Here is a 57,565-nt window from a genome sequence, read left to right as displayed (position 1 = left end):
ACACAAACCCAACTCACGGCCAACTTCTCTTCTACGTGTAAAAAAATTTTGAATTTTAAACCAAACAAATTGTCTTTTTTCCCAAATTTTCAGAATCCCAAAATCTTCTCTATAATTTTTTTTTTTTTTTTTAAATGACGCGTAAGAGAGAAGTTGGCTATAAGTTGGATTTATGATGTGACCTTAACATTTTCCTAATGTAATATGATATATGTCCGCGCGTACAAGAGAGGATGAGATGGATTCGAACTAGTGATCTTTGCTTCATTAAGCGTGCATGATACCTAACCGATTGAACTACCCCATAAAAACAACCACTTCTAGTCTTATTCAATCACTCAATTCGTGTCCATATTTGAATGCAAATACAATCATACAAGTAAAAAGGTCAAAAGAAGGAAAAAAAATAATCAAACGGAGAAACCCCGATGTTTGGTTCCGCGGTCGTTTTGAGCCGATGGCAGATAGAGAGAGATCAGAGAAAGATGATACAGTGATCCCCTCACCACCAATAGGAAGCATGCCAATCTCAATCCTGGGGTCCACATCAATGACTCCAAAGAAAGAATTAGAATTAATGACGCCAAAGAAAAGTAGTAGTTCTTATTTCATGCAGATTCGCCTTTGGACTTTTCCAACAAAATAATGTTACAAAACGTGTTAACAAACAGAGTTCATCATGTTGCTGAAGTTGTTGCAGTTAGTATGTTAGATGGAAGAGAAATGCTATACACGAGACAAAAATCTTTTTTCTATCCCCAAAGTTGATGTGACATGGCCACCCACCTGATTTTTTGATTTTTTTTTTTTTTGCTTTTAATTTTTTCTTTTTAAGTTTGAGAGGAAAAAAAAAATTGTTTTTTTTCGGAAAATCTTGTGATTTCCCTCAAGAATAGCTATTCGTCTTATTTTTTAGAGGAATGACTATTTCTGTGTGTAAGGGATTAATGATTCCCACGGGAATCACTATTCCTAGGAATAGACTTTTACCAAACAAAATAATAACTATTCCATTATGTAAGGGATGACTATTCCATAGTCCTTACCTTCAAGAAAAGCTATTACTCCAATTTTTTAGAGGAATAATTATTCATGTGTGTAAGGGATTAGTGATTCCCGTGGGAATCACTATTCCTAGAAATAGACCATTACCAAACAAATTCCAAGGGTCTATTTTGCGAACCAAACAGACTCTAAGGTGAGAAGAATTATAAAAGGTTGAATGAAAAAAGTCGTTAGGTTGAATTGACTTGCATTTATGCCGATGAAAGCGGTGTATTATAGTTTATATTAAAAATTATATATTTTATCCTCAAATTTGTCATTTCCTTGGGCCAATACATAGTAAATGGGTATTGCAGTGTCTTTCTACAACTAGAATTTTAAACGGGAGAGGAGCCGATTCCTTTTTGTTGGAGATGATAAGGACATTGTTTTGTCCGCCATATATATGGAAAATAGAAAGGCAGTCAATTCCCTCACAATCTACATCGATATTCAGACTAAAAATTTTGGTTATAATATCAAGTTGTTTTTTTTGGTTCTAGTGATTGGACAGGGGTATCATGTGTGCAATAGGGCTGCCATGTTAGACTTGTCTATGCTAACTCGAATGGCTAGGCTGTCCAAATATCTATCCGAGTAGGTGAGATTTGAACAAACTCTCGATTGTGACATCCTTATTGTAGTGTAATAGAACAATCATACTGCACGGAATCAAAATTCAGAGTAATGTAATCAACTTGAAAATAATCTTAGAAAGCCACCCAAGCATACTCTAACTCATATTTTTCGTGAGAGTACGTAATATTTGGGTATATTAGAACTTTAGCTTTAAATAATATCTTATTTTTACTATTATATATTTACTCCATCTTTTGATAGTAAATCTTTCTTTTAATTGTCTCTATGCATGGATGTAAATTTGCTAAGCCATATCACATTAATCGATCTTAATGTTCTGTGCAATTGACTGATCAAGAGTAAAATGACATAAAATCTATCATAATCTTGATTTTCTTTGTGTACCACCATTATTGACGATCAATTTTCAATTAGACCGGTCTTAATAAAAATATCATATATTGTGATTCCAATATCGAATGGAGACAATCGTGGTGGTGTTGTAAAGTTTAAGGTTATATTTTATAGTTTAAGGCCGTAAAGCTTAAGGATGTAAAGTTAAAAGTTTAAGGTTATAAAGTCATATTTTATACAAATTTCGCAATTTCAAAGCTTATTTAGTCAAACCGGACTGATAAGAAAGAAACAGACAAAATCAATACCCAAAAAGTCCGTTCGAAAACGAGTCTAGACAACAACTATTTTTGTCCAAATAGCTAGTATTATTGTTAGCCAAGATCAGGAGAATATCAATTTATTTGACTTTTTTAGTACGGTTTGGACTTATTTTTCCTATTAGATAGGGGCTTAGGCTGCCACCTTTGTGTTATTTTCGTCAATTTTCAATAAGAAATGAAATACTCCAATAAGAGTTGTTTTATATTTATTTTGTTTCAAATATATATATGTTTCCAATACCCGTTTGTTACCATTTAGTAATGTGGGTAAACTGACACGTTACTAAATGGTAACGTGACGAAAAATAATGAACAGTACACACGTTATTAATACTACATTTTTTTGTAGTGAAGAATGCACGATCAGCTTAGTTGGAGGCCCCGCTCATCGGGACGACCGGTCAGGTTCTTCGGTTCATGAGCCGTGGTCCTTAGTCGATTAAGGTATGTTGAAATATTTTCAAAATAAATATATATATAGTTATTATTTTGTGTCTTGGGAATGTTTTTAATGGAAGGTATTAAAGAGCATTGAATGAAAGTTGTCCCACATTGGAAAGAGCGAAGATTTTGTTGGCATTTATAAGTTCCAACACATTTAAGCTGTTAAATGCACTATACTAGGGTACACCCTAATACATGTTACCGTACGGTGCCGCGCGTGGCTAGTGTCGCCTTGATGGCGCACTTGGCACTTAGCACGAAGCATCGGAGCTCGGAGCGAGCTGATCATGACCATTCATTTTTGGACGGTCAAGATCGTTCAATCTAGTGGTTTGATCTAAACTGTAAGATGCTTCTTAAGTAGATTCAGTGGTTAGATCTATTGGATTGTTGATCTAACGATTGAGCTTATTTAATCTAACGGTCAGATTTAAGTGCCAGTTGAACTATCGGTTTATAGCAGTTTAATTTTTCGAAATTCAAAATAGCAGTTTAATATTCGAAATTCAAAATAACAGATTTATTTTTGAAATTCGAAATTATCTGAGAATAGATAATTATCTATGACAATTCAATTATCTTTAATATCTTTGTTTGAATTTTAAAAAATAAAAATTAAGCATTATCCTTTTATTTATTGTCTCTGATTAGAATAGAAATTCTGAGGGTATTTTCGAGTTTTAACTTCGTTTGTGCAAAAACGCAGTTAATATACAGAAGTTTCTGAAGAAAAATACCAAATATAAAAAGGATCACATATGATGAGCCACTAGTTTCAACAGAGTCTTATATAAGAATTTTCCCTTTCCCAATAACATAATTTTCCAAACCGGGAAAGTTTTAAGTTTAGAATGACTTAGAAGTAGCTGGTGAGAGGCAGTGCCATCGTTTATAATTGTGAGTGGACATGAGTATATAAAGAGAAGCTCTTATTTTAGACATCATGTATTTTCACATAAAAGCTTCCAATTTATTAAAAAAAAAAAAGAAAATAAAACAAGTGTGTGTGGTTTGTCGTTACCGTTGATTCCTTTGAAGATAGCATTGGCATTGAGTGACTCACGTGTCTTTGAATTGCTTTCAGAAGAGAAAGTTTAGAAATAGACAAAAAGATCGCAGTCGTTTCACTAGTGCAGCGTTAAGTGTTTGATAAATCCAACTTGGTATTCTTACTCTATAAAAGACCAAATTCGCACAAACAATTAACACAGGAATCTACTCGTTTTCAAGTTGAGAGAAACAATTTTATGATATAATTTAAATTTTATAAATTTAATATTACACATATGTTAGTAAATTTATGTGAAAAGTACATATAAATAAATGAGTTAAATACCTTATTCCCCTAAGTGGTTTAACTTCTTTATTTTTTGTCCCATAGGTTTTACTTTTTATCACATGAGGTACTTCTAGTTTTCTTAAAGACGAAGATGGTACCTTCGTCTAAATCTTATCCAAAATTTGACGGAACTCCACGTTAGTACCAATAACAAATTGACACGTTTCCATATAATTAATTAAAAATAATAATTTTATAAAATTAAAAAAAAAATATATATATTTAATTAAATTAAAAAAAAAAAGAAAAAGAAAAGAAAACAAAAAACAAAAATTGTGGGTGGCCGTAGCCACCTTTTTGGCCATTTGGGGGGTGGCCTTCCCACCCCCATCTCGCTGGATTGAGGGTGGCGAGCCACCCCCACGGCCTATGGGGGTGGTTTGGCCACCCCCAAGGGGCCAAATCAAAGCCACCCCCAAACCCAATTAAGCGTATAGGTTTTCAGTTTTCTCTCCCTCACTTTGCAAATCGGACACATCAAAGCAAAAGAAACTCTAACAAGTGTCCTTCTCTGCAAATTTTCCAAACCTTGGGGTTTCGAAACCTTCCAATCGCTTCCAAAAACCCATTACGATTCTGTCTCGAAATTCAAATTCTAGGGTTTTTTCAAATTCCCATACATTACAGTTCAGATGAAGCTCATTTGGATAAGGTACTCGTAAAATCTCAGCCTCCGATTGGTCGATCCGTTTGAAATGGACGCGAAAGATTTATCTTCGTCATCGTCATCGACGGCTGCCGCTAATGCCAATCGTGACGGGTCCTCAGGCACCGCCAACGACATCGTCTTGTCAACCGCAGCCACGCTCGCCAAGGACGTCGCCTTGCACTTCCAATCGAGCAAGTTCGCCGAGTGTGTTGAGGTGTTGAACCAGCTCTTGCTCAAGAAGGAACACAATCCTAAGGTAAGCCAATCCGGCCATTTGGGGGGTGGCTCGGCCACTCCCTTGACCATATAGGGGTGGCTCGGTCACCCCCAATGGGTTTGGGGGTGGTTTCAGCCACCCCCATTTGGCCCCTTGAGGTGGCCGAACCACTTCCATGGGCCGTAAACCTTTTTTTTTTTTTTTTTTTTTTTTTTTTTTTTTTTAAATAATTATTTTTTAATTAATTATATGGACACATGTCAATTTGTTATTAGTGCTGATGTGGCATTCAATCAAATTTTGGACGGAATTTAGAAGCGGAACCTCCTGTGATAAAAATTAAGAACGAACAAAAAATAAGGAATATCATATTTAACCCTAAATAAAAAGGGAATCTAGTACGCATCTTGAGTTGGACATCACGGAACTGCCTTATGACAATATGACACGTTGCAAATAAAAGATGTTGACTTGCGGAGCAGCCAGCTGTTTGGTCTTTATGGTCCCCTCAGCCAACTAGTCAAGTCAGCAAATCGTGCATCGACTACGCACAATTATTTTCACACAATCCTATCCGATGTGTGATGCCATGTGGAAATTTGACCAATTTATATATTGAGAAATGCTAAAGGCCCAACTTTTTTGCCCAACAAATGTCCAACTTTTACCTTTTATTTTTTTTTTCCTAAAAAAACCAAAATGAAAAATGAAAAAAATGTCTGAAGCAACCCTATCTATTTTTGGCCTTTCTTTTATTAGTATTTTTTTAAAAATGAAAAATAGTATTTTTCTTCATAATAATGACATTTTCTTAAAAAAAAAATGACATTATTATGAAAAAAATACCATTTTTCATTTTTTTAAAAATACCAAATAAAAGAAAGACAAAAAATAGATAGGGTTGCTTTAAACATTTTTTCCATTTTTTATTTTATTTTATTTTAAAATAATAAATAAGACAAAAGTTGGATTTTTGTTGGGCAAAAAAGTTGGGTCCCTATCATTCCTCTTATATATTTGAGTCACTTAACAATCAGATGGGTTCGGTGGGATTGAGATATTTATGATCACAATACAGATAATGTAATGAGGTTTGATACGGACACAACACAAACCCAACTCACGGCCAACTTCTCTTCTACGTGTAAAAAAATTTTGAATTTTAAACCAAACAAATTGTCTTTTTTCCCAAATTTTCAGAATCCCAAAATCTTCTCTATAATTTTTTTTTTTTTTTTTAAATGACGCGTAAGAGAGAAGTTGGCTATAAGTTGGATTTATGATGTGACCTTAACATTTTCCTAATGTAATATGATATATGTCCGCGCGTACAAGAGAGGATGAGATGGATTCGAACTAGTGATCTTTGCTTCATTAAGCGTGCATGATACCTAACCGATTGAACTACCCCATAAAAACAACCACTTCTAGTCTTATTCAATCACTCAATTCGTGTCCATATTTGAATGCAAATACAATCATACAAGTAAAAAGGTCAAAAGAAGGAAAAAAAATAATCAAACGGAGAAACCCCGATGTTTGGTTCCGCGGTCGTTTTGAGCCGATGGCAGATAGAGAGAGATCAGAGAAAGATGATACAGTGATCCCCTCACCACCAATAGGAAGCATGCCAATCTCAATCCTGGGGTCCACATCAATGACTCCAAAGAAAGAATTAGAATTAATGACGCCAAAGAAAAGTAGTAGTTCTTATTTCATGCAGATTCGCCTTTGGACTTTTCCAACAAAATAATGTTACAAAACGTGTTAACAAACAGAGTTCATCATGTTGCTGAAGTTGTTGCAGTTAGTATGTTAGATGGAAGAGAAATGCTATACACGAGACAAAAATCTTTTTTCTATCCCCAAAGTTGATGTGACATGGCCACCCACCTGATTTTTTGATTTTTTTTTTTTTTGCTTTTAATTTTTTCTTTTTAAGTTTGAGAGGAAAAAAAAAATTGTTTTTTTTCGGAAAATCTTGTGATTTCCCTCAAGAATAGCTATTCGTCTTATTTTTTAGAGGAATGACTATTTCTGTGTGTAAGGGATTAATGATTCCCACGGGAATCACTATTCCTAGGAATAGACTTTTACCAAACAAAATAATAACTATTCCATTATGTAAGGGATGACTATTCCATAGTCCTTACCTTCAAGAATAGCTATTACTCCAATTTTTTAGAGGAATAATTATTCATGTGTGTAAGGGATTAGTGATTCCCGTGGGAATCACTATTCCTAGAAATAGACCATTACCAAACAAATTCCAAGGGTCTATTTTGCGAACCAAACAGACTCTAAGGTGAGAAGAATTATAAAAGGTTGAATGAAAAAAGTCGTTAGGTTGAATTGACTTGCATTTATGCCGATGAAAGCGGTGTATTATAGTTTATATTAAAAATTATATATTTTATCCTCAAATTTGTCATTTCCTTGGGCCAATACATAGTAAATGGGTATTGCAGTGTCTTTCTACAACTAGAATTTTAAACGGGAGAGGAGCCGATTCCTTTTTGTTGGAGATGATAAGGACATTGTTTTGTCCGCCATATATATGGAAAATAGAAAGGCAGTCAATTCCCTCACAATCTACATCGATATTCAGACTAAAAATTTTGGTTATAATATCAAGTTGTTTTTTTTGGTTCTAGTGATTGGACAGGGGTATCATGTGTGCAATAGGGCTGCCATGTTAGACTTGTCTATGCTAACTCGAATGGCTAGGCTGTCCAAATATCTATCCGAGTAGGTGAGATTTGAACAAACTCTCGATTGTGACATCCTTATTGTAGTGTAATAGAACAATCATACTGCACGGAATCAAAATTCAGAGTAATGTAATCAACTTGAAAATAATCTTAGAAAGCCACCCAAGCATACTCTAACTCATATTTTTCGTGAGAGTACGTAATATTTGGGTATATTAGAACTTTAGCTTTAAATAATATCTTATTTTTACTATTATATATTTACTCCATCTTTTGATAGTAAATCTTTCTTTTAATTGTCTCTATGCATGGATGTAAATTTGCTAAGCCATATCACATTAATCGATCTTAATGTTCTGTGCAATTGACTGATCAAGAGTAAAATGACATAAAATCTATCATAATCTTGATTTTCTTTGTGTACCACCATTATTGACGATCAATTTTCAATTAGACCGGTCTTAATAAAAATATCATATATTGTGATTCCAATATCGAATGGAGACAATCGTGGTGGTGTTGTAAAGTTTAAGGTTATATTTTATAGTTTAAGGCCGTAAAGCTTAAGGATGTAAAGTTAAAAGTTTAAGGTTATAAAGTCATATTTTATACAAATTTCGCAATTTCAAAGCTTATTTAGTCAAACCGGACTGATAAGAAAGAAACAGACAAAATCAATACCCAAAAAGTCCGTTCGAAAACGAGTCTAGACAACAACTATTTTTGTCCAAATAGCTAGTATTATTGTTAGCCAAGATCAGGAGAATATCAATTTATTTGACTTTTTTAGTACGGTTTGGACTTATTTTTCCTATTAGATAGGGGCTTAGGCTGCCACCTTTGTGTTATTTTCGTCAATTTTCAATAAGAAATGAAATACTCCAATAAGAGTTGTTTTATATTTATTTTGTTTCAAATATATATATGTTTCCAATACCCGTTTGTTACCATTTAGTAATGTGGGTAAACTGACACGTTACTAAATGGTAACGTGACGAAAAATAATGAACAGTACACACGTTATTAATACTACATTTTTTTGTAGTGAAGAATGCACGATCAGCTTAGTTGGAGGCCCCGCTCATCGGGACGACCGGTCAGGTTCTTCGGTTCATGAGCCGTGGTCCTTAGTCGATTAAGGTATGTTGAAATATTTTCAAAATAAATATATATATAGTTATTATTTTGTGTCTTGGGAATGTTTTTAATGGAAGGTATTAAAGAGCATTGAATGAAAGTTGTCCCACATTGGAAAGAGCGAAGATTTTGTTGGCATTTATAAGTTCCAACACATTTAAGCTGTTAAATGCACTATACTAGGGTACACCCTAATACATGTTACCGTACGGTGCCGCGCGTGGCTAGTGTCGCCTTGATGGCGCACTTGGCACTTAGCACGAAGCATCGGAGCTCGGAGCGAGCTGATCATGACCATTCATTTTTGGACGGTCAAGATCGTTCAATCTAGTGGTTTGATCTAAACTGTAAGATGCTTCTTAAGTAGATTCAGTGGTTAGATCTATTGGATTGTTGATCTAACGATTGAGCTTATTTAATCTAACGGTCAGATTTAAGTGCCAGTTGAACTATCGGTTTATAGCAGTTTAATTTTTCGAAATTCAAAATAGCAGTTTAATATTCGAAATTCAAAATAACAGATTTATTTTTGAAATTCGAAATTATCTGAGAATAGATAATTATCTATGACAATTCAATTATCTTTAATATCTTTGTTTGAATTTTAAAAAATAAAAATTAAGCATTATCCTTTTATTTATTGTCTCTGATTAGAATAGAAATTCTGAGGGTATTTTCGAGTTTTAACTTCGTTTGTGCAAAAACGCAGTTAATATACAGAAGTTTCTGAAGAAAAATACCAAATATAAAAAGGATCACATATGATGAGCCACTAGTTTCAACAGAGTCTCATATAAGAATTTTCCCTTTCCCAATAACATAATTTTCCAAACCGGGAAAGTTTTAAGTTTAGAATGACTTAGAAGTAGCTGGTGAGAGGCAGTGCCATCGTTTATAATTGTGAGTGGACATGAGTATATAAAGAGAAGCTCTTATTTTAGACATCATGTATTTTCACATAAAAGCTTCCAATTTATTAAAAAAAAAAAAGAAAATAAAACAAGTGTGTGTGGTTTGTCGTTACCGTTGATTCCTTTGAAGATAGCATTGGCATTGAGTGACTCACGTGTCTTTGAATTGCTTTCAGAAGAGAAAGTTTAGAAATAGACAAAAAGATCGCAGTCGTTTCACTAGTGCAGCGTTAAGTGTTTGATAAATCCAACTTGGTATTCTTACTCTATAAAAGACCAAATTCGCACAAACAATTAACACAGGAATCTACTCGTTTTCAAGTTGAGAGAAACAATTTTATGATATAATTTAAATTTTATAAATTTAATATTACACATATGTTAGTAAATTTATGTGAAAAGTACATATAAATAAATGAGTTAAATACCTTATTCCCCTAAGTGGTTTAACTTCTTTATTTTTTGTCCCATAGGTTTTACTTTTTATCACATGAGGTACTTCTAGTTTTCTTAAAGACGAAGATGGTACCTTCGTCTAAATCTTATCCAAAATTTGACGGAACTCCACGTTAGTACCAATAACAAATTGACACGTTTCCATATAATTAATTAAAAATAATAATTTTATAAAATTAAAAAAAAATATATATATTTAATTAAATTAAAAAAAAAAGAAAAAGAAAAGAAAACAAAAAACAAAAATTGTGGGTGGCCGTAGCCACCTTTTTGGCCATTTGGGGGGTGGCCTTCCCACCCCCATCTCGCTGGATTGAGGGTGGCGAGCCACCCCCACGGCCTATGGGGGTGGTTTGGCCACCCCCAAGGGGCCAAATCAAAGCCACCCCCAAACCCAATTAAGCGTATAGGTTTTCAGTTTTCTCTCCCTCACTTTGCAAATCGGACACATCAAAGCAAAAGAAACTCTAACAAGTGTCCTTCTCTGCAAATTTTCCAAACCTTGGGGTTTCGAAACCTTCCAATCGCTTCCAAAAACCCATTACGATTCTGTCTCGAAATTCAAATTCTAGGGTTTTTTCAAATTCCCATACATTACAGTTCAGATGAAGCTCATTTGGATAAGGTACTCGTAAAATCTCAGCCTCCGATTGGTCGATCCGTTTGAAATGGACGCGAAAGATTTATCTTCGTCATCGTCATCGACGGCTGCCGCTAATGCCAATCGTGACGGGTCCTCAGGCACCGCCAACGACATCGTCTTGTCAACCGCAGCCACGCTCGCCAAGGACGTCGCCTTGCACTTCCAATCGAGCAAGTTCGCCGAGTGTGTTGAGGTGTTGAACCAGCTCTTGCTCAAGAAGGAACACAATCCTAAGGTAAGCCAATCCGGCCATTTGGGGGGTGGCTCGGCCACTCCCTTGACCATATAGGGGTGGCTCGGTCACCCCCAATGGGTTTGGGGGTGGTTTCAGCCACCCCCATTTGGCCCCTTGAGGTGGCCGAACCACTTCCATGGGCCGTAAACCTTTTTTTTTTTTTTTTTTTTTAAATAATTATTTTTTAATTAATTATATGGACACATGTCAATTTGTTATTAGTGCTGATGTGGCGTTCAATCAAATTTTGGACGGAATTTAGAAGCGGAACCTCCTGTGATAAAAATTAAGAACGAACAAAAAATAAGGAATATCATATTTAACCCTAAATAAAAAGGGAATCTAGTACGCATCTTGAGTTGGACATCACGGAACTGCCTTATGACAATATGACACGTTGCAAATAAAAGATGTTGACTTGCGGAGCAGCCAGCTGTTTGGTCTTTATGGTCCCCTCAGCCAACTAGTCAAGTCAGCAAATCGTGCATCGACTACGCACAATTATTTTCACACAATCCTATCCGATGTGTGATGCCATGTGGAAATTTGACCAATTTATATATTGAGAAATGCTAAAGGCCCAGCTTTTTTGCCCAACAAAAGTCCAACTTTTACCTTTTATTTTTTTTTCTAAAAAAACCAAAATGAAAAATGAAAAAAATGTCTGAAGCAACCCTATCTATTTTTGGCCTTTCTTTTATTAGTATTTTTTAAAAAAATGAAAAATAGTATTTTTCTTCATAATAATGACATTTTCTTAAAAAAAAAATGACATTATTATGAAAAAAATACCATTTTTCATTTTTTAAAAAATACCAAATAAAAAAAAGACAAAAAATAGATAGGGTTGCTTTAAACATTTTTTCCATTTTTTATTTTATTTTATTTTAAAAAAATAAATAAGGCAAAAGTTGGATTTTTGTTGGACAAAAAAGTTGGGTCCCTATCATTCCTCTTATATATTTGAGTCACTTAACAATCAGATGGGTTCGGTGGGATTGAGATATTTATGATCACAATACAGATAATGTAATGAGGTTTGATACGGACACAACACAAACCCAACTCACGGCCAACTTCTCTTCTACGTGTAAAAAAATTTTGAATTTTAAACCAAACAAATTGTCTTTTTTCCCAAATTTTCAGAATCCCAAAATCTTCTCTATAATTTTTTTTTTTTTTTTAAAATGACGCGTAAGAGAGAAGTTGGCTATAAGTTGGATTTATGTTGTGACCTTAACATTTTCCTAATGTAATATGATATATGTTCGCGCGTACAAGAGAGGATGAGATGGATTCGAACTAGTGATCTTTGCTTCATTAAGCGTGCATGATACCTAACCGATTGAACTACCCCATAAAAACAACCACTTCTAGTCTTATTCAATCACAAGTAAAAATGTCAAAAGAAGGAAAAAAAATAATCAAACGGAGAAACCCCGATGTTTGGTTCCGCGGTCGTTTTGAGCCGATGGGAGATAGAGAGAGATCAGAGAAAGATCAGAGAGTGATCCCCTCACCACTAATAGGAAGCATGCCGATCTCGATCCTGGGTCTACATCAATGACTCCAAAGAAAGAATTAGAACTAATGACTCCAAAGAAAAGTAGTAGGTCTTATTTCATGCAGATTCGCCTTTGCACTTTTCCAACAAAATAACGTTACAAAACATGTTAACAAACAGAGCTCATCATGCTGCTGAAGTTGTTGCAGTTAGAATGTTAGATGGAAGAGAAATGCTATACACAGGACAAAAATCTTTTTCTATCCCCAAAGTTGATGTGATATGGCCTATAACCAAAAAATTAATTTTCATCCAACAACTGTTTCAAGAAATCACGCCACATCGGTGTAGGTTTCGGAGATGGAAGGAGAATACTTGTCCGGTATTTTTAACATTTCTCTAGACGGAAAGGATTAGAGTAATGGGGGAGATGTAAAGTAGCATTAGATAGTTCTTAACTCAATACAAATACAATGTTGAGATCTTATTCGGTTATTCCAACTAGATAATCATCATATATACTATATATCTATCAGTAGAAGAAATTACACGCTTATTCAACCAGCAAGGGATTATCATGAACAATTGGAATGAGGACCAGATCTTCCTTTTTTGCAGCTGTAGCTGCAGCGATAACAGTCATGTCCAGATCTTGATGCTTCATTCCATTGGGAAGTGTCCAATCAAAATGGTACAAAAGCAGAGCAATTGTGTACTCAACAATGACTAGGGCAAATGTATAGCCTGGGCATACCCTCCTTCCAGCTCCAAATGGGAGATATTCAAAATTATTCCCCTTAAAATCAATAGAGCTATCAAGGAATCTCTCAGGTTTAAAGCTCTCAGGTTCAGTCCAATATTTGGGATCTCTTGCAATTGCCCACACATTAACGAGAACTTTAGTTTTTGCAGGAATTTCATACCCATTAATTTCACACCTCTCTGTAGATTCTCTAGGAAGTAACAGAGGAGACGGAGGCCGTGCTCGCAGGGTCTCCTTAACAAGTGCCTTCAGATATTTCATCTCATTAATGGCTGTTTCATCAACCCTCCCTTTTCTATCAAACACTTCCCTCACCTCAGCTTGTGCCTTCATCATCACTTCTGGATTTTTCATCATTTCTGCCATTGCCCAAATTATGGCTATGGCTGATGTCTCACTCCCAGCAGAGAAAACGTCCTGAAAATGGAAACAAGTTTGATATAAAACATTTTAAATATTTCAAAGTTAAAAAATTTATAATGTCGATATCTCAAGCATGATATCTAGGAGCAGAAGGTGAATATAATTACCAGGATTACAGCCTTGATGTTGTTCTTGGTTAAAGAAAACTCAGTGTCACCATGCTCGTCATGAAATTTGAGGAGAACATCAATCAAATCTTCTTCCGCTGCAGCCTCCCCTGCTTTTGCTGATGTTGCCTTTGCCATATGTTCACTGATGATTCTTTCCATAATCATGTCAGCTTCCTTGTGCATTTTCTCAAGTTTAGGCCTCACCCCACTGATCACATGAAGAAGCTTAATAGAAGGAAAGAAATCTGCAATATTGAAACCTGATGCGAAATCAATGACATCCTTCACAATTTGTATGAATTTTTCTTGGTCTTCGCATTTGTTACCAAAGGCTGCCCTTGAAGTAATACCATATACTATTGAAAACACTTTGCTGGAAAGATTGACAGGGGATCCTGCTTTTGCAGCAATCCTTATCCACTCGATGAAATTTGATAGCTCTTCTTCTCTGAGTGAACGGTAAGATTCAACACGTTTTGGACTTAAAAGCTCTAGAACACAAATTTTTCGTAGCTGCCTCCAGTAATCTCCCAAGGGTGAAAAGCCAATGCTTGAACAATCATATGACAAGATCTCTGATGTCAGAACACGGGGTCTCGACGCAAAGATAGCATCATGGGTTTTCAGCACCTCTTTCGCGTACTCTGCCGATGAAACCACAACCGTCGAAACTTCTCCGAGCCGAAGCAGCATCAACGGCCCATGTTTCTTGGCCAAGTCTCTCAACGCACGATATGGTGGAGAGCCTGATAAGAAGTTGTGCATGTTTCCAAAGATGGGCATCTTCCATGGCCCTGGGGGAAGACTTGAAGAGTGGTGGGTTTTGAAGCTCTTCCCTAAGATATTCAGAACCATGAACATAAACAGCAAGAAGGAGAAAAGGATTGGGAATGATAAGACCTGGAGCTCCATGAGAAGAAATCTCTATAGAAAATACCACAACCTCTCTACTCTGTCTCCTACTTCTATTGTCTTGCTTGGAATGTTATGCAGTGTATACGTATTTATAGCAAAATTGATTTTATATAGATCGTTAGATGCACAAACTTTTGATCGGGACCATAAAATGTATATAGGGAGTACTAGTTTAGTCATTAGAGGGATAAGACCACAACACCTTTAAATATAGGGTGAGAAATGTTATTTAATAGACTCTTATACTACTGCCATACAACTATAATGATGTGACAATAAAAATCGGCCAGTGATTTTTTCTAATTATAAGGGGTGAAGTAAAATCGCACGCCTGGCGTGCTTCAACAGTGAAGCACACCGGGCGTGATTTTTTTTTTATTATTATTATTATTATTTTTTTGAAAAAAAAAAAAAAAAAAAATTAGCCTGGCGTGCTTCACTGTTGAAGCACGCCGGCGTGCTCTGAATCACGTTTCAATTATAAGCCATCATTGATTCAATGACTGGTTTTTACGGCCACATCATCATAGTTGTACGGTAATAGTATGAAAATCTACTAAATATCCACACAAAAAAAGTCAAGATGTTTATAGTTTATTTAATGCATATTAAAGAACTTCATATGTCAAGAACACTTTTTCAACTTTTATGCAACATGCGAAGTGGGAACATTTTTTTGAAACAAAGAATAAAAATGGTTTTCCAAAACACGTTAACAAATGGTGAATAAGTCTAACCGTCTAAGTCCTGTAATAGAATAAAACTCCTAAATAGTAGCAATACAATTAAGGCTCTTTCTAGAATAAAATAAATGTTTGACGCCCTAACTATGATAAAAATATTAGTCAATATATGTTATTAAGACCCAATATATATATATATATATTGCCAGTTGAAAGATGGAAAAAATTTCAATGCCCAAGAGAGAGAAATATTATTTTGCATTTTCCTAGCTGACGTGGTAATGATTCACCACTTGTTCAAAAAGCTGAAGTTGGCAGCAAAAAGTAAATTTAATCATTTAATCAAATACTTTAACAAAGACAACGTTTCTCTTGGATGCTAGAAGTGCAAGTTGATTCATTCTGCTGATCTGATCCATGTCCACTACACTACCTAGTATGAATCCAAAAAGCCTTCTACTCCCCCACAGAAAATAGCAAACAAATATATTCAAGAGAAAATTTTGACAAAAATCTGTCAGAATATATGAACAAAAGACATATTTTAGATTATTTGTTTTCTTTCTCCGATCAAATCTGGGTGGAAAATCTAATTACCAGCTAGTTGTCACAGTTGTAATGAAGAATTTTGAACCGTTTGTGTCAGGAGCATTTTCCATTGACAGAAGCCCGTACACAGTAAAAAGAAAAAACAGAGGCCAGGAATGTTAGTGTGGTTGAATACATAATCTTTTCCATCTTTTTGTTTAGGGTCATTAGATACTTAACATATTTGGGAGGTTACGTCACTTCCTTTTGGTCATTGTTTTAACATTTACATTTAACTGAGTTGTTCAAAAAGTTTTTTTTTTTTTAATAGAATTGGCTTGAAATGCTGATGAAAAGGCAAGGCAAGATATATTTAAAGCTAGGTTGGTTGGTCATTGCTTAAAAGATCAGCACAAAAATTCTGTGTCTTCATTTTACCTCAACTATTAGTGTTCTTTATTTCACTAAGTACTGTGAGTGTTGTGTCCCACATTGAGAAAATATAAAAATAGAAGAGTGCTTAATATACCTAAGTAGACCTTAACCCATTAGCTTAGGCTTTTAAGCTAGAGTTGTGTTCAATTATGTATATTAATGTACTCTTGGTAAAAACCCCATAACTACTTTATCTCCCAACAAATGGTATCAAAGCCATGGTTACCTTCCTGGGACGGGTGTCTGGACGCGTCGGGTTTAGAGTTGTGTTTCCATCCGCAACTCTTAACGTGAGACACTCTTGGAAATATAAAAAGACTCACAAGCAAGGGAGAGTTGGGTCAATGTGAAGAGACTCACAAGTGAAGGGGAGATTGTTGTAAATGCACTTGTGAGTGTTATGTCCCACATTGAGAAAATATAAATAGAAAAGAGTGCTTAATATACCTAAGTGGACCTTAGCCCATTAGCTTAGACTTTTGGGCTAGAATTGTGTTCAATTATGTATATTAATGTACTCTTGATAAAAACTCCATAACGACTTTATCTCTCAACATATGTTGGAACAAGTGGGTCATATTCTATTACTGGCCCATTGAGTATAATTAGTTTATGTGAGCTTGGGACAAATCAATTGTGGGGGGTATTTTGGGGTTTTCTAAAATATTACAATTAGGGTTTTCCTATAAATATGTTATTTTGTAACCCTAAATCATTGAATAGTAAAATATAGCCGCACTTTCTCCTGTGGACGTAGGCACATTGCCGAACCACGTAAATCTGTGTCTCAACTAACTCTTTTCGATTCCATATTATCATCATTGTTGTGCACGGTAACAACAATTAGTATCAGAGCCTAGTTTTACGATGGTTGAGACTAGCACATCTTCTAAGAAATTCGACATGATGAAGTTCGATGGATCCAGTAATTTCGGGTTATGGCAGAGACGTATTAATGATTTGTTGGTGCAACAAGGGAACAAGTGGGTCATATTCTATTACTGGCCCATTGGGTGTAATTAGTTTATGTGAGCTTGGGACAAATATATTGTGGGGGGTATTTTGGGGTTTTCTAAAATATTACAATTAGGGTTTTCCTATAAATATGTTATTTTGTAACCCTAAATCATTGAATAGTAAAATATAGCCGCACTTTCTCCTGTGGACGTAGGCACATTGCCGAACCACGTAAATCTGTGTCTCGACTAACTCTTTTCGATTCCATATTATTCATCATTATTGTGCACGGTAACAACAATTAGTATCAGAGCCTAGTTTTACGATGGCTGAGACTGGCACATCTTCTGAGAAATTCGACATGATGAAGTTCGATGGATCCAGTAATTTCGGGTTATGGCAGAGACGTGTCAATGATTTGTTGGTGCAACAAGGGATGGTGAAGGCATTATATAGGACGAAACTAGAAGGGATGGCGAACATAGATTGGAAGGAACTTGAGGCTAAGGCGGTGGCTACTATTCGGCTTTGTTTGGGGGATGACCTGATGTATCATTTTATGGACGAAGAATCTCTGGCGGCAGTTTGGTTGAAACTGGAAAGTCGATATATGTCAAAGTCGTTGACGAACAAGCTCTATCTAAAGTAGCGGTTGTACGGCTTGAAGATGGCAGAGGGCCCAGATCTGAGCCAGCACATCAACGTGTTCAATCAAGTAATCGGCGATTTGAAGAGGGTTGATGTGAAGTTCAAAGATGAAGAGGCATTGATGCTATTGAATTCACTCCCAACTTCTCCTACGTATGAGAATTTAGTTACAACTCTAACATGGGGGAAGGAGTCCTTGGAGTTAGACGACGTTACAGGAGCCCTGTTGGCTTTTCATCAAAGGAAGAAAAACATTGATGAAAATTCTCAAGGAGAAGGGCTAGTTGTAAAGGGTAACTATGAGTGTGGAAAAAGTAGTAACAATGGTGGTTCGAATAGCAAAAATTCTTAGTCAAAGTACAGGAAGAGGAAGGACATCAATTGCTATAAGTGTGGGAAGAAATGGCACATAAAGCGGGACTGTCCAGACCGGAAGAAGAATAAGGACGACGAGAATGAAGGTTCCTTAAGGTCTGTGAACGTAGTGAAAGAAAATTCAGACGATGCAGATGGTGATATGCTTTCTGTTGCATCAAATTCAGAGCATTCTGTGGATTCTTGGATTCTGGACTCAGCATGTTTGTTTCTTATGACGTCCAACAAAGATTGGTTTGACACCTATAGGTCAGTTAATTCTGGTATAGTTACTATGGGTAATGGTGCAAATTGCAAAATTACTGGCATATGTAATATTAGAATTAAGATGTTTGATGGTGTGGTTAGAACGTCATGTAGTGTAAGACATGTACTAGATGTAGAAAAGAATCTGATTTCATTAGATACCTTAGACTCAAACGGCTATGGTTATAAGTCTAAAAGTGGAGTAATGAAGATGACTGAGGGTGCGATGGTAGTGATGAAGGGGCAGAAAAGTTCAAAGAATATCTATAAACTGTTGGTTAGTATAATTGTAGGTGAAATTGCCTCTGTGGAGTCTGAGTTCGATTGTACTGTTTTGTTGCATATGCGGTTGGGTTATGAGTGAGCGGGCCATGTTGAAGCTTCATAAGAGAAATCTGTTGAAGGGTGTTAAAATGTGCAAGCTTGATTTTTGTAAGTTCTATGTTATAGGGAAGTAGAATCGAGTACAATTCAAGACATCCACACACATGACAGATGGCATTCTGGACTATGTTCATTATGATGTTTGAGCACCAATGAGGACAGCGTCATGGGGAGGACATATGTATTTCGTGATCTTTATTGATGATTTCTCTAGAAAGGTTTGGGTGTACTTCATTCGGCACAAATCAAAAACGTTTGCCAAGTTCAAGTTATGGAAAGCTGAAGTGGAGAACTAGACTGGGAAAAAGGTTAAGTGTCTTATGACAGATAATGGAACTGAGTACACAAGTGACAAGTTTAGGGATTTCTGTGAGCAGCATGGCATAAAGAGACATTTCACAGTACACAAGACACCACAGTAAAATGGTATGGTGGAAAGGATGAACAGGTTTATTGCAGAGAGAGCACGATGTCTTAGGTTGAATGCTGGACTTGTAGAGAGAGCACAATGTCTTAGGTTGAATGCTAGACTTGCAAAGATTTTTTGGGCAGATGCAGTGAGTATGAGATGCTACTTGATCAACAGGTCATCGAGGGTAGCACTAAATGGGAAAGTTGCAGAGGAGGTGTGGACAGGTAATGAGGTAGATTTCTCTAGTTTGAGAGTATTTGATTGTCCAGCCTATGTGCACATACCTAGTGAAAAATGGTCAAAACTTGATCCGAAGTCTACACAGTGTGTCTTTCTTGGATATGGGAAAGGGGTTAAAGGTTACAATTTTTGGGATCCGAAGGCAAACAAAACGGTGATCAGTAGAGACGTGATATTTGATGAAAATTTCATGTTGAAGAGTACTCAGGGTAAAGAGTAGCAGGTGCCAGAAAGCAGTAGCAGTGATAAGCAGGTGGTACAAGTGGAGTTAGAAACTCATGTGCAAGAGAACACTTCTCAGGATACAGAAACCTCTACTTCAGGAGTTAAGGGGCATCACACTATAGCCACAGACAGGCCTAGACGCATTATCAGTCCACCAACCAAGTACGGTTTTAAAGGCATGGTTTTTTATGCTCTTGTCATCAGCAGCGGAGATCCTACTACTTTTCAAGAGGCTATCAATAGCCAAGAGAAGAGCAGATGGGTGGGTGCTATGGTGGAAGAGATGGAGTCTCTTCATAAAAACCAGACGTGGGATTTGGTGGAGCTTCCAGAGAGGAAGAGGGCGATATGGTGCAAATGGGTGTTCAAGAAAAATGAAACAATATCAGAAAAGTGGGGAGAAAAGTTCAAGGCTTGCCTAGTAGCAAAGGGTTACTCACAGCAGAATGGGGTTGATTATGAGTAAATATTTTCCTCAATGGTCAAACATACTTCCATCATAGCGGTATTGGTGTTGGTAGCTCATTATGACATGGCATTAGAGTAGATGGATGTGAAGACAGTTTTTCTCCATGGTGATTTGGAGGAGTAGATTTACATGGAGCAGCCAGAAGGTTTAGGGTCCCCATAACGAACCTAGCTAGGTAGATGTTATAGAACAACCTTATAAAATAACCCAGCTAGAATTATTTTGTTTAGGGTCTCCACCAAACAAAATGTTTAAATTTGGATCGAGTATATTTTTTTGGTTTTTCAAGATTAATTATATTAGATAAGTGTTAAAAATGCACACTTTGGTACTATCCCATTATATAACAAATTCATATCCATGAATAATACTGGATATATTTGTTAATTAAATAATTAACCTAGTTTTGTTTTATTTTAGGGTCCCCATATATAAAGCAAATGGTGAATGCAGTATTGAGTCAAAAAAATGACCCAATCTAGAATTCAAATTGCATACAGAATTGAAAACAGGAATAGAAACTGGTTTTATTTGAGCAGAATTGAAATCTAAAACAGGAACACTTGAAACATTGAGACCTTCCAAGTTATGTAGTATTAAGTGATACAATCCACCAACTTCCTTACCCTGCCCAATTGTCCTCCAGCCTAACAGTTGCTGAATAAAGCAGAATTGAGACAAACAAATTAAGCAACAGTAAAAGACTTTAACCAATTTACTAACAGAGATCAAGTTAAAAGAAAAGGATGGAACACGTAAGGCATTTGTCAGAGTCGAAGTTGCAGAAATCTTAACATTGCCAATATGTGTAACAATAGCAAATTACCATTTGGTTAGGGGTGTCAATACGGTTACGGTTAGCGGTTATTGCAATTATTGGCAATAACCGCTTTAGCGGTTAGTAAATTTCACTAACCGCAACCATTAACAGCGTAGCGGTTAGTGGTTAGTTACTAACCGCCGGTTAGCAGTTAGTAAAATAGGTAACCATCCGCTAACTGCTTTTTCAAAATTGGGCTTTTTTGGCTTTTTTTTAGGCCTTTTTGGGCTTTTTTTTTTTTTTTTCACTATAGCATTTTTTATCTTCATTTGTTTTTTTTTTGTATTTTTAGTGTCTTCTTAAGCCCAATTGCTATAAAAAGAGCCCATATTGAAAAATCAAAAATATTTTACCCCAAATTTACATTTACTTGTATTTTTTTAAAAAAAAATCATTAAATATTAAATCATAACTCGTTAACTTATGTCAAAAAAAAAAAAAAATCAACACAACATATAAAAAAAGTTCAACACAACTGTCACAACATATAAAAAAAATATATAAAAAAAGTTCAACACAACATGTAAAAGAAGTTCAAATAAAACATATGATATATATGATTATATGTCATATTATATATGATTATATGTATTATTTATTATTATATAATCATATGATTTAATGATCAATTCATCATATGATATAATCATATCAATTATAGTGATAATATTACTAAAATTAGAATGATAATACATTAATACTTCAATTGTGTTTATAAGTAACACATTATTTAATCCAATGTCAATTACTTAATTTGATATTATACGAATCACATTATCATTGTACATTAATAATATGATTCACTTGAATAAAGTATTTGAATTGTCATTGAATCATATGATTAAGTATTGATATTATACATTTATATTATTCATCTGCATATATGCATAATTATAATTTATAACATATATAAACTTATAAGTTTATAACATACATTGGAACTAAGCCTCTTGGTACTTAATTGTTGTATTAATATGAATTGGTATACTTATGAGTTATGTCATATTATATATGTATAATTTGTTATTATATAATTATATAAATTAGAATGATAATACATTAATACTTCAATTGTGGTTATAAGTAACACATTATTGAATCTAATGCCAATTACTTAATTTGATATTATACGAATTACATTATCATTGTACATTAATAATATGATTAACTTGAATAAAGTATTTGAATTGTCATTGAATCATATGATTAAGTATTGATCTTATACATTTATATTATTCATATGCATATATGTATAATTATAATTTATAACATATATAGACTTGTAAGTTTATAACATACATTGGAACTAAGTCTCTAGATACTTAATTGTCGTATTAGTATGAATTGGTATACTTATGAGTTATGTCATATTATATATGTATAATTTGTTATTATATAATCAAATGATTTAATGATCAATTGATCATGAAATATAATCATATAAATTATACTGATAATATATTAATACTCAAATTGTGATTTAATTATCTAAAAAAAATTGTGATTTAATGATCAAGTGATTATATTATATGTATAAATATTATTATAATTATAATTATAAAAATATATTATATAAAAAGGCGGTTAGCAGTTAGCGGTTACGGTTAGTAAACCCAATAACCTTTAACTACTAACCGCTAGGCGGTTATAGCGGTTAGGCGGTTAGCGGTTAATATGGTTAAGCGGTTAAGCAGTTAGCGGTTAACGGTTATAACGGTTAGCGGTTAGCAAACAGTTTCTAACCACCCGCATTGACACCCCTACATTTGGTAATTTGACTTGCTTAGAAACAATTGAAGTAATTGTGGTGAAAAAAGAAACTGAGCAGACTATATGATCTATTGCACCTATGTCAATGATCCACGGATACTTAGCTGCATTCTTAATAGCTAATTGAAAAAGGGAACTTGAAGAAAAAACATAATGTTTATCTTCTTGAGTAGATGTGTGGACAGATGATTGAAAACAAAAGGAATGAGAAGTATTACCTGCCATCTCAGAGAACAAATGATCCTGGTTACCATTGCAACAGTTTGAGCAGAGGAAACATCATCAGCAGCTTTAGACCTGAGCAAGTTCAGTATCTGCTGGCATTGTTCAGAGGTGATTGGAAGTTGTGGCAAAGGAGAATCAGAAACCTGATTTGCTGATGGAACATACTTCCCTTTTGTGAGCTTGTACCCTGTAGGATATCCGTGCAGCTTATAACATTTCTCAACTGTGTGACCAAGAAGGCCACAGTGAGTGCAGAGTGGGCGCTCCTTGCGAGGATACTGTGTCCTTGAACCTTGATATCGTGATGAAGAAGGTGGAGTATACTTAGTCGCCATTGCAGCTGGAGTATGAGTTAAAGGAGCAAAGAAAGTGGAAGTGATCTCTCTTTGACGCTCTTCTTGCACAACCATTGAGAAAATTTTATTGATGGAAGACAGGATCCATGAGCAGAATTTGACCTCGGATGTGGGAGAAGGACTCATTGAGTCCCATCAGGAATTGAAACACATATTCACGATGTTGATATTCAGGAAAAGTTCGTGAAGTGCCTCAAGAACACAAAGGCATGGGCGATAATTGTTCAATTCATCCCAAAAACCTTTGAGAGAAGTATAGTAGGAACTCACTGAGTTGTTGCTCTGAGAAAGAGCAGAAATGGCCTTCTGCAGCTGGAAGATACGAGATCCATTGGACTGTGAAAAACGCTCCTTGGTGTCATTCCACATCTCTTGAACAGACTCAATGTAGATGATGCTGGAGGATATCTCTTGAGAAACAGACTTGAGAATCCACGAGAGCACCATATTATTGCACATATCCCATGCAAAATATTCAAGAGGCTGGTTTCTCCAAAGAACCATCAATGAAACCAAGTTTATTCTTGGTAGAAAGTGCCATGGGCATGGATCTCTTCCACGTATGGTAATTGTTTCCAACCAAAGGTTGTGAAAACAAGCAAAGTCCCTGGACTATCTCCATGATGGAGATAGAAAGGACTGGAAAACTCTACAGCTGAGGGCGCAAAGTTTGGTGGAACAGTGTCCACAGAATTAACACCAACAACAGGGGCGTTAACAGAGGTATTAACAGGAATCGAAGGCATTGTTCAAAGAACAAGAAAATTGAATGAAGACAGAAGATTGAAACGAAAGAAAACAATGGAAAACAGAGAACAAAGGAAGATAGAAGGAAAATCAAGCGGAAAGAAAAGAGAAACAAGTAAGAAATATGATGAGCAGTACCTGCTCTGTTACCATTTCACAAAACAGAGTGGTGTACAAGATACAAATGCAGACAGCCTAGAGAGAGAACTATGGAAGCTTTAGATCATTTGCATTGAATGAATAATAATACAAGAGTTCAGTATTTACACTACTCATTTACAAAGGAGGAAGATCGACTAATCAACTAACAGCTTTAGTCAACAAACTATCTAACTAATCAACTGAATAAACACTTCTAACCACCTTAACAGACTTGCTCCAGCTCATTCATACACGTGTTAAACATTTCCAGCTCATTCATACACGTGTTAAACATTCTCCTAATTTAGCTCAACTAATCCAGCTTAACTTCTGCTATGGCCGAGACTTGGATTAGGTTTTCCGCGAAATGAAAAGGAGAGAATTTTGAAATGAGAGGGAATAGGAGTTGACTTTCAAATACAAAGGCCACGTTCAAGCACGAAACAGCCCTCCACATAGTGCATTGTAACTGTCCATTTTATGTTAATGCATCCTAACTGTCCATATTTGTCAACTGGTTTGCTGTCGCTTACTTTCCCAAAGATTCCTTCCGTACTCATAATTATTCTATGGTGTTGTGGTGGAATTAGGATTCTTAAAAAATATCCGGTTAGTTATAATGAAGGTGTATTTTTATCTTCTCAAAAAGTAAAAAAAAAAAAAAAAAACAAAACAAAAATACCCCACAACGTGGGCGTTGTTGACCTCCAACACGAACTGCCTATAATATTGAGGTACTCAGGAGTGGCACATCAGCAAATGTAGCCATACAGCTGTTCCATAGGGTGTTGTCATAGCCGATTAGACCCTCGACCTTCACAAGCTCAATCAACCTCTTATGGTAGTTAAGGTAGTTGTTCTTGTCAGCGTCCATAGATATAAAATCAAATGTACCGTGGTTCTTGTCATGTGGTTCAACCATCCAAGACACATATTTTAGATTTATAAAATTTTATAAAAATAATTGTTGGAATATTAATTAAATAATTAAATTTAATTTTTTTTTGTTATGATTTGTTATGGTCCACCCATAAAATCAAGATTCACAACACATTTTAGTTTTAGAAATTTAAAAAAAAATAAAAAAATGTTAGTATAATAAGCTTTTAGAAAAATTAATAATTTAATATAGTATCAAGAAACAATATATGAAAACAGGAGAAAAAAATATTTACAATATTAATTAAATAATTAAATTTACTTTTTATATTCACTATTTTGTTAATTTATGAAATTTTCATGCTTACAAAAAATGAAGCAAGTAGTTGATTTAATGGTTTTATTAGATTCAATTCAAGCAAATTTGGATTTATGCATTGGTTTTTCGAGTATTTTCTTATTCAAGCTCTTTCCAAATTTTTTTTTTTTTTTTCTCTTCCACCAAAAAATACGCATCTCTTGCATAAAGACAACTAATCATGACAACCCTTTATTCTATCTTACTTTATGGAATTTGTGTAGAGCTACTAAAGGTTTGTCAGGTGTGCTCTTTTTTTTTTTTTTTTTATGTTAAATAAACAGGGAATTTGAGGCTTCGTTTCAACTAGATTTTCAGGAAACTATGCAAAGCGCTCCCTCTATACGGGTGCCTGCTCCAAGAAATTGTTTGCACTTAAAAAAAGTTGAACCTTAGACTTTTTTTTTTTTTTTTTTTTTTTTTTTTTTCTAATAAGTTGAACCTTAGACTTGATACTTCATTAAACACCACAATCAAGTGACTTATCAGTCAAACCAACCAATTGGGGTTTAATGTGTGCCTTTTTGTTTCCAAAAAATGAAAGTTTATAGGAAAAACAAGGTAATGGGTGTGAAAATTTTACATCTTCAACCAACTGGTCAAGAACTGGGAGAGCAGGGCCTTCTCTAAAGTCAATCTTGTGAGCAACACCAGCTTTCTCAATGATAGGCAGGACAAGCTCGTAGTGTTCTATGTTGACATCCATGGCCAAAATTTGTGACAAACAGAAATGCAATATTATTTTACTTTTCATTTTTAAGAATTCCAAGTTATTCCTCCAACTATGAAAAATGCATGCATTCAAAATGCAATGAGTAATCTGGAAAGTAAGGCTATGAAAATCTTGCAACAACCCTTCATCAATTTTTCTTGCTGTCAATCATCAGAGAATTAGAAAAACGCAACACCCATCACTTTAAAGTTGAAAAGATAAGCCATTTTGTAAGAATTCCAAGTGGCAAGAAAGAGCTCTTATCCAAGACATGGAAATACTCCCTCATAATATATATGGCCTCCTTTTTAAACGGGGTCGGAGGAATTCTTCTAATTTAGTCTATTAAACTGACGTGTAAAAATGAATGTGTTAGTATTTTTGTTGGCTCAATTTGGTTCAAAAATCCAGAGGTTACTGTTCATGAGCTCAAACACTGATATACAATGCTCAGAATCAAATCTTCACCGTTCATAATATAGATTCATGTGTCATGAACATCCTTGCAAAGTTTTAGCTCAATTGGACCACAAACACCCACTGATCTAAGCTGTTGATCAAGGACCGACGGAATTTCCAGATTGCTGATGATTGCTGATTTTCACCCTCTGCAGTCCCTGTCTAGACAGGCCCTCCCCTTATCCGGACAGCAGTTTCAGAAAATCTGTTTCTGCTCCGCATGGCCCTGTCCGGTCAGCCCATTAACCTGTCCGGATACCCTGTACCTATTATGCCCAAAAACGTGTTTTTAGTGGGCCCAGGTCTAGGGTTTGATGTACTAATATATATACATCATTATAGAAGAGAGAGGCACGAATTTTAGAACCCTAGAATTCGTGTGAGGCTGTGCCTGAGTGATTATTTTGTTGTGAGCCAAATTGATTCCTCTTAGAGGACTTTTGTTAGTTTTGATTGTGTGCTTAATTGAAGTCTATCGGAATGGTCCAATAAAGGAGAATCACGTTGAAGAAGATTGTGAGCGAGAAGACAAGTTTGAGGCTTGTCGATCTTACAGAGCCAAGGTCTTGCAAAGGGTTGTAAGTGTTCCTAGCGTCTGTAATCTCTAGATAATCTTTTGATAGTAATTTCCTAAGTTTGGCTACCCCGGAGATGTTTTACTTTTAGAACGTTTTCTAAAAGGTTTCCTCTTTGTCACCAAAATCTTTGTGTTTGATTTTACTTGTCTTTGGTGATTGTTTGCTTAGATTTAAATATCCATTAATTCCGCATAAAATTGTAATATTTTCTCTGTTAAGCGTGTTTCAATTGGTATCAAAGCGGGTTCACTCCGTGAAGGATTAAATTCCTGAGTATGATCTTTGTTTCTTGTTTAAGATGTCTCAAACCCTTAACACTGTGCCTAATTTTGATGGATCAAATTATGGCTATTGGAAGTCCCATATGAGATTTTTCTTAAAATCTATAAACGTTTGGTCTGTCATTGAATCTAGATTTAAAGTTCCAGATAAGCCGACAGCCCAATGGTCTAATGTTGAAAACCAAACTCGTATGGCGAATGACAAAGCTATAAATGCCCTATGCTTGGCAATTTTACAAACTGAGTTCTCTAGAATCTCAAATTGTGATAGTGCCAAAGATGCATGGGAGATCCTAGAAACTACTTATGAAGGAACAAATCTTGTTAAAGCTTCAAAACTTCAAATGTTAGTTTCTCAGTTTGAGGAAATTAAAATGTTAAAGGATGGGACATTTAATGATTTCTCTGGTAAACTTAATGAAATTAGAAATTCCTTGATAAATCTAGGAAAGAAAGTTTCTGACGCTAAAATTATTAGAAAGGTCATGAGATCACTCCCTGAAAGATTCAGAATGAAGGTAACAGCCATTGAGTCATGCACTGATCTGGAAACCATGAGGATAGAAGAGTTAGTTGGTGCCCTTCAGACTTATGAGTTTTCTTTGCCTCAACCTAGGAAAAATAAGGATCTTGCCCTTAGAACTCTTAGGAAGAACTCTGATGAGTTATCTAATGAGGAATCACCAGATGATGAGGAACTTGCCTTGATAGCTAGAAAGTTTTATAAGAATGAACATAGAATTTCCAAGAGATTTGGAAAACAAAAAGAAAGTACTCAAGAAAGAAATGAATGAGACCCACGTGATCCAAAATGTTATGAGTGTTCTGGCTATGGTCATGTTCGCAATGATTGTGCTAATCTCAAGAGTAATAAGCTAAAAGACCAAAAAACCTTCAATATTACCTTGAGTGACACCGATGAGGAAGAAACTCCTAATTATATGGCTTTTCTTGCTTCCTATGATTTTGATGATTCTAATCAATCAGATGTTCAGTTTGCCTTTGATAATAAATCAAATAGGGTTAATGATCTTCAAAATTCCTTTAACGATTTAATGAAATGAAAAAGTTTTCTATGCTTAGAAATACTAACTTGAAAATTGTTAGTTAAGAATCTTGAGCTTGAAATAGATAATTTGTTGAAATCTTTGAGTGATTCATATGCTGTTTGCAATACTCTCAAATCTAAAAATCATGTGTTAATTGCTAAAAATAAATCCCTTCAAAATGATCTAATTGCATCTAGAAATCACTTAAGTAAATTCTCTAGTGAAAAGCTTGATAAAATGTTGCATATTCAAAAGCATTCTAGTGACAGATCTGGCTTAGGATTTGATAAAACTGCTTCTTTCTCTTCTAACTGTGCGTCTACTTCAAAGACTGTTTTTGTTAGACCAGTGAAAGTAGAAGAACCTTCAAGTGAAGAAAAGCAAGTAGTTGTTCCGACTCCTCCAGGTAAGAAAGGTAAGAAAATCTACATTGAGCCTCATGCATCTTACCCTACACCTAGAGTCGTGCATTCTTCCAGGAAATTACCTTCTCAAAGGTTTGTCCCTACATGTCATCACTGTGGAAAAGTGGGTCACATTCGACCTCACTGTTTTAATTTGAAACCTCATGTGCATATAAATGAAAATTCCTATTCTAAGAAAGAAAGTGAGGGTTTACTCATAATGATGAGAGAAGTGCTATCTAGGCTAGATAAGTTTGAGCAAAGTCATAAGTCTAAACCTAAGATTTCTCAAGTTTGGGTAGGGAAGGATGATACCATTCATCCTTTGAGGGGGAGTGGTGATGATCTCACTTTATGTTAGGTGAGTCACCCACATGCTTAGGATTGATTTTCTTGCATATCTTTGCATATCCTAGAGCATGTTGTTTTTCATTTTGCATTGCATGTTTGTTTTATTTGTTTTGAAATTGTCTTTTGTGTGTGTGTATTTCTTTTGTAAAAAATAACAAAAAGACAAAAATATTTTACTTTGGTTGTTGTTCTTTTCTTTATTTTATTTTATGTACCTAGATAGTCCTTTAATTTCTCATGTTGCTTTTATGGATTTAATTCCTTGCATCTTGGAATGTTCTTAATATGCATGAGATGAAAATTTGTGTCAATGGACTTGTTTTTGCAGTTACCTAAAGCATGAGCTTATGTAATACATTTTGCCTATGATTTATCCCTTATGCACATTTAAGCTTAAATTGACGTTTTGTTTCACTTTATTTGTAAGGTCTGTTGGGTAACCATATGAGGTTTTTAACTAGTCATATTTTTCAAATTGACCATATGCTAGTTGAACCTAGGGCTTAAAAATTCCTATTTTCTCTTTTGTGATAAACACCAAAAGTTTAAGGACACTTTCTCAAAGAGAAAAATAAACAAAATAGTGATACAAATAAAATCAAAAGATCTTATTCCAAAATGAATTTATTTCACTGTGTCAAACTTGTGTAAATTGTTTTACAAAGAGAAATGTATAGGATGAGAGTGACTAGGCCCTAGTATGATAAGGTTTGACTTTTGATTTGATATACTTGTCAAAACCTCATGGTGGTGAAATTTCTCCTCATTTTGTAAGTTGACCATTTTTCTCTTTGAATGGCTTACACACACATCACACAAGCATGGGTTGAATGAAACATTTTTCTTTGCTTGAGTTAAGCAATATGAGTTTCTTGCCATTTCTAGTCTCATATATATTTTGCATATTTGGAGCATGTTTTGGATATTCATTGTGCGATACATGAGTCGTTGATGTGTGTATCATGTGTGTTCATTGGACTTTTGAGGGGAAGAAGTCTTGTTCATTTCAAGTTCCGTGTTGTTATTAAGTCATGCATTGAGGGGGAGTTTTGTTTATGTGTTTCATGATCTTGCATTTTATACTTCTTGTATTTTTTTTAAGTTTTGATCATGAGTATTTTTGTGTTGGTGACACTCTTATTCTTGTGCTCCATATGTTTGATATGTTTTGTGAAGTGTTTCAGGAATCCTTTTGTCAATTTGTGACAAAAGGGGGGAGAAAATTGGATTGACAACAACCATTTATCATGTATATCCTACATTTTGGTTCTCTTTGGATTCTACTAGGTTTTGTCACAGAATTGACAAAGAGAGTTTGTTAGTATTTTTGTTGGATCAATTCGGTTCCAAAATGCATAAGCTACTGTTTACGGGCTCAAACACTGATATACAATACTCAAAATCAAATCTCCACCGTTCATAATGTATATTTATGTGTCATGAACGTTCATGCAAAGTTTCAGCTCAATCGGACCACAAACACCCATCGATCGAAGCTGTTGATAAAGGACCGAAGGAATTTCCTTATTGCTGATAATTGCTGATTTTCACCATCTACAATCCCTATCCGAACAAGCCCTTCCCTATCTGGACAGCAGTTCCAGAAACTCTGTTTTAGCTTCGCAAGGCCCTGTCCGGACAACCCATTAACCTGTCCGGACACTCCGTACCTATTTTGCCCAAAAACGTGTTTTTAATAGGCCTAGGTCTAAGGTTTGATATACTGATGTATATATATATATATATATATATATATAGAAGAGAGAGACATGAATTTTGGTTATAATTTCAAGTTGCTTTTTTGGTTCTAGTGATTGGACAGGGGTATCATGTGTGCAATAGGGCTGCCACGTTAGACTTGTCTCTGCTAACTCGAATGGCTAGGCTGTCCAAATATCTATCCGAGTAGGTGAGATTTGAACAAAATCTTGATTGTGACATCCTTATTGTAGTGTAATAGAGCAATCATACTACACGGAATCAAAGTTCAGAATAATTTAACCAACTTGAAAATAATCTCAGAAAGCCGCCCTAGCATACTCTAACTCATATTTTTCGTGAGAGTAATATTTGGGTATATTAAAACTTAAGCTTTAAATGATTTTTTATTTTTACCATTATATATTTGTACTTCATCTTTTGATTGTAAATCTTTATTCTTTTAATTGTCACTATGCATGGATGTAAATTTTCTAAGCCAATATTGCATAAATCGATCTTAATGTTCTGTGCAATTGACTTATCAAGAGTAAAATGGCATAAAATCTATCATAATCTTGATTTTCTTTGTATACAACCATTATTCTATTAGCCAAAAAGTTACTATGTAAACTGTTTGACGATCAGTTTTCAATTAGACCGGTCTTAATAAAAATATCATATATTGTGATTCCAATATCGAATGGAGACAAACGTGGTGGCGTTGTAAAGTTTAAGGTTATATTTTATAGTTTAAGGCTGTAAAGTTTAAAGTTTAAGGTTACAAAGGCTGCCTGAGTTTTGTGTTATAAAACATGTTTGGATTCGGCTTTTGCTTTATGGGTTTAAGTGTCTCAGCGTAGTTTTTATACTTGAATTTAGTTATTGTAGGATGTACATATTTGCTGTTGGCTATGATGTTGATATGTTTTCTATTTTGATGTTTTTCCAATTGTTTTTGTGTTCTGTATGTGCCTTTGGTTGCCAATGATGGAAAGGACGTTTGTGGTTTTATTTCTCGTAGGTAGTTTGGGTATTTTCAAGGAGAATTTATGGTTTGTTTGCTCTGTTTCTCTTTGGCAATAAGAGTTATAGAATGTGATTTGACTGGTTACCGCGTTTTTTACTTAACTCATGATCCTCAGTTTTGAGTTAAAGGATAATATATTGTTCTATTGGTATGTTATAGTTTTGACTTATTATTTTGTAAAAACTATTATTTTGGCACTCTGATTTCAAGGGCCATGTTTTTTACTGGTATGTTGTTTTATTGGCAATGTTATAAACAGCCTTCGCTTGTTTGGGCTTAGGTTGAGAGATTGTAGGTCTCTAGGAAATGTCTGAGGAGTAATGCAATGCAAGTAGTCAGGGGCACCCCTATTTCCTTGTATCCTCTCAAAATTGATGTTGCTTCTAAAATCACCATTAAGTTTATAATAGATTATTATTGGATTTTGATCCAATGATAATTTTAAATTTTAATAGCCACATCAATTTTAGGGGACACAAAGGAGACATGGGTTGACATTTAGAATTACTCTTTTCTGAAAGCCATGCTTTTCGAATAAAATGTGTTGTTTGAAGACCAGATTTGTCGCCTGGAACATCAGTAGGAAATGGAAGTATCATCCAGTGCATGGTTATTGTTATTATAAGTTCTGTGTATTCTGGTAGATAGTGTGATATCAGAAAGGGTATGTGGTAACCATTGAAGGTGATAAATATACTGCTTGCTATTAAAGATCATAGAGTGATGTGTTAAGTTCTCTTGGCCCCTTGGGAACATCCTCTTTGTTTTCTCGTTTTTCCTTTTGCTGATATTAGGCATAATTGTTCTTTACAGTTGTAGGGTTGTCTCTGTATCGTAGCATCTGTCAATTTAATATGTGATCAGGCAGAATATGAGAATTTTCACTCTCAAATAGAGTATGAGATTTATCATCGTGAATGTTTAGTTTAGCATGAGTTCTTGATCTAATAGAAACTTCCATTTTGGAGTTCTGGATTGGTTGGCGGAAATTGATGCAGGGCATGGAATGCAGGATTAGAAATTTAGAGTACCTTATCCTTGCAAAGAATACAAAGGATATGAAAAACTGCTTTGAAATGAATAATCCAAACATGAATGTATATTCCTTTATATAGTTGTAATATGGTTCTTAGTAAGGTAAGTTACAATGAATGTATCCCTATACAGCAAAGGAAAGTATCAAAGGAAATGATAATAAGGGAGAATCATATGACCGTTGCTCTGTACAAGGCAACTCTGTACAATATCTAGGAGATTTGGTGAGCTGGTGATTGTGCAATGAATTGCACAATCACTGGGCCATGATGCTTGGGATTGAGAATCATCATGCAATCAACTGATTGCATGATGTTTGGGATCTTTATTGTTGATTGCATGATCTCCTTGATATGCTGTCTTTACAATCCTCTTCTGCCAAATGTTTGAGACTCTTGTATATAAACGTGTTTAGTTCTTGTTAGCCTTATTTACTTGAAGAGGCTTATTAGTTTTAGGTGGCTCTTGCTATATGCTCTCTTTAAGAGTTTTTTTTTTTTTTTTCCTTTTCTTTTCTTTTCTTTTCCTTCGTTTTACAAGGTGAATTGTGAATTGAATGAAGTCATTGATGTTTTTAACCAAGCAAATTGGTCACTTCATTTACAAAAATTACTTATCCCCTCAATAGGGTCTTAATGAATCTGAATGGTCCTTTTTGAGCAGGTTAAGGAATTGAAGATAAACTGCAAGAGAAAAGCCATTAACCAGAGCTTTTAAATTATCAAGTTAGATTTGTCATTTCAGGGATGAGAATCGGAAATGATCTTCCAAGGTTTTTGTGTCAGAGTTGTAAGAAGCATTGATTTGTCATTGTTCGTTATGTTCATGACAATTGGTTTCTCATGTTAGTGCCAAATTTAGATCTAAAACACTAATGTGAAACCAAATTTATACCCGTATAAGAAATTAGTTCCATTAGGTAACCAAACAAATGAAGAATGCGAATGCACCCAAACAGGAACAGATATTGGAGTTAAATAAATGTTTACTATTAATGTTTTGAGTCATCAATAATAAGTAAGAATAAAATATGTATTCCACTAAATAATAAATTGGAGTACTATAATTTTTCTTTGGATTGAAATCATGATGTGCTAAAAAGTAAATTAAAATAGTGATTTCCTTTCACTTATATTCATACAAATAAATTTAGAACTTTCCTTTTTTTTTTTTCTTTTTTTTTTTTAATTCAAATAAAGGAAGCGGGGTTACATAGAATTCAAACAACAACATAGGGGTGGGCACCCCAACAACCAAGCCCAAGCGGAACATGCAGTACAAAAACAGATACAAAACCAGACAATAGGCAATGGTTTCGTTCATCATCCCAAATGAACCATAAACAAGCCGGGCCGCACAAAGCGGTAACAAATGGCAAAAGAACTTGGTAAAGAGTTTCATGCGGTAAAGGCAACAACCACCGTTAAGTGATTGTTGTAGGGAAGGTATTGCAGATAACCAGGTTAGAGCCGTTGAAGGACAACCACCAGCAACAAAAATCTCATCCACAAGATCAAACAACTTCATGGCAGGAAGATAATAACCCACATAAAACAACAAATACAGCAAATTAAAAAAAATTAAAAATACAGAGAAGCTTCAACAAAAAAACGACAACACAAAATTGCGGCACCAACGGAGGAGAGGCAGTTGGAGGTGTTCGGTGGGAGCGTGAGTTCCACGCATTGGCAAGTGTACACCACTCGCCGGTGCGGCGAGTGTACACCACTCGCCGGTGCGTGGACGGAGGCACGGGGGGCGGTTGGTGGTGTCGGGAAGCTGGGGTGCCGAAGAAGACAATGAGCGGGCGCGTAGGAGGCCGGTAGTGACAAAGGAAAGTAGATCTAGCTTTAAAAAAACCATATCTGAGATCCCAGCCCATCCCGACGAGCAACACGGTGGAAGCATTGAATGGGGATGTGGAGAAGGTGGCTTACCACGGGAAGGACGGAGTTAGAGCTGCCGTGTGTGGGGAAAAACGAAAAAGAAGGAGAAAAGCCACAAAAAGACTAGAAAAAGGGGAAAAAAACGAGAGGGAAAGAGGGAGGAGGAAAAGCCTTCCCTCCTCCCCTGGAAAGGCCGCACAAGGCGGTGGCAAGACCTCACTGAGGAGGTGGAACAGCAACCTTTTGGCTTTTGGTTGAGAGCTTCTCTTTCTCATTTTAGAGAAAGAAGCAGGAGAGAACTTTCCCTTATATTCATACAAGTATATCGGAGCTCTAATCAATAATCCTTAAACAATTATTTTCATGACTATTAAGCATTACAAATCGTTATACTTTACACAATTGTTTTTAATTCGAACTCTTGACCTTTAGTCGTCTCTATCATGCTATATATTTGGCATTCTTCTTTTTTTTCTCCATATATAATATTTACAGGTGGAACGATGAGTTTATGACTCAATAAGCAGTAAGTTGGTGTTACTGTGTGACAACTGATGACGCCTCGCTAAGCTTATTGCCGCAACAAACCATGCATCTTGATGCACCAAAGGCAAAGACTATTCTAACAATTAAACTTTCTACTTTAAATTTTGCAGTAATCATCACACAAAACAAAAACAAAAAAGACATGGTCTCTAATATCAATTGTTGGGGCAATTTTCAAAAAAAAGCAGAAAATAACATAATTAAAATAACCGAATCACACATGATACCAAGATTTAATATAGTTCGCTTTAACAAGTCTACATGCACAAGTGGAAACGACCAAAAGAAAATTTACTATAAAAAAATGAAGTACTAGCAAGGAGAAAACCACTCAAAAATTCAAATTCTTAATACACCAAAAACTGCATACTCTTAAAAAGAAGAAGAATAAGTCTCTTTTGTACAGCATATGAAGTCGTTATCGACGTTACGAGAAGGAAAATGCTTTATTTTTTTTCTGGGTCCTTCTCCTATCTTCTCATTTATTAAAATTATCATTAAATTTTGACAGGAGAATGAAAGGATAGGCTGCGTGTAAACAAAAACGTTGATTTCCATTGTCCAACTAACAAGAGAAGAATTGTAAGCCGGCGTCAGTTAAAACACAAACCAACCACGTGAAAGACTTGTAGAAAAAAAGAAGTTGATCCCACATTCTGACCTGAGAAAATCAAGTCACCTACCGAGTTATTTCAACGGCCACCATATTTTCCTCCCTACATATTACAAGTTATTCCTCCTACTATGAAAAATGCATGGATTCACAATGCAATGAGTGATCTGGAAATTAAGACTATGAAAATCCTGCAACAACCCTTCATCAATTTTTCTTGCTGTAAGTCATCAGAGAAATAGAAAAACACAACACCCGTCACCTTTAAAGTTGAAAAGATAAGCCATTTTGTAAGAATTCCAAGTCACAAGAAAAGAGCTCTTATGAAATACTCCCTTTTTAAACAGCGTCGGAGGAATTCTTTTAATTCAGTCTATTAAACCAACATGTATAAAAATGAATGTGACAATTACATGTTTTAAGAACTTGGGGTTTATTAACAAGCAGAATTTGATTTCCTTCAAAAAGAAATTGGGTTTTTTTCTTTCCTATTAGATAAGGAAATAATTAGAATTAATTAGTGGCTCCAAAGAAAAGTATATTACTTTTAAATTTACAATAAATATGGTAATTTATCTAAAATTTTATATTGAAATTGTTGAATATATATAATTTCAGTTCTTATATGAAACTCACTAATTATCTTAACAGGCAAGTGAGTTATCGGAAACTTGTAGAGACAAATTTTATATTTGTTGTCCGAATTCTTAACAATCCCTACAACGAAATTGAACCTCACTAGCTGCGTCATTGCCCCAAGCGCAAAGATAAATAGGTTAAATACTTTATTCCCCTATATGATTTAACTTCTTGACGTGCACTTTCATGCACAAGTCCCCATCACTAGAGAAGCTTCAAAAAAATTCCATTCATATTTCTCTGATAGATTTTCTATGGTCAACTTTTCAAACTAGTAATTTTAATTCCAGTTTTTGCTGGAAACTTTACCACTCTGTCCCGGCTACAACGAAATTGACAAGATGTGAATTTCATAGACCTTAATCTATCATATATGATCATATTCTATGGTCATGAAAGAAAGCTGAAAATTTTCTTTGAAGGGAAGTTGCTTTGCGTGTACCTGGTAGCCGGGACAGAGTCGTAAAGTTTCCAGCAAAAACTGGAATTAAAATTACTAGTTTGAAAAGTTGACCATAGAAAATCTATAAGAGAAATATGAATGGAATTTTTTTGAAGCTTCTCTAGTGATGGGGACTTGCGCATGAAAGTGCACGTCAAGAAGTTAAATCATATAGGGGAATAAAGTATTTAACCTATTTATTTATATACACTTTCACGTAAATTTATTAACATATGTGTAACATTAAATTTATAAAATTTAAATTATATCATAAAATTGTTTCTCTCGAACCGAGCTCAAGCTTGTTCGCAGTGGCGAAAATAGAGGTTGCATCTAGTGTTATTTGGTTTTCTATGCTTAATATTTGTGTACTGTATAGTGTTGGCTTGCATTGTTTGATTAATTAGTTCAATCAGTTGGAGACATGCCTTATAAAACAAATATCACTAAATTGAATTTTTCTCACCCCTGATGTGAACATGTGAAAAAAAAAAAAAAAAAAAAAAAAAAAAAAAAAAAACTCATAATCTTCCATAAATTGAAGTGTTCTAAGTTATAATGGCCCCATTACTATTGTCTTGGCATATCCACCCACATATTCAAAACTTTTTGCATCATTTCCGACAAATGCATCATTGAATGTGTTCCATTCATTATTTATCTGTCTTCCATTCATATTAAGGCCGATAATTTTGATATGACCCGCGAACCCGACATAAAGTTAACAGGTATTGGGTTTGGGCTTACTAGGTTTGGGTCTTAATCGGATCTATCCGGTTAAGAGACGATTAAATTCGTGTCTGGCAGGTCCACAGGTTGACCCACCAGACACGTTTAATAAATGGGTCTAGCGGGTCAGACGGGTCTCGGGTGACCCGCCAGACCCATTTAAATTAAAAAAAATAAAAACCTATGTCTATGTGGGTCTATATATTAAAACATTATCTTTTAAAACTTTTTGTTGAAGAATGCAGCTACTTGGACAGTTAGGATAAATTTGACTAGTCCTTTAGCCCAAGAGATCCCTTTACTAAATTATTTTTTCCAATTTTGATTAAGGGTTTTTTTTTTTTTACGGGTCGGGTTGCGTAACCTATTTAGCGCACGAGTCGTGTTTGGTCGTATCTACCCAATATGACCCGGTTATGCTAAACGGGTTAAGCGGGTCATGTCGGGTTACCCGGATATTTTTCGTGTTATAATCGTGTCAAACCCGCTAACCCGTTTAGCTAAACGGGTCGTGTTCGTGTCTCGGGTAATCAGGTTGCGGGTCTTAACGGGTTCTAATCGTGTCTACTTGGTTACCCGTTTTGCCACCCCAAAATTTCATATCTTCTTTTTTCTTTTTCTTTTTTTTTCAAATGCATCATTGAATAGCAGGTTTCTCTAGTATTTGCTTCTACTGTGTTTTTTTTTAAAAAAAAAAACAAAAAAACAAAATTATCTTTCAACCATCTCTTGTCCATTTCTGTATAAGAGATGGATAAATATACCATTAAATCTATGGAACCTACATGATGAATTTGTAAACAAGATAAACAAAAGATGAGCAATTGATAGATGTGTAACACCTCTCTCTCTTTTTTTTTTTTTTTTTTGGCCTAATGGTTCCAATTACAATTTTTTGTTTTAAAAAAGATAGTTGATATATATATATATAATTTTATTTTGAATTTGTATTTACCATATTTTGATTAATTATATGTAAAATTGTAATATATAAATAAATAATAATAATTATCTTATCATTATATTTGATTATTGAGAAATGCTAAACTTCAAGAGTGGGTGAAGTTTTTCAAAAATGAAAGAACGAAAAACAAAGTAGTACTCAAAACCTGACCAGTCGTCCCGATGAGCAGTGCCTCAACCAATTAAGCTCATGCATTCACAGCCACCCCTCTATAAATACCCCTCCACTTTCCTCTTTCCATCACAGAGTTTGGAGAATTATCAATTCAAACCAAAGAAGAAAAAGAAGAAGAAGAAGAAGAAAAGTATTACAGCACCAATGGCTGCCAACGGAATATTCCAAGACCAAGCCGGGGCTCACCAGGGGTTTGGTCACAAGAGCCTTCTGCAGAGCGATGATCTTTACCAGGTACGTAAGGAAAATTACCATTTTATAATTAATCTTTCATTTTTTTTTTTGGTGTAATTTGGGTTCTGTTTTTGCAGTATATATTGGAGACTAGTGTGTACCCAAGAGAGCCTGAACCCATGAAGGAGCTGAGAGAGATGACAGCCAAGCATCCATTGTGAGATAGCTAACTAGCTAGGTTCATGATAATTAAGATTGTTTAAAAATTCTTCATGGCTTAATTAGCAATATTCTAATTAACAATGTTAATTTTCACGTGATTTTGGTTTGAATTATAAAACAGGAACACCATGACCACCTCTGCTGATGAAAACCAGTTCTTGAACATGCTCCTCAAGCTCATCAATGCCAAGAAGACAATGGAGATTGGTGTCTACACTGGCTACTCCCTCCTTGCCACCGCCCTTGCTCTTCCCCAAGATGGGAAAGTGAGTATTTACAATAAACCCAGAGTTGCTTAAGTCATCTTTCTCATCTAAGCCCTTGCTTTTAGAATTTATTAGATCGAACGGTTCTGAGTTCAAAGCCTAAATTTTAAAATATTTTACGTGTTAATGAGCCTCACTTATTAAATAAGAGTTTGAATTTGAATTCACACATTAGGAGAATGTGAAAATATTGATTGATTAAAAAGTTATTGAAATAAATGGTGATTAACACTCTCAAAACTTAGAAAGTAAAAATAATATTGCATTTCTGTTTGTCACAGATTTTGGCCATGGATGTCAACAGAGAAAACTATGAGCTTGGCTTGCCTATCATTGAGAAAGCTGGTGTTGCTCACAAGATCGACTTCAGAGAAGGCCCTGCTCTCCCAGTTCTTGACCAGTTGGTTGAAAATGTAAAATTTTCACACCCATTAATTACCTTGTTTTTCCTTTAAACTTTCATTGTTTGGAAACAAAAATGCACACATTAAACCCCAATTGGTTGGTTCGACTGGTAAGTTATTTGGTCGTGGTGTCTAATGAAGTATCAAGTCTAATGTTCAACTTTTCTTAAGTGCAAATAATTTCTTGTGGTCATGCACCCGTGTGAAAGGAGCGTATTTAATTATTTAATTAATATTCTAAGAATTATTTTTATAAATCTAAAATATGTGTCTTTAATGGTTGAAACACAGGACAAGAACCACGGTACATTTGATTTTATATTTGTGGACGCCGACAAGAACAACTACCTTAACTACCACAAGAGGTTGATTGAGCTTGTGAAGGTTGGGGGTTTGATTGGCTACGACAACACCCTATGGAACGGCTCTGTGGTGGCACCTGCTGATGCGCCACTCCCCGAGTATCTCATATATTATAGACAGTTCGTGTTGGAGGTCAACAAGGCCCTCGCTGTGGACCCCAGGATTGAGATCTGCATGCTTTCTGTTGGTGATGGGATCACTCTCTGCCGTCGGATCAAATGACTGCCCAAACCAAACACAGCAGCACTGGAGTTTTACCGTTTATTTATTTTCCGTTTTTTTTTTTTTTTTTTTTTTTTTGTTTACTTTGATCTTTTTACTAGTTTCCATACTATAAAATGAATGGTGAACGATCGAGGAAGACCATATTTGGGTGGGGCAGATTTAATTTGCGGCCACAATATATATGAAGTATTTGTATTTCAATAACTTTGTATGGTCAATTTTATGTACGAAATGCAAGTCTATGAAATAACACATATGACATATGTATGTGAAACTCTAGATTAATAAATTAATTTTTCTCAAAACCAAAAACAAATTAATTAAAGATTTGAAACAAAATAAATATAAAACAACTCTTATTGGAGTATTTCATTTCTTATTGAAAATTGACGAAAATTACACAAAGGTGGCAGCCTAAGCCCCTATCTAATAGGAAAAATAAGTCCAAACCGTACTAAAAAAGTCAAATAAATTGATATTCTCATGATCTTGTCTAACAATAATACTAGTTGTTTGGACAAGACTTGCCCTCAAATCTAAGAAAAAAAAAATTTTGTGTGTTTAACAAAGGACTTGAAAAAGGAAGTGGACTGAAACTATAGCAAATTCTCTATACAAAGAAACGTAATAGGTCTTATTTCATGCAGATTACCTACTACAAAGAAAAGTAGTAGGTCTTATTTCGTACCATTTTTACTAGACTATAGACTTTTGGTGCACTATGTTGATTGTTGTTGGTAGGACTTTGTTGGGCTATCCCACCCTTTTTCCTTTTCTTTTTCTCTTTGATGTAGCTTATCCCCCTCCCTTCCTTGCTAGGGCGGCTAAAAAAACCTAAGGGGAGAAGAAGTATAAAAGCTTGAATGGAAAAACTCATTAGGTTGAATTGACTTGACTTGTTGGCAGCATTTTTGCCTACGAAAGCGGTGTATTATAGTTTATATAGTTTATCCTCACATTTCTCATTTCCTTGGGTCAATACATTGTAAATGGGTATCGCAACCTCTTTCTACGACTAAAATTTTGAACGGGAGAAGACCGATTCCTCTTTTATAGGAGACCATAAGGACATTATTTTGTCTGTCATATATATGGAAAATAGAAAGGCAGTCAATTCCCTCACAATCTACATCGAAATTTGGACTAAAAATTTTGGTTATAATTTCTTGTTGTTTTTTCGGTTCTAGTGATTGGACAGGGGTATCATGTGTGCAATAGGGCTGCCATGTTAGACTTGTCCCTTCTCTAACTCGAATGGCTGTTAGAGGTAGCAACTCGAGTCCTACTTATTTAGGCCGTCGAAATATCTATCTGAGTAGGTGAGATTTGAACAAACTCTCAATTGTGACTTTCTTATTGTAGTATAATAGAGCAATTATATTGCACGGAATCAAAATTCGGAGTAATTTAACCAACTTGAAAATAATCTCAGAAAACCATAGAATACTCTAACTCATACTTTTCGTGAGAGTAGTATTTGGATATATTAGAACTTCAGCTTTAAATGATTTCTTATTTTTACTATTATATATTTGTACTCCATCTTTTGATAGTAAAATTTTCTTTTAATTATCTCTATGCATGGATGTAAATTTGCTAAGCCATATCGTATAAATCGATCTTAATGTTCTGTGCAATTGACTTATCAAGAGTAAAATGACATAAAATCTATCATAATCTTGATTTTCTTTGTATACCACCATTATTCTATAAGCCAAAAAGTTATAATATATGTAAACTGTTTTACGATCAGTTTTAATAAAAATGTCATATACAAGAGGGGGGAGGGAGATTTGAATAGTGACCTTCGCTTCATTAGGCGTATATGGTCCCAACCGATAGAGTTACCTCTTGAAGACACTGTAATTCCAATATTAAATGGAGACAAACATGGTGGTTTTGTAAAGATGTAGGTTTTTGTAAAGATTAATTAAGGTTACAAAGTCATATTTTATACAAATTTTCCATTTTCAAAGCTTATGGAGTCAAATCAGGTTGTCAAGAAAAGACAAAAACAATACCCAAAAAGTTCGTCTAAAACGACTCTAGACAACAAATTTATTTGACTTTTTTTAGTAGGGTTTGGACTTATTTATTTATTTATTTATTATGAATGAGTAATTTTCATTAACAAAACAACTAAACACATAGGGGCTTAGGCCACCACCTTTGTGTAATTTTCGTCAATTTTCAATAAGAAATACTCTAAGAGTTGTTTTATATTTATTTTGTTTCAAATCTTTAATTTGTATTTATTAATTAATCAAGAGTTTCACATACATATGTGTTATTTCATAGACTTGCATTTCGTACATAAAAGTAGACCATACAGAGTTATTGAAATACAAATACTTCATATATATTATGGCAGCAAATTAAATCTGCACCACCCAAATATGGTCTTCGTCAATCATTCACCGTTCATACTCAAGTACGGAAACTAGTAAAAAGATTTTTTTTTTTTTTTTAAAAAAAAAAGGAAAATAACAAACGATGAAACTCCAGTGCTTCGAATCTGTGTGTTGGTCTGGGCGGTCATTTGATCCGACGGCAGAGAGTGATCCCATCACCAACAGAAAGCATGCAGATCTCAATCCTGGGGTCCACAGCGAGGGCCTTGTTGACCTCCAACACGAACTGCCTATAATAAATGAGGTATTCGGGGAGTGGCGCATCGGCAGGTGCCGCCACAGAGCCGTTCCATAGGGTGTTGTCGTAGCCGATCAAACCCCCGACCTTCACAAGCTCAATCAACCTCTTATGGTAGTTAAGGTAGTTGTTCTTGTCGGCGTCCACGAATATAAAATCAAATGTACCGTGGTTCTTGTCCTGTGGTTCAACCATTCATCATCAAGACACATATTTTAGATTTATAAAATTTTATAAAAATAATTGTTAGAATACTAATTAAATAATTTAATTATTATTTTTTTTTTCCAAACAATGAAAGTTTAAAGGAAAAACAAGGTAATGGGTGTGAAAATTTTACGTCTTCAATCAACTGGTCAAGAACTGGGAGAGCAGGGCCTTCTTTGAAGTCGATCTTGTGTGCAACACCAGCTTTTTCAATGATAGGTAGACCAAGCTCGTAGTTTTCTCTATTGACATCCATGGCCAAAATCTGTGATAAAAAGAAATGCAATATTATTTATACTTTCATTTTTTGGGTTGTTTAGTTTTTAAGCTTTGAAAACGTTAATCATCATTTATTCCAAAAACTTTTTAATCGATTAATATTTTAACACTCTCTCAACGTGCGATTTCAAACTCAAACTTTTATTTAACACGTAAAATATGTTAAAAAGTAAACTATAGAATCAGGCTTTGAACTCAGAACCTCTTCATCTAAGTGAATAGGAAAGATGAGTTAAGTAACTCTGGGTTTATTGTAAATACTCACTTTCCCATCTTGGGGAAGAGCAAGGGCGGTGGCAAGGAGGGAGTAGCCAGTGTAGACACCAATCTCCATTGTCTTCTTGGCATTGATGAGCTTGAGGAGCATGTTCAAGAACTGGTTTTCATCAGCAGAGGTGGTCATGGTGTTCCTGTTTTATAATTCAAACCAAAATCACGTGAAAATTAACATTGTTAATTATAATATTGCTAATTAAGCCATGAAGAATTTTTAAACAATCTTAATTATCATGAACCTAGCTAGTTAGCTATCTCACCATGGATGCTTGGCTGTCATCTCTCTCAACTCCTTCATGGGTTTAGGCTCTCTTGGGTACACACTAGTCTCCAATATATACTGCAAAAACAGAACCCAAATTACACCCAAAAAAAAAATAAAAAAATGAAAGATTAATTAAAAAATGGTAATTTTCCTTGCGTACCTGGTAAAGATCATCGCTCTGCAGAAGGCTCTTGTGACCTAACCCCTGGTGAGCCCCGGCTTGGTCTTGGAATATTCCGTTGGCAGCCATTAGTGCTGTAATACTTTTCTTCTTCTTCTTCTTTTTCTTCTTTGTTTTGAATTGATAATTCTCCAAACTCTATGATGGAAAGAGGAAAGTGGAGGGGTATTTATAGAGGGGTGGCTGTGAATGCATGAGCTTAATTGGTTGAGGCACTGCTCATCGGGACGACTGGTCAGGTTCTTGAGTACTACTTTGTTTTTCGTTCTTTCATTTTTGAAAAACTTCACCAACTCTTAAAGTTTAGCATTTCTCAATAATCAAATATAATGATAAGATAATTATTATTATTTATTTATATATTACAATTTTACATATAATTAATCAAAATATGGTAAATACAAATTCAAAATAAAATTATATATATATATCAACTATCTTTATTTTTTTAAAAAAAAAAAAAAAAAATTGTAATTGGAACCATTAGGCCAAAAAAAAAAGAGAGAGAGGTGTTACACATCTATCAATTGCTCATCTTTTGTTCATCTTGTTTACAAATTCATCATGTAGGTTCCATAGATTTAATGGTAAATTTATCCATCTCTTATACAGAAATGGACAAGAAAAAGAAAAAGAAAAAAAAAAAAATGGTAGGAGGAAATACTAGAGAAACCTGCTATTCAATGATGCATTTGAAATCTTCCATTGAACACATTCAATGATGCATTTGGAAACACTAAATAACACTAGACACTACCTCTATTTTTGCAACTGGGAACATGTTTGAGCTCGGTTGGGAGACAGATAAATTAACACATTTAATTTCTCTGATTAGAAATACATATATATTTTGTTGGAAATGATCTAAACACTAAACAGTTTTGCATATGTGGTTGGACATATGCCAAGATAAATAATAATGGGGCACCCATCATAACTTAGAACACTACTTATGATTTTTTTTTTACATGTTCACACTAGAAGAGGGGTAATGATTATTTGATCTAGTGACCTCTGTTTCATGAGGCATGGTCTCTAACCAATTGAGCTGATTAATCAAACAATGATGCTTACTTTTACAATGCAAGCCAACACTACACAGTAGGCAAATATTAAGTATAAAACACTAAATAACACTAGACACTACCTCTATTTTTGCAACTGGAAACATGTTTGAGCTCGGTTGGGAGATAGATAAATTAACACATTTAATTTCTCTTATTAGAAATACATATATATTTTGTCGGAAATGATGTAAACACTAAACAGTTTTGGACATGTGGTTGGACATATGCCAAGACAAATAATAATGGGGCACCCATCTTAACTTAGAACACTACTTATGATTTTTTTTTACATGTTCACACTAGAGGAGGGGTAATGATTATTTGATTTAGTGACCTCTGTTTCATGAGGCATGGTCTCTAACCAATTGAGCTGATTAATCAAACAACGAGGCTTACTTTTACAACGCAAGCCAACACTACACAGTAGGCAAATATTAAGTATAAAACACTAAATAACACTAGACACTACCTCTATTTTTGCAACTGGGAACATGTTTGAGCTCGGTTGGGAAACAGATAAATTAACACATAATTTCTCTTATTAGAAATACATATATATTTTGTCGGAAATGATGTAAACACTAAACAGTTTTGGATATGTGGTTGGACATATGCCAAGGCAAATAATAATGGGGCACCCATCATAACTTAGAACACTACTTATGATTTTTTTTTTACATGTTCACACTAGAGGAGGGGTAATGATTATTTGATTTAGTGACCTCTGTTTCATGAGGCATGATCTCTAGCCAATTGAGCTGATTAATCAAACAACGAGGCTTACTTTTACAATGCAAGCCAACACTACACAGTAGGCAAATATTAAGTATAAAACACTAAATAACACTAGACACTACCTCTATTTTTGCAACTGGGAACATGTTTGAGCTCGGTTGGGAGACAGATAAATTAACACATATAATTTCCCTGATTAGAAATACAAATATATTTTGTCGGAAATGATGTAAACACTAAACAGTTCTGGATATGTAGTTGGATATATTCCAAGACAAATAGTAATGGGGCACCCATCATAACTTAGAACACTACTTATGATTTTTTTTTACATGTTCACACTAGAGGAGGGGTCATGATTATTTGACCTAGTGACCTCTGTTTCATAAGGCATGGTCTCTAGTCAATTGAGTTGATTAATCAAACAACGAGGCTTAGGGGTGCAAAGGCGGGCGGTTAAAAACCGCCCGCTAACCGCTAACCGTTATAACAGCCAACCGCCTAACCGCCTAACCGCTTAACCGCATTAACCGTTAACCGCCTAACCACTATAACCGCCTAGCGGTTAGCGGTTATTGGGTCTACTAACCGTAACCGCTAACCGCTAACCGCCTTTTTATATAATATATTTTTATAATTATAATTATAAAAATATTTATACATATAACATAATCACTTGATTATTAAATCACAATTTTTTTAAAAAATAATTAAATCACAATTTGAGTATTAATATATTATCACTATAATTTATATGATTATATCATATAATCACTTGATCATTAAATCATAATTTTTTTTAAAAATAATTAAATCACAATTTGAGTATTAATATATTATCACTATAATTTACATGATTATATCACATGATCAATTGATCATTAAATCATTTGATTATATAATAATAAATTATACATATATAATATGACATAACTCATAAGTATACCAATTCATACTAATACAACAATTAAATATCTAGAGACTTATTTCTAATATATGTTATAAACTTATAAGTCTATATATGTTATAAGTCTATATAAGTCTATATATGCATATGAATTATAAAATGTATAATATCAATACTTAATCATATGATTCAATGACAATTCAAATACTTTATTCAAGACTTCAAGTGAACCATATTATTAATGTACAATGATGATATGATTTGTATAATATCAAATTAAGTAATTGACATTGGGTTAAACAATGACTAATGTATTACTTATAAACACAATTTAAGTATTAAAGTATTATCATTACAATTTTAGTAATTTATATATTATCACTATAATTGATATGATTATATCACATGATGACTTGATAATTAAATCATATGATTATATAATAATAAATAATACATATATAAGATGACATAACTCATAAGTCATAAGTCTACAAGTTAATCATATAATTCATGTACAATGATAATCACAATTGATTCAATTGAATTAAACAATATATTACTTATAACTACAAGTCTACAATTTAATTAAAGCATTATTAGATACTTTAGGAATTTAGGATTTAGGAGTTTGAACATTACCATTTACCATTAGATATTAAGTTCAATTCAAAGAAAAAAAATTATAAGTAAATATGATAAGAATTTAAATAATTTATCATATGAATCATATGATATAATTTAATGAGACTATATGATTATATAATATCAAATTAAATAATTGACATTAGATTCAACAATGTGTTACTTATAATCATAATTGAAGTATTAATGTATTTTTTGAACATTTTTTAGAAAAAGAAATTTAACCATTTTTTGAAAAAAAAAAAAAAAAAAATTAACCATTTTTTGAACAATTTTGAATTTTTTGAACCATTTGTAACATTTTTTTAAAAATTGAATTATTGATAATTAATAACTTAATAGTTTTATCCTTTAACCTTTTTTAAAAAAAAAAAAAAAAAAAAAAAATTATGACGAAGGCAAAACTACGTCGTTTTGCAACATGTATATATTTATCTCTTTCTTATTCCCAACCCTAAATCTCACGCTCAAAATCACTCGAAGACAAAGTCGTTGAGCTGCTGAGCAGCAGCCTCTCTCAAGTCTCAACTCTCTCAAACTCACCCGCTGCTCACGATCGGCTCAACGAAACTACTTGGTAGTTTATTTCCCAAATTAGACAGCCAAGGTCAGTGATTTTGGGTTCATTTTCTTGGAGTTTTTCCCGAGCTACTTTGATTTTTGATTTCTTATTATTTTACAATTCTTTCCAATGATTTTGGGTCGTTTATTGTGTATTTGTTGATTATTGGGGTATGATCGGAATGAGTTTTAGATTATATTGTGCATGGCAGCCGTATGGAATATTCGGGGTTGATTTGCTTTATATATATATATATAGCTTTGTGTGTGCGTTGAAGACCATGGCAGCCGTTAAAGAGATAATATATATATATATATATATATATATATATATATATATATCTGTTCACACTAAGAACAGAGCATATATTGCTCTGTTCTGTGTGTTTCAACGAACATATATATATATATATATATATATATAGCCAAAAGACTATGATTACTTGAATCATTCAATATATAAGGATAAATTACATTTTCTTCTTTAATAAATTACATTTAAGTAGGTTTTACAAATAGAAGTATGTATATTAAATTGTCTACTGGTGTTTATCAACTGTATTAGATGGAGGACACTTTGAGTGATGCAAGTATCTCGCCAACGAGTAGCCCTCCCCCTGTTATGGAAGTGCAAGATGTTGAAACACATTCATCTGAAAATGTTAGAAGTTCATCATCTTCCCAACAAACCAAAAAACCCACAAATCAATCTATTGTGTGGGAGCACTTCAAGAAAGTGGAACCAATTGACAAAGATAACCCTAAAGCTAAGTGTAATCATTGTAACAAGTTGATAGGGTGTCACTATAGGAGAAATGGTACTTCACCCATGATGATCCACCTTACCCATGGTTGCCCAACATCTCCACTTTTGAAATCAAAATTACCCAAAGGCCAAACTCTGTTGCAAATGTCACTTAAGAAATCGGTCGAAGGCACTACTAGCAACCAATTGGGATTCAAGAAGTATGATCCGGAAATTTTAAGGAATGAGTTGGCTGAGTATTTCATTGCGAGTGAGCTGCCTTTTAGGCATGTGGAGAGTCATTCGTTTAGAAAATGGATGAATTTAGTTGAACCTAGGTTCAATGTACCAAGTCGTACTACTCTACAAAAAGATTGCATGAAAGTGTGTGAAAGAGAAAAGCTTGCGTTGAAGAGTGTTTTGCGTTGTAAAATGATTTGCATCACTACCGACACATGGACATTCATTCAAAATTTTACCTACATGTGTGTTACAGCTCACTTCATAGATAGAGATTGAATACTACATAAGAAAATAATCAAATTTTGTCTAATTTCCAATCATTCGGGTGAGGAAATTGGAAAAATGTTGGAGAGTACATTGCGAGAGTGGGGGATTGGTGGTGTTTACACTATTACAGTTGATAATGTCTCGGCCAATAAATTGGAGATTGATTATTTAAAGAAGAGGTTGAAGGATAAGAATTATACTGTTTTGGGAGCTGAATTTCACTAACCGCAACCTAGCGGCTCTATCTGGCTATCTCCCTCGAACCCAAAAAATTTGAACAGGAGGTTTGATTTGTAGATGCAATTAATGTGTAAGGACTATTTTCTCGTTTGGCAAACTTTTTGAGAAGTGTTTTTACTTTTCACACACCTGAAAACAATTCTCATGCAATAACTCAACAAAAGATGCAGGTCGGTTGCTCAAATGGCTTTTCTACATATTTTTTCGGATCGGGTCAAGTCAGGTCAGATTACATGTTTAGCGTATGTGTCGTGTCGGGTCGTGTCGTGTTTACCCGATCTTACCCGGTAATGTTAAACGGATCGTGTCGGGTTACCTGAGTATTTTTCGTGTCATAATCGTGTCAGACCCGTTAACCCGATTATCTAAACGGGTCATGTTCGTGTCTTGGATAATCGGGTCGCGAGTCTTAGCGGGTCTTAATCGGGTTTACCCGATTACCCGAATTGCCACTCCTAATTTTAGGAACTAGCTTATGAGAATGTGACACGTTGCAAATATAAAAAATGTTGACTCGTGGCGGCTAGCTGTTTGGTCTCTTTGATCCCCTCAGACAGCTAGTCAAGTCGGCAAATCGTGCCTTGACTAGTAGACTACTAGTCTACTACGCCCAATTATGTCAGACAGTCCTATCCGACGTGTGATTCCATGTGGAAATTTGATCAATTTATTAGTCACTTTTAACAATCAGATGGGGGTTGGGTGGGATTGAGTTATTTATATATGATGACAATACATATAATGTAATATGATAGATATATTGATAAGTTATTAAAAAATTTATATGATGGGGGTATTATTTATATCGTAAATTTATTTGTATTTTAAGTGAGATGAAAAGGATTTTTGTTTGATTGGATGAGTTGAAATATTTTATTTTTTATTTATTTTATTTTAGTTTTAAAGAAATGTAACATAAATGTAAAAACAGTTTTAATTGTTTTTTAGAAATATTTTGTGTTTTGAATTATTTATAATTAGAATAGAAAACAAAAGGCAAAAAAAAAAAAAAAAAAAAAAAAAGGGTCATTAACCAATTTATTAATAGGTTGTAATACAGGGGGGCTAGGCAACACTACTAATGAGCCATATAAACATAAAAAATTATATAAATTTGACATATTATGTAAAAACACCAAATACAATAAAGATAAAAATATGGTATTTTTAATTTAAATCAAACTTATGGACTTTTTCATTCATTCAAACACAACGCCTACTACCTGCCTCTGAACCCCACACCCATCTTCGAGCCCCCGACACCGGAGTCTCCAAAACCAACAAAGACGGTGGCTTCGGTGATTTTGCCAATTGATATTTTGTCTATAAGATATTTTGTCAAGAGAAGAAAAATTATTTCATGTGAAGGGTTTCATTATTTTTTAGCGTTTACTTCCTATTCAAGAAGGCAAAACACCCAATTTACTGATGTTATTCTCTTTTTTTTTTTCTTTTTTTTTTTTGGTTATAAAAAATAAAAAAATAAAAAAATTTTAAAAAAAGTTCTAATATGACATGAAGGCCGGTGAAAACAGTTTTTTAATGTTTTTGAGGAGTATTTTCTGTGTTTTGAATTGTTTGTATTAGTTTTTACTTGAAAATAGAAAAACAAAATACATCAAATAAATTCCTTAACAAACATAACCTTAAATTTTTAACTTTGGTCGGTCACCCCTATCATTCTAAGAAGGAACTTAACAAATTCCTCCTCGTGGAAATTAGAAAAACCCACTTGACGTGCAATTTCATGCACAACACCAAAGTCCCCAGCACTAGAGAAGCTTCAAAGGAATTCCATTCATTTTTCTCTGATAGATTTTCTATGGTCAACTTTTCAAACTAGTAATTTTAATTCCAGTTTTTGCTGGAAACTTTACCACTCTGTCCCGGCTACTACGTACACGCAAAGCAACTTCCCTTTCAAAGAAAATTTTCAGCTTTCTTTCATGACCATAGAATATGATCATATATGATAGATTAAGGTCTATGAAATTCACATCTTGTCAATTTCATTGTAGGGATTGTTAAGAATTCGGACAACAAATATAAGATTTGTCTTTTCAAGTTTCCGATAACTCACTTGCCTGTTAAGATAATTAGTGAGTTTCATATAAGAACTGAAATTATATATATTCAACAATTTCAATATAAAATTTTAGATAAATTACCATATTTATTGTAAATTTAAAACTAATCAAAATTTAATTACATTTCTAAAGATTGCTAAGAAAGAGAAGCTCTTTAGTCTTATTTTAGACACCATGTCTTTTCACATAAAATCTCCCAATTTATTAAAAAAAGAAAAAAAAAATTAAAACCAGTGGTACGTGTGGTTGATCGCGCGTTACCTTTGATCCCTTTGAAGATAGGATTGGCATTGAGTGGCTCGCGTTACTTTGAATTGCTTTGAGAAGAGAAAGTTTAGAAATAGACAAAAAGCTCTTAGGTCGATTAATAGAATGGTATATTAATCATTTACACTTCTTACATATTTTCAATGTAAAACTTTATCCTTTTAGACTCACACATGCATACATACTCAACACGTACCATATAGCAGTCGTTTCACAAGTGCAGTGTTAAATGTTTGATAAATCCAACTGAGTATTCTACAGTCAAAATAAATCTGAAAAAATCATATTTAGTTCTTCGGTTTTTATTTAATTTGAATTTAGTCATTGAGTTTTTAATTTTAAGAATATAGTCTTTAGGTTTTGCTCAAGTTTAAAATAAGTTTATTTGTCACTTTACCGTTTAAATTAATGATTTGTCATCTGCCATATGTGTGTCATTTGACATGTAATGAACATCGCAATGCAATATCACGTCAATAAGGGCTACGTCATTCATAAAAAAATAAAAAAGTCAAAAAACTGTTGATTTGGCACATGAAATTTAAAGATACACATAGCAAACCCACAATATCAAAAGCCTTCGATTCTGTTGACTTGGCATTGTATTGGAGAGTTGAGATGGATATTAATATGTCGAATGAGACATATGTATCATTTGAAATACGGTAACTTTGATGATAAAGTGATAGATGGATCATATTTTATACGTTGACAAAACCTATGAATCTTATTCTTGATATTGAAAACCTAAGGACTAAATTCAAATCATATGAAAACATAAGGACTAAATATAATTTTTTCCAAATAAATATATACAAAAGGCACATTTGTTTTCATGGGCAGCCAAACATTTAAAGTATCTCTTGAATATAGGGGAGCCAAGGTGGACAATTAAAATGGTCAAAATAAAAAAATAAAAAAATAAAAAAATCAAACGGAGAAACCCCGGTGTTTGGTTCCGGCGGTCGTTCTCCATATTTGAATGCAGATACAATCGTACAATTAAAATGGTCAAATGGAAAGAAAAACAAAAAAATCAAACGGAGAAACCCCAAGTACGCTTATTGATAATGATGGTCTTTTTTATATATATATATATATATATATATATATATATATATATATATATATATATATATTCTTTTGCAAAAAAACAGTAGTTTTTTCCATTATTTGGCAAGGTGAGTGTTTTGTTTGACTCTTTTGATCGTTGTCGGGTGACTTTGATTATGAGTTTTCAACTTTTCGCGGGTCAGAAAACCTAGCGTTCAGTTCTGTCCACCCAACCTGTTGCTGTTAGGATGAAAAACTTGCGTCTTCAGGCATCAAAAATCAACTTATATACACCGTGGCAGAAAAATAATTTAAGCGAGTAAGAGCATGAGCAGTAGATGTTTTATATGTTATTTCTTTTTTATGTTTAGAAAAAATTAAAACGGAAAATACTATGTGTTTTTTTAGTGTTTTCCTAATATACTCTAGCTATGATTTAAATATTTTTCTTTCCTCTCTCATCTTTCAACATTTTGTCTTTAATAAGGGTTTGTGTTGGGATTTTGTGAAAAAAAAAAAATTAAGGTAGGTAGAGAACTTGAATTTTGTAAAGAAATAATATTTTAATGGTATAAAGAAAGACAAGGAAAGATATAATGAAATATATTTTCATAGAGAAGCAAAAATTAGTTTTGTGCCTTAAACTTAGGGAAAATCAAAGGGAAGCTGCTATTAGTGCTCTCACAAGTATGGCATCCAATTTTTATGTTGTTACTATGCACAATAAATGATAAACAATATAGAATAAAAAAGATAGAGATTAAGAGAGAGAGAGTCGAAACACAGATTTAACGTGGTTCGACAATATGCTTACGTTCACAAAGAGGCGGCTGGACGTCTTAAGGAAATCCCCAAAATATCCTGCTCTGTGAACGTCGCTATCGCGACATTCACTCCACTCCCGTCTACTTGGCCTTCCATTGAAATTAATATGAGTCACTAATTTCAACATTTTATATTTTTATTAGGGTACGTTTGATAATGTAATTTCGCAATAATAATCTTCGTTTTTAAAAGATATCGCAAAACGTAAAGGTTTAACATTGCGATTTAAAAATCACTTAATCTAAAACAGAAAGAAGAAAAAATCTGCGATTTCTATAAGCAGGTTAGGGAGTGCTTATTTGAAAAGGCGCGAATGTAAACCAAAATCATAATTTCGCAAAACAAATACTTGATTAAAACTTTTTAACATGTTTTACCAAACGTTTTTAGGATTTGAAAAAGTAACGATTTTAAAAACTCAATTATTGAAACCGCAATTCCAAATGGATCCTTAAGTGTTTTGTATTTGAGTTTGTTAGAAAGAAAACAAACCATAACCAAAGTGAGTGTAGCCCAAGGAGATAAATAAGATCGATCTCTCCTCCAATCTCCAAAACCAATCAAAAAAAGAATCTGGCTATGAAGGTTTAAAAATAAAATTAAGTGAGATAAAAATGTAATTTTTAACATTTTTTTTTGTACCCGAGATGGTAAAACCCAAGAATAAACAAACCCTGTTGTCGAAAAAAATCATATTAACTTGAAGAGAGGATGGGTTTGGGCTTTTATCAATTTTGAAGCCGGAGGGAGGATGGGTTCTTGAAAAATTGTTTGGGCCACAAGGCTTTTTGGGCTGAGAGTGTTACTATAAGCTTCTTCCGGCCCAGATGGGTTAGGTTTTGTTTCAAAGGAACGAAGCTATTCATGGGCTTCTTCTTTTTTTCGTTACTGCATTTTTACACCATTGGGTAAGAACTAAGAAGTTGGCATGATAATGTCCATTGGGTGTTCCAAAAAATTAAAAAGGGAACGGGCCTCTCTTGGACTGGAGTACATTTGTGCTAATAATTGGACGGGTCATGATTTTAAGAACGCCGGCGTGCATGAAGAGTCATGCACGCCAGGCTTCTTTTTTTTTTCTTTTTTTTTTTTTTAATTAAAATAATAATATTTTATTATTTTATTATTTTAAAATAATAAATCACCCCGGCGTGCAACACACCGGGCGTGATGTTTAGCATCACCCTAATTGGACTATTGGAGGGAGGATTTTTTTTTTTTAAAAAAAAAAAAAAATTCACTTTATGCATTTTAACTACTACACGTCTTAAGAAGACCTCCCAAACTTAAAAAACTCTCAATTTAACTTCTTGAACTTTCAATTGAACAAAGTTTTCCTTCAAACTGGGTTGGAGGAATTTCCTTCAACCTAATCTATAAAAGTGACATGTATTCATTTTTTTAATAACATGTGAAATGCACATGAGTTTTTAATAAAATGTATTCCAACTTTGTCCTTACTATTAAAAAAAAATGTGTATCTTATATGTTCAAGGAACACGTGTCACTTTTATAGACTAGGTTGAAGGAAATTCCTCCAACCCAGTTTGGAGGAAAACTTTGTCCCAATTCAATTTGATTCAATTGACCCACATCCGTCAGATTTTAAACGTTAAAAGTGATAAAATGGCCTTCATGCCCCATAATGTTTTTAAAAAAATTATAAATTTACCATTAATTTCAAATTAAAAATTAAAACTAATAATAAAGTTAATAAAAAGAGGACCAATTTTTCTTTTTTTCTTTTTAAATGAAAATTGAAGGGTATTTTTGTCTTTTTAGGCTGGGTTAATGGCTAAATCTAACGGAGGAAGGTCAGTTGAATCAAATTTAAAGTTCAGCGGGTTAAATTAACAATTGTTTTAAATTTGGGGGGTTTTCTCAAAACGCGCAGTAGTTCAAAGATCTAAACTGAAGTTTTCCTTTATTTATTATTATTTTTTTTCTATTTTGATTTAATATCTAAATTTTTAGTTCGACAATTAGGTCTTTAGATTTTTCTTTCATTTCAAATAGGTTATTCTATCAATCTACCGTCTAATTAATTAATATCATATGACTCTCGTTTGACATGTCATATGTCAACTATATATGCTATATGCTACAATTACTTTAAATTAAAAATAACCATAAATAAGGAATTTTTTAAAAAAAAATTATTTATGATATATTTTTGTAATTTAATATACTTGTGCCACGTGTACAATTGGCACGTGACAGGTCAAACAAAAACCACTTGACATTAATTAATTGATTTTACATGACAACCTTTAATTAGTTGAACAATGAAGGAGTAAATCCGGAGAAAAATACAAAAACCTCTAATTATTGAAATTTTTTTTTTCTCTTTTTAAATGTAAATGCAAGAATAGCACACCTGATATATATATATATATAATGTAAATGCAAGAATAGCACACCTGATATATATATATATATATATATATATATATATATATATTCTGAAAAGGTATGTGTTAGACTGAGTTTAAAAATCCAGTCAACATAATTTTAAAATAAATGTAAGAATTGCAAGTCCTATAAAACATCTCTGTTGCCCACATGAACGAACTGAAAAATGAACCCCCTGAGTGGCTAAATCCCATTGTGGACCACCCTAATTAAGAAAAAGAGCTCTCTTATCTCGTATCAACGAATCTTGGCCCCAATACATGGACCAAAATGACAGCAACTCTCATCAATCCTATTACTTTTCTCTTTTCCTTGAGCCAATAGGTATTAAATGTTTATCATAATTACCTTTTTTTGGCACATAATTCTGCAGTCGCATCGTTAACGATTCAAACGATAAATACGAGAAAATTAATATAACTCGTTATTTCATCTATTGTTTGCATAGGTGAAGCCCATAAAACCTCATTTCCATTTAATATTGGAATTACTAATTATTTGTTCATAAAAAAAATTGTCGAAAACCCGAAACCCAAAAAAGTGAAAAAAAAAAAAACAAAAAACAAAAAAAACAAAAAAGACAGACAGATATACCGAAAGTAAATGTCCATGCTTGTTTTTCAAGATAATTTGGTCACCAAATCTTTGAGTTCGGTGGGTAGGGGTGGGTGGGTGGGTGACTGGAAGCCTGAAGCCCCATCGTCCCACCAATAAGCATCTTCCACGTGTAAAAATCATAGCCATCATAGCCATGATCA

The 57,565-nt window shown here is 34.1% G+C and overlaps 3 protein-coding genes and 1 pseudogene across 3 annotated transcripts; 1 reads left to right on the top strand and 3 right to left on the bottom strand.

Annotated features, from left to right (window-relative positions):
• Positions 1-12,975: 12,975 nt before the first annotated feature.
• Positions 12,976-14,794, bottom strand: LOC132179263 (cytochrome P450 71D9). Its single transcript, XM_059591954.2, has 2 exons — positions 13,840-14,794; positions 12,976-13,726 (listed from the first exon to the last, which is right to left on the bottom strand). The coding sequence occupies exons 1-2, from the start codon at positions 14,752-14,754 to the stop codon at positions 13,100-13,102; spliced, it is 1,542 nt and encodes a 513-aa protein (XP_059447937.2). The 5' UTR covers positions 14,755-14,794; the 3' UTR covers positions 12,976-13,099.
• Positions 14,795-20,981: 6,187 nt separating this feature from the next.
• On the bottom strand, positions 20,982-23,977 carry LOC148586138 (uncharacterized; annotated as a pseudogene).
• Positions 23,978-39,340: 15,363 nt separating this feature from the next.
• On the top strand, positions 39,341-41,137 carry LOC132177469 (caffeoyl-CoA O-methyltransferase 5-like). Its single transcript, XM_059589805.2, has 5 exons — positions 39,341-39,479; positions 39,557-39,636; positions 39,763-39,907; positions 40,189-40,320; positions 40,603-41,137. Exons 1-5 carry the CDS (start codon positions 39,390-39,392, stop codon positions 40,894-40,896), a joined length of 741 nt encoding a protein of 246 aa, XP_059445788.2. The 5' UTR covers positions 39,341-39,389; the 3' UTR covers positions 40,897-41,137.
• Positions 41,138-43,404: 2,267 nt separating this feature from the next.
• Positions 43,405-44,870, bottom strand: LOC132177206 (caffeoyl-CoA O-methyltransferase 5-like). Its single transcript, XM_088515100.1, has 5 exons — positions 44,736-44,870; positions 44,571-44,650; positions 44,300-44,444; positions 43,889-44,020; positions 43,405-43,728 (listed from the first exon to the last, which is right to left on the bottom strand). The coding sequence occupies exons 1-5, from the start codon at positions 44,823-44,825 to the stop codon at positions 43,435-43,437; spliced, it is 741 nt and encodes a 246-aa protein (XP_088371226.1). The 5' UTR covers positions 44,826-44,870; the 3' UTR covers positions 43,405-43,434.
• Positions 44,871-57,565: the final 12,695 nt, after the last annotated feature.

Source organism: Corylus avellana, chromosome 4 (assembly GCF_965113065.1).
Source record: "Corylus avellana chromosome 4, dhCorAvel1.hap1.2, whole genome shotgun sequence".
Classification (NCBI taxonomy): domain Eukaryota; kingdom Viridiplantae; phylum Streptophyta; class Magnoliopsida; order Fagales; family Betulaceae; genus Corylus; species Corylus avellana.
This window is presented reverse-complemented; position numbering and strand designations above follow the sequence as displayed.

What these genes read in the sequence shown, in the direction of transcription:
- LOC132177469 (XM_059589805.2), top strand. Translation starts at nt 39,390, where the DNA reads ATGGCTGCCAACGGAATATTCCAAGACCAAGCCGGGGCTCACCAGGGG. An exon ending in AGAGCGATGATCTTTACCAG is followed by an intron (nt 39,480 to 39,556) that starts GTACGTAAGGAA and finishes CTGTTTTTGCAG; the next exon opens with TATATATTGGAGACTAGTGT. An exon ending in CTCTTCCCCAAGATGGGAAA is followed by an intron (nt 39,908 to 40,188) that starts GTGAGTATTTAC and finishes TGTTTGTCACAG; the next exon opens with ATTTTGGCCATGGATGTCAA.
- LOC132177206 (XM_088515100.1), bottom strand. Translation starts at nt 44,825, where the DNA reads ATGGCTGCCAACGGAATATTCCAAGACCAAGCCGGGGCTCACCAGGGG. An exon ending in ATGACAGCCAAGCATCCATG is followed by an intron (nt 44,445 to 44,570) that starts GTGAGATAGCTA and finishes ATTATAAAACAG; the next exon opens with GAACACCATGACCACCTCTG. An exon ending in CTCTTCCCCAAGATGGGAAA is followed by an intron (nt 44,021 to 44,299) that starts GTGAGTATTTAC and finishes TTTTTATCACAG; the next exon opens with ATTTTGGCCATGGATGTCAA.
- LOC132179263 (XM_059591954.2), bottom strand. Translation starts at nt 14,754, where the DNA reads ATGGAGCTCCAGGTCTTATCATTCCCAATCCTTTTCTCCTTCTTGCTG. An exon ending in ACATCAAGGCTGTAATCCTG is followed by an intron (nt 13,727 to 13,839) that starts GTAATTATATTC and finishes TTCCATTTTCAG; the next exon opens with GACGTTTTCTCTGCTGGGAG.